The sequence below is a fragment of the Solanum stenotomum genome, chromosome 2 (assembly GCF_019186545.1).
Source record: "Solanum stenotomum isolate F172 chromosome 2, ASM1918654v1, whole genome shotgun sequence".
Taxonomy (NCBI): Eukaryota; Viridiplantae; Streptophyta; class Magnoliopsida; order Solanales; family Solanaceae; genus Solanum; species Solanum stenotomum.
In genome coordinates, this window is record NC_064283.1 from 18,709,405 (window position 1) to 18,781,493 (window position 72,089).

Below are 72,089 nucleotides of genomic sequence, written 5' to 3' on the forward strand. Positions count from 1 at the left end.
CCAAAAGCTTGTTGGTAGTCCTTGAGGATCATTTATTATCTTTAGAAGAGCAAAAGAACAATATGATAATAAGCATATATAATTGAGGTGGTTGAGAGGCCCCTATTACTCATGTATAAGCTCATAGAATTTGCATGTTGAGTGCTTCAACAACAACGATATGATATGATGAAGAGGAGAGGATCCCCAAAATGTCTTTAATGAAAGTAAAGACATCTCTTGTCTTGAGTCAGCAAAATGTTCCCTGTGATAAGTCTGTCTTTGACAAATCCTGACTGATTATAATATGCAAGCTTGGTAGAGATGATTTTAAATTCTAACTCTACTTGTACATAATAATACATTTTGTACTAAATAGATGAGATATATTATTCCCCTCTTTTTACTTGGCCGGCCCTTTTATCAATATCAATGAATGATGTAGACCTTAATAAATTTCAGGCGTGCAATATGGCTTGGAGACTTGAACTACCGAGTGTCTTTGAGTTATGAAGAAACAAGACTTTTATTAGAGGATAATGACTGGGACTCTCTTTTGGAAAAGGATCAGGTTTGGTTTTCTTTTTTAATTTGAACTACAAGGGCTATATTGTACAAAAAGGGGAAATTAAAATTTTTCATAGTCTTAAAGTGAGTGCATATTAATTAATATTGTATGTTGGTGACAGTTGAATGTGGAGAGAGAAGCAGGAAGAGTGTTTAGTGGGTGGAAAGAAGGGAAGATCCTTTTCGCTCCAACATATAAGTATTCTCATAATTCTGATTCCTATGCCGGAGAGACAACCAAGTCTAAGAAGAAACGAAGAACCCCTGCATGGTATATATATATATTCCTCTCTCTCTCTCTCTCTCTCTCTTTTACCTTTTCATCATCTCTTAATTAATTTTATCTTATCCTCCTTGTACTAATTAATTTCAGGTGTGATAGAATATTATGGCGAGGCGATGGCATTGAACAATTATCTTATATTCGAGGGGAATCAAGATTTTCAGATCATAGACCAGTTTGTTCTGTTTTCGCGGTGGATGTGGAGGTGGAGGCACAGCTAGTAAAGAAGAATAACTCCAAATTTAGAAAGGGTTTTTCTTGCATTGCTAATAGAATGGATCAGTATGACGATTTTATACCCCAGAGACACAGCTTTTATGATTATTGAAATACACCACTCTAACTAACTATAACTATAATAAATATCTTCTTCTATTTCTCTAATTAACTTGAGCTAGCTAGCTAGCTAGGGACAATATATCGGAAATTAACTACCTCTAACCTCATTAGGTAGTACACATATATATGTTGTATGTTGTAACTTGAGGGACAAATTAAAGATGGATTCCCCCTATTAATTTATCCCATCAAGTTGTAAAGCATGATAATTGAAAAATGAGCAAATAAGAAAAGATAATGACACTATAGTACGTAGTTTATTTATTTATATATATATGATAAACCGTGTCTAAAGCATGAAATGCGAGTAATCTAGGGAAAAACACACACACACAGGCGAATTATTTATTTTAGCTATAGCTAGATTTATTCCAATGTATCCTCATATGCCAAATCCCAAACAGAGAGGGGAGATTGATGATGTTCATTTTCTTTTGGTGTATCATTCGAGTTCATGTTTCCATAATGAAGGACATTATTATTGTCTCCCCAAAATCCTTGGAAATTCTCCTCAATTGATCCTCCATTAGCCTTTTGTGCAATATGGTAGTTGTTGAAGTTCCTTTTTATCTCCATGTTCATCCAATCATGATGATCATCATCAACCATTATTTCTTCGTGTGGTACTCCAAGCAAGCTAGTAAAATTGTTCATGAACATATTAAGTGACTCGTCCTCTCCCCTGACACTTTGTTGTTCATTCATAGTGCGATAAAAACAACTTGTCTCATTGTCCATTCTAGAATTCTTGTAGGGAAATCCAACTCCTAACTCACTTTGCACGCAATTTAAGTTTTGATGTAACATATCCTCAATGTCTATGTCGCTCTCAAACACAGTACCCTTCCTTTTCTCGTTTCTCCTCGAAGCAAGATATTGATCATCTTTTGATATCGAAATCCTGAGAGATTTTTCTGTCATCTCGACAAGGACTTGTTCTTGATTAACCACTTTAGACCAAGTAGCTGTTTCTTTAGCCGTCATCTTGTTTTGCAAGCTCTTTGATTGCTTCACCAACCTCCTCATTTTGTCGAAATTAACGGACATATGTTTGATAATTCCAGCCAAAACACTAACCTTCCATGCTTTTTTCAAGTCATGTGGCTTCTTATATGGTGGTGGTCCTTGTTCTTGTGAAAACCCTTGATCACCCCACCATAGTTCCTTCCCTGTAGGCCACCATGGTGGAGGTAACCCTTTATCCAAAGGGAAGCTCCTTTGTGGAGGAATACAATGTTGCATAAGAGATGAAAGGAGTGAACCCAAAGTAGTATCTTGCAAGTCATTTAGAAGATTCATGCATGAATTAGGATCCAACAAGACATGATTTTCTTGAACTAGTTTAGGCAAGAATGTAGCAATAGCATTTGGGGCATTCTTCTCAAACCTGACTTTCTCCTTCCACCACTCTCTTAAACTATCCGATGACCCCGTCACGGGCTTCCCCTTTTCGGGTACTATCCCATAGACGAAGCCTTGACCTTTACAAATCTCTATAATTTTGACCATGTACTTGAGGACGGAGTCTTGAGCTCTAGACATCTTCTTACGGCGAGATTGTTCTTGCTTAGCCTCTGACTCCTCCTCCTTGATCATGTCCCTCTTGAGTATTTGCATTCGCATGCGATCCTTCCACATACGACGTTTCAGATCATCGTAGTTGATTTCTTCATCCTCAATCTCTTCATTTTCTTCGCTGTTTATCGGCTCCATAATTTCTTCAAATGCCACCATTATTTATGTATGTGTGTATATGTATGTATGTTTAATTCATTTCTCAATCTTTAGATGATACCATATATAAGAATATATGGTGGCGGTGTGAATACTGAATATAATATTAGAGGAGACAAAATGTGGCCTTTCCCAAGAGTGAAGGATGATTTTGGAGGAAAATAGGGGAGTGGGGACTTAAGAGAAGAAACTCATGATGAAATTTAGGAAATTGTTACATTGATGTTATAAAAACAGCTAGTAGTGACGCAAGGAATTGACACTACTACAAGAAACATCAAATTTATTATAAAATTAATCGGAAATTTCTAGTTAATTCATTGCTTAAACGCTTTTAGCTAATTATATTACTTTTTTTTAATAATCTATCGTTAATTCATAGCTTAATGAAATTAATACAATTTTTTTTCTTGTTGTTTAACTATAAAATTTTGTCAGTCAGTAATTTTTTATTGCGCCTACTTATAGACGGAGACCTATTTCTCATATGTGCATTCGTGGTTGATCCTCAGTTTTGCATGTATGCATATGAAAACGTATGATTTTCATGCTTACTCACTGCCAATTGGTAAAGTTTCAAGTCATATTTAATACAATAATATTCTTTCTTTATGACACACCAATATACTTATCATAATGTATGAAAATACTTACGAGTTATTTAAATTAGCATGCTATCATATTACTTAGTAATTAATTTAGAGTTATAAGTTAGTAGCATATAAATAGCATAATAATATAAACCTGAAACGTATTGACTATTATGCCTAGTAAAGTACCATAATAATAGCTAAAGCAAGTTATATATACAGTAATTGAATTGCAAATCAAAGACTTATGTAAGTCCTATTCGAGATGTTATAAATATATAAATGTATATCTGACTAGGAAAGAAAATTGATTAACTTTTAGGAAAAAAAGATAATTCTAAATTAAGTAGGTCTAATTGGTTAGAGACTCGTGTTGATAACGTGTTGTGAAATATTAACAATATAAAATAATATAAGACAATAAATATATAGACAAAATATATGGGAGAGAATATTTTCTTATTTCTTTCTTCGATTGTATCTTTTATAAAATAATCAACGCCTATTTATAGTACAAAATGCCTCTTCAAAGTTAGATGAATTAAATAGTGTTCATTAATTTCGTACATGAACTTCAAAGAGATTTACGATGACATCCACATTAATGCATTTATAACACAACTTAATTTTTGTAGCAAATATATATTAAAAAATTGAGTGACTCTCCAAATATTATTTATACCACATAAATTACGATAAAATAAGTAATATATGTTGGACTCGTGCTAGCACAGACTCACATACCTAATTTTTTTTAGAATTTTCTAAAGTGTATTTAGGATGACTGACGAATTAGGGAATCTCTTTTCTCTTTGAATTTTAAATTTTGATTCATGAAGAATTTAACTTCAATAGTTTTTTTTAAAAAATGATAAGCACTACTCTCTTTGTTGCGTGTGATGCATTGATTTAATCTATTTTAAAAAATAAATTATTTAAAAATAATTTAATTTCAAATTTTTCATTTATTTTTAATGAGTAGATTCGATCGTACCACTATTTATGATTTATTTAGGCCATAAATATTTTTAAAATATTTTTGTTTCTTAAACTTCGTATTCAATCTAAATAAAGACAAAGGAAATACAAATTAATAACTTGATATATAAAATAATATAATATTGCATGTCAATTTGATTGTCTGATTTAATTTGGTATGAAGGTTAAAAAATAAAGAAGACTTTTAAATCTTATGGTTTAAATTAAAGATATATAAAATATATCAAAATGTCCTTTAAAATATATCCAAAAAATAGACATTCTTTAAATAAATATTTACGATTAAATGTTCCTTTATAAATAAATATTTTCTATTAAATATTATTACAAATTTTTAAACACTCATAATGTTATAAAATTCACTAGTCAATGACAATAATAACTAGTTATTTTTTAATATAATTTTTTCACATAATTTTTTTATGTGACGGATGATTATTTTATAAATATAAAATTATAAAAAAAAATAGGAAAAAATTTGAATTTCCCTTCCCATGATCGCAAGTCCCGATTATGATTTTTTTTAAAAAAAAAAACTATATGGACTCTTATAAAAACAATTCTTGCAACGGAAATGTTGAAAATTGTGAGTTTGTGATGAGCCACCAATATTACTATATTAGGGGAGCACATACGTCAGCTTCACGTCAATTATCAAAATAAATAAACTATGTTTATAATATTTTTTTAAAATAAAGAACAAATATTGTTTTATATCAATTTTTCTCAGATTATTCAAAAAAAAAAATGGATTTTTTTTTCCTTTAATAAAATCTTCATAACATAAACATAAAATTTGTGCTTTAAATATTTTTTAAAGTCTTAATAAAATGTAACTAAAATATAGTTTTCAAGAAAATAATATAAATAATATGAGATGTGCTATACCATTAATGCTAAGAAAAATGAAACATTTAATATCGATCGTTAGTTTCATCCAGATTTCTTTGACTAGTTGAAATTTATTATTTATCTATAAATGCTCGTGAGAGATCTAAAAAAAATAAAGAAGTGTAAAAATTAAGTAGGCGTTTGGATTGACGATTTTTTATTAAAATATTTTTAAAAAATCAAACTATAAGTTAAAAAAATATATATATATTCATAAACGCAAAAAAAAATGATAGGAAGCTAATTTGGCACTCGAGCCCTTAGATCAGCATAATCACGAAGATTTAACACTATGATGATTATTGATGAGTAAGTATTCTCTACCTCCATCTTAAAATTGTGAGTTCGAATTATCAATATCCGAAAAAAAAATATGGAAGCTCCTTAAAATGAGGTAAACAAAAAACAAAAAAACAGTCAGTATAGTGGAGGACAAAGCTCAATTGCAAGTTTTCGGCATAAAACTTGTTGGTTTGGCCATGCGGTTCTGTGCATAGCATGTCCACTTCTACCTGCTATTATATTTTATTGCATATAAATGACAGATTAATGATAAAATTTTGTAAAATGCCTAAATTCCATAAACTCTAACATTATAGTGTTGTGAATTGACCACTTTCATATTCACGAGTCTTAGACTTCAATTTTTCCAAGACAATGGTAGCAAATTAACAATATTGTCAATAGAGACAGTGGCGAAGTCAGAAATTTCGTTAAGAATATTTAAGATATATGTATGAAAGTTAATTTTTGAACTATATACTTTAGACAAATTTTTATATGTATATTATAATTTTTTGACAAAGGGTGTCCGATATGTGGCTACGCCACTGAATAATGGTATAGGGCATAGTTGAGTCTTCCCTCGTGCTTGGCTCAACTTCGACTTCGATTTTGAATTTGGTCAAATGATTTGATTGTGATTATTTTTTTTACCAAATTTATGTTTTTTTTTTTGTTATAATTTTCCTTTTGGCGATATTATTTCACGTGGAATTTTCAAATTTAAATTTGCAGAATTTTTTTTTCCACTAGTCATTTCTGATGCACGACCAAACAAAAAGTACCTTCTTCAAGAACAAGTATCTTTGCACTTGTTTCTCTGCTATAAATTTTCAAAGATCTCGCCTCATTTTTCAGACACTAAAACAAATAGAAAACTCTTCTTGATCTTCTCATCATTTCTACACCATTTTTCAAAAGTAAAAATAAGTATCGTGTGATATGTTCCGTTTGTTGAGTTGCCTGAACTTTTAGAATTTCTATTGTATGTCAATATTGCAGAATAGTGTTACATCTTGAGAGAATTAATCTAAAATCTTGAACAATCTTTTGTTGGACTTGGAACTTAATTACTCTACTATTCTAACTTTTATATTTTGTTTACACGATTTCCAGTATAATTTTGAACACTGACTAATTAATACTAACATTGAACGGAGTGATAACATGCTTTAAATTTTCATTTTACTCTTAACTAAACTAGCACTCCCTAACAGGAATGACATGAGATGTCAAAAATTTTAGTAAATATTGAAGCAGCATAACTTTTGGACAAAAACAAAAGGCACATGCATATAATAGTGTGCTTAATTCAAGTGGTGTAATTGACAAAAAGTGTTCATTCTTAAGACCTTTTTGCTTTTCCTGACTTGCTTATTGGACGATGAAGGTCAAGGGGAAGAGATCCAGGTATTCGTGTTTCGCGGTTAAAGCCTCTCAGACATACATATCCTGCAATACTTGAGAAAAGTGAATTCAATTGCATATGTAATACGTACATTAGTGTCAAGGTTAAAATTTTTGTTTTATTTACATATAGACAATGTAAGATCTTAATTATTTACATATATGTACCTCTTTAATTGCCATATATATATGTTCTTATAAACAGAAGATCATGTCTCTTAGTATTTTCTGTTTTTAGTTAAATTTGTTGGTAGTTCTCATAAGAATGTTGAATATATATATATATATATATATTAATGAAAAAGATATAATATTTATCAGGATGGAAACTGTGGCAAATAATTGATGCAATTATATATATGAAAGAAATCAGTTCATACCTCTCCAAAAGCAATTCTGTACTTCTTTTGTGGACATCCCTGAATTCACAAAAGACACTCTATTAGTGGCGGAGTTGGGAATTTGAGGAAGGGCGTGCAAACTTTCTTCTCATATCAGTTGTGTTGAAGGTGTGCAAAATTAAATATACACACATAATAACTAATATTTCACCTCTATACAACACATAATTTGTCGGAGTAGGGTATGCACTGGACCACCCTTCACCTCCGCCCATGTACTTTATAATATAGAATTATCCAATTTATGGCATTTTCAGCTATTTAATTAAACAGCTATTGGTGTCTTTACCTCTAAATATTGCTCTGATGGAGGTACCACAGTAGAGGGTCTTTCTTGGCAAATTCCATATCCATGTCCTTGGAACTTCAATTGGTTGTTGAGTGGACTCTTCATCTGCAAAAACCTGCGTAAATCACATTATTAGTATTTCTCGAACAAATTAATTAAAGACTTAGATGTGAAATGGTTGCATGACTGAGCATGAAATGAAGAATAGAAAGTAAAATTCACCTCATTTACTTGGAAGTATGTTCCATTGAGTGGAAATTTTCCCTTATTTGCTGTTCGACACGGAATCTGAAGATGATCTTATGAGTTAGTTTCTACTGGATAAATAACTATCCAAATAAATTAGAATGTGAAAAGTTTTACAAACACGAGATATCTGATATCCCAATCCAGGAGAAATCATTAAGTCCTAAAAAAAATTCTCACCAAAAGTGTCCCACTAACAGTCTCAATATTGTTTCCTGTGCCTACATTTGATGCATTGATCTTGTTTTGAGTTTCATCGCAATTACAGGATTCACACTTCTCTTTTGTAGGTTCTTCTGAAGCTGCATTTCATGTACGGTACAGAAGTGTGATTATCCTTCATAGACCACATTTTGGTGCTCTTTTTTTACAGAAATTTAGTCCATTCAAGTATATAACTTTTTGGGAAGTAATGACCTGGTGTCCTAATAGCAAGTAGATATGGGCAAGGGTCTTCCGGTTCTCGTTTCTCTAGCTGCATTCACAAGCTTTAGTAACTTCACCAAATCAAAAGGCATGATAAATAAATCATTTCATTCATGTTGGTAACCTGACTTACCCCTTCTAACAGAGGATGTGAATCTGGAAGTTCATAGCTGCAGCGCGTAGAAGAAATAAATGTTAATGAGCAATTATTTAAACACTTCACCATTTTCTTCGCAATCTTCTAGAATGGGCTTCCCCTTTGTTGCACGAAACTTCTTCCAATATAACATTATTGCAGAAATACTTTCTTATATCCATTTTTCAGCTCAATAATAAGATTCTTAATGTGCTCACATAGACTTCCCAAGTAATGTCATTTAAATGGTGAAAATAAATGAAACGTATTACAAAACTTACACTTGGTGCTCTGTCCTTAATCGACCCATATGCTTCAATTTAGGCAGTGGTGCTTCTTGAGTGGCGATGACCAAAGCTTTAGACAAATCGGTGTCTTTTGTTGAGAGATCATTCTCATATATGTAACTTAACAAATTTTCCATGAATGCCTGGCTATCAAATGTGATGGTAGGTATGTCACTGGCACAATAATCTTCAATATCTGTTTCTCCAATACATTCAAATGCTGGATAGGTTATGAGCTCATTCTGGTGATCTCCGGTTGAATGTTGCAAATTCAAGGTTTCCCCGAAAGAAGAAACAAGCTGGGCTTGAGAACTGTCAGCACATGAGCATGCACTGTCTACTGGTACTAAAGCAGTATCGACGTTTGCAGAGCTGTTTTCCCCTGGCCCCGGGGGAAGTCTTGCACTGCATTAACGTTCAATAGGTTTACTTAGGAAGAGAATATTGTACTGTTTCTACATATTTCTATCAAGCTGATTTAATTTCTGAATGTTCCAGAAGAATATCATCGCAATAATTTCAAAGAGAACGAAGAACTATTATTAAGTTTATCTGGAAGTATATACTTAGAAGCATCAACTGTAGAAAGATATAATATATGGGTAATTTCAGCAAGAGAAAACCTTGTAAAAGCACTTGCAAAGTGTCTACATTCTGCTTTCATTGGACATGCATTACAATTTGGGCTTGATTTTGTACAGAATACCTGTGTGCAAACAAATTACAGTCCCAAAATATCAAGAAAAGCAATTTAATATTAATGAAAACTAACAAACCTTTCCGAAGGTAATCATCTGATGATGAAATTCATATCTACAAGCAACCACAAAGGAATACAGAATGATTGTCACTAATATTCTGTCAGAATAATCAACTATTAAATTAAGAGTATATATCTTTAAGTCTGAAGGTGAGGTTTTCTCAAGTCGATCCTTACAGTGTTAGATAATTGAGTGTGCATAACCGTGGCCAGAGATACTTGTGAACATCTTTGACGTCCGGATACCTAAAGTATGACATTCAGGATCATGGATAAAAACTTGCAAAATGAAAATTTGACAGCATCAGCTGATAAATACAAATTCTTACATATTCAAAAGATGCATCTCTTGTCCTCTTGGAAGTGGTTGAATAGGTATCCAACCCAGTCGTACGAGTACTCGTCCTACATTTGTATCAACCTAATGAAATAATGAGTGTTAATGATAAAGCTCAGAGACCACATTAACACGTTTTTACGATATAAACTTACTGGGAAGGCTTGGTGTTGGAGAGTTAGCAACCTTATGCATTCCACACTTTTCACTCCCAAACCATAAATGCTCAGTAAGTACTCCCTGCAAGAAACAGATTTCTCGATCAACTACACTGTCAAATCTCAGTTAACTTATGTGTTTCCTATCTCACCAACTATCCAAATTTTTCGAATTCATACAAAAAGATAGTGCAGACATTACTTAGCCTTTTCTGGTTCAACTTCTCGTAGCCATTCTAGATCCACATTCCCTTGTTCCAGGATCAGGCGGTTGATAAAATTCTGCATGTAGTGAGCAGTTAGTTTATTACAATGCTGATTGATTGCCGAGTAATTCTTAGCCAAACTTTGTTAACCTTAATTCTTAGTGCAAGCTTTTTGTCCATTCCCCTTTGCATGATAGCTTTCGATACTTGATCCGCTGTTGCAGCGTGGACTGCATGCCAATCAATGGCATCTAACGTGCTATCATTTCTCTCTTTGGGATTAACAAATGAAGATGACTTCCTCATATTTTCCCATTCAATGGCTTCACTTTCCAAGTCTGCATTCTGACTTTTCCTTCTTAAGATTGGTTCAGATTGCTGATTTTTGGTCTCCTTTTTCTTCGCACCCCTTTTCGGATTTGTTCTTCGGATTATCCCCTTGTTCTTAATATTAGAACTTCCTTTTGAAAATTTCTCCAGCTTCGTCCCATTTCCGTTGTGGAATGTTGATTTGAATCTGACTTCATTACAAGGATATTGAGCAGCAAGGGACATGAAAGCAGAGCTGCAAATGCATCAGCATAGAAAAATTGAGATTACTATTCAGATTCTTAATGAACACATTAATAGTCAGTTGTGAAAAGTTCCTTGCATACAATCTTCAATACCTCGATAAGTTGTCTGCGACATTTTGAGCCAGGAAAACCCCAGCCACAGAATCTACAATTGAACCTTTCCACTGAGAGAACTGTCTATTACCTGTCAATATATAATCTGCCCCCAGTTATATCTTCGTGAAGACACCGACTAAACATATTCTCTTTACATGATAATGAAAGAAAATGAAATGTTTGCTCATCGTTATCTTACTTATGCTGATAAAGATGTACTCTCATTGCAGATACCATTCTTTAACATCGACAAATTACATTTACCTGGTTCTTGTCATATTTTATTCATAGGGAAACACTAAAAGCCAGAAAAGATTATAATCAGAGCCTTAGTTAGACTTTCACTAAGAGAAATTTCCAAGAAACACGTGAACTTGTGGAGTTGTGGTCATATCAAGTGATGCATAAACAGGCATTTTGATACTTCAAAAGATGAGTCTTTAATGAGTAACAGTGTTTTCATCTTTGGAGATACAGTTTTGCTTTGACGATGTTCTCGATGAATTCTTTGTGCAATGTGTACGTTACAAACAGTTGGCAGTAGTTTTTCTGCTTGCATTTGGTATGCTAGAGTGATCTTTCTATAATGCTCTAAAGTTTTCTGGTGGCTTCACTTTATGAACATGTGCTAGTTTGCCAAACTTCTATGATATTTCTGTTTTCTTGAATTGGTGGAGTTACATATTTGCTATTGTTTTCATATGCTATGTACATTTGTGACTTTCAGAGTTGCATACAAGAAAATAATTAGATCATAGTTTGATACTGAGTTTAATGAAGGAAAGAATCATAGAAAATCTTAACTAAAATACAATAATAAAATGATACCTTGAATAAGATGCATGCGAGAAATGAATGATATCACCCGTCCATGGAACAATGTCCTCTCGATTTCCCATCTTTCATCACACTTTTCAGATTTGCAGCCTTTGTGTTCCGGTTTTTCCATCAGAAATTTCCATTCTCGTATCGTCTCCTCATCAAGGATTACTTTTGTTCTCAAGATCATTTTGTCTGTGTCACTAGGTGTTTCATTGGTTGGAACTTGTGCATCTTTCTTCTTGTGATTGATTTGAGAATTCTTATTATGTTTCACTATGAGTCCACTTTTACTGCTAGATTCTTGAAGCCTTGGTTTCTTGTGAGGACTATCCTTTAAACCTTTAAAAAGTTACATCAAAGGAAATATATAATTTCTTGTTAAATGTTATGTCACATGATAAATCCAAGTAAGTTGTATAACCACACAAATCACTGTCTTCATTACCTTTGGTAGTAGAAACTGTTGATGTTTTCCGCTTCTTGTTCTGCCCTTCCTGAAAGGATGGCTCAACTGTTTTGCACTTGTTATATCTCTGGTTCTTCTTAAATCGTTGATTGTACACCTGCAACGGATAATTAGTAGCATAGTTTGGATTAGAAACAGAGAAGATGACAGTGGAACAACATTTGTAGTAGAATCATTTGCCTGGACAGGCTTGTTATGCCCTTCAATGAATGGTTGAACTTTTTCGCACTTGTTACGTCTTCTATGGTACACCTGCAACAGAGAGTAATAGCATACGACAGTGAAACAAATGAACATTTGCAGGATCCACAGTGATGAATAGGGGAAAACTTTTACTTGGAGAGTCTTGGAAGGAACTGATAATGAACGAAGCTTTTTTGATGAGCATTTTTTCGAGCCTTTGTATCTGTCTTTTTCTTCATTATCTGCTGGAAAATAATTCAATAATATTCTCCAACAGGAATGACTATATATATATATATATATATATATATATATAGGAACAAGCTCAATGTTGAGATACTTAATCATCAAGCACAAAATCTAATTTACTTGGTTCATTAAGCAAATCACAATTGAAGTCATTACCTGCACCCAAGCTAAGCCTTTCCTTTACTATTTTCCGTTGACGAAGAAAGTACCTTTTAACTGTCAAAATGCTCTTCATTAGTAAAGCAGAATAACATAATCCCAACGATAGTACAGAACTTTTCGAACTTATTTGCTTAAATAATCACCTGCTTCCGAACTAAATATCTCCTTTCCTTTCCTTGGTCGAAGCCAATAACTATTATCTGTGGAAAAAAAGACATTTACTATGTAACTAAACACATTGAACTGATGAAACACCAAAAGAAAACAACAACAATGCTACAACCAACCAATCAATAGAATTCATCAATGACATAATACATAAACAGACATTCAAACTTGGCCACAACTGGCAACTAAACACTCCAATCTGTCCTCAATGTGTCTCATGGACACCTAACCCTAACGTGGCACATAAACTATGGAGGTGTCCAGATAATCATTTTGTAAGTTGGAGTGTTCAACTAGCACTGACACAATGGTGACAAGTTGATGTGCATACTCAAAATTGGAGTGCTTACTTATCAGTTAAGGCCAAATTTAAGTGTTTGTTTATGTATTTTGTCTTTAATCAATTAAAACACTCATAACATTTGATGCATGTGATTTCAAACAATTAAAGTTGAGAAGTAATAGTATTTTCTATGCAACAACATGACAGGGGAATTGAAAACTAATTAATTCCATCAAGTCTCAAACTAATTAACATCAAAAATAATAATGTGCTTACTGTGTTGAAAGTGGGACTCAGCCTCTAGCTTTACCGGGGTCTTGGTTACCCTTAACCCATCTTTTTCTGAATCTTTTCCCATTTGAAATATCTTTCTCTGAGTTTTAACTTAAAGAGAAAAAAAAAAAGCTTTGTACCATTAGAAGTGATACATGCAATATACATAAACAAGAGAAATTCATCCATTTGCAATATTTGTATAGAGACTTTAGCCAAAACAAGCATGCATGAGGATGGATGATGGTCATTCAATTGAAGCAGAAAAGGAATGAGATAAAGAATACCAGAAAACTGCACAAGGAAACTGGAGGTGATGTACTCTTTACTAAGTCTTGGAAAACAGAGAATGTAAACAAAGTGGGACAAATAAAAAGGCTTGGTGAGGTACTGTAGTGTAACAAATCCCCAAGACCATGTACTCATTGCATCATGCAATAAAAACTTACTCTTGAATTTAATTTATTGATTGAGTTGTAACTTATGGATTATTACACCATGATTTGATAATACTTCTCTTGTTTCAATTTATTTGTCTCGTTTTGATTTGTTAGGATAAGAAAACATTTTTGAATTTTATGGATTTAAACTAAAAATATGTAGAATGTATCAAAATGTCATTTAATCTTGTGGTTTTAAATATGTCAGGTGAAAAATTAAAACTAAAAAGTTGTCGAAAAAAATATTTTAAACATGTCTTAGTTTTGACTTGCAAAGAGTTTAAGAAAATAAAGAAATATTTTTTAATCTTGTGAAAGATAAGAGTCAAAAACACACATAAACTATTCTTTCTTTTTTTAGTTTCATACCTAAACTGTTGAGAGTATGAGTTTCATACCTAAATTAGCACTTATTAGTTTGAGAAACACATCTCTCTTTTATTATACTCTCATTATGGTGTCTGTAATACACTATCTCTTTTATTTAAAGAAATTGTCAAATCACACTCCACATGGACAAAACATTTCATCTCGATAAAAATTAAATAAATTATTAGTATTAGTTAAACTTAAATATTAAAGTAGAGTAAATTTTAGGTTTAGCAAGCATAAAAATTATATTTGTATGCTATAGCTACAATTTGCATAATTACGGTTCATAGCAAATTTTATGTTTGCTATGGAGCATCAAATTTGTATAAATCCCAGGCAGCATCTCATTTTGTATAAAACCACATCAATTGTATATGTATATCGGCTAGATAATTGTATATATGTAACTACTATGTATATGTATCAATGATTGTATTTGTATATTTGCATAAAATTGAATTTGTATACAATTGAATCGAAATAAAATATTTGTATATCAAATCTCTCTCTCTCTCGCTTTATACAACACAAATTGTACATTATAATTTGTATAATTTGTGTTTGTATAAAGTGAAAAAGAGAGAAAGGCAAAAGAGAACTGGTAAGGAAAAATTTGTATTTGTATAATTATAAGTGTATAGGATGAAAATATATGTATTTGTATATACAGTTTTCTCTCGCTTAATACAAACAGAAACGCATTTTACACATTTGTGTTTGTATAAAGTGAGAGAGGCGAGGAAGATTGGCGAGTGAGATCTAGGAGAGTGGCGAGCAAGATTTATGGGGAGAGAGGTGATGGCAAAGTGTATGCTATGAATTAGAATTAAATGAAACTTTGGTTATAGCATTTAATTTGAATTCATAGTTTGCTATTTGTATACAATTTTCCCATTAAAGTATTACTATTCCCTAAAAAAAACTATAAAATAAAATATAAAATATTTTTTTTTATCCCACTCCATCACTTCCTCTCACCGTACTTCATCCCCTCCTCATGATAGTATTTTATTTAAAAAAAAAAAAAAAAAAATTCACCCCACCCCACATAACCCCCACTTCCAAATTGTTTTCTCGTTCCTTGTTATATATATATATATATATAAAAAAAAAAAATTACTTGCAGCAAGACTTTTATAAAAATAATTTTTTTACTTCTGCTATATTCAGTACACAATTAGAAAAAAAATTCTAAAAATATAGGTACATATCTAACACAAAACGAAAAAAATGTAAAAAATAAAAATAAAAATAAATTAGGAGCTGGGGTTAGATGGGGTGGAGTAGATTTTCTTTTAAAAAAAGGGGGCTGGGGAGGGATAAGGTTTAAAAAAAATTAAAATATTTTACAAAAGAAAATTAAAAAAATAAAGAACTGGGGGTTTGTCGGGGTGGGAAGGAGGTGGTGGAGTGGGGTGAGAAATATATTTTAATTTTTTAAAAAAAATAATTTCCTTTTTATTTTGGGATAGGAATACTTTAATTTTTAGCTTTTAACTAATGTTAATAGTTTATTAAATTTTTGACAAGGTGAAATATTTTATCCATGTGAAATGTCACATGGCAAGATTTTTGCAAATAAAAAAAGAGAATGCACCACACACACCATTGAGGTGTGTTTCTCAAACTAATAAGTGATGGTTTAGGTATGAAACTCACTCTCCCAATAGTTTAGGTATGAAATTAAAAAAAAAATGGAAATATTTTAGGTGTGTTTGACACTTATCTCAATCTTGTGGATTTAAACTAGAGCAACTTTCACATATAGCCAACATAAAAATCATATTTGTATGTTATAGCTATAGTTTGCATAATTGCGCTCCATAGCAAATTTTATATTTGCTATGGAGCTTTTGATTTGTATAATTCGCTAGATACTTTCAATTTTATACAAATTGTTTAGTCTTGTATAAATTCATTTATATATTGTAATTTGTATAATAAGATTTGTATTTGTATAATTATATGTGTATATGACGAAAATATATGTATGTGTATTTGTATTTGTATTTGTATATACACTTTTTTCTCACTTTATACAAACACAAACGCATTTTTTACATTTGTATACCGAATGACTAATTGTATATCGAAAATGGCTAATTGTATATCAAATCAGATTGCATAAAAATAGAATGTTTGTTGCGAATTACAAATGAAATAAACTATGGCTATAGCATTTAATTTGAATTAATAGTTTGCTATTTCATATAATTTTCCTTTTAAACTAATGTATCAGCATGTTATTTAATCTTGTGGTCTTAAATATGTCAAGTGACAAAGTGAAATCAAAGAGTTGACAAAAAAGTTCATTCAGCAAAAAGCATAAATTTTCTAACATATTAATGAATTATGACTTGATTTATAGTTATAAAACTCCGTTTGAATTCTTGATCTGAACTTTTATTCTCAATTTATCAAAAATGGATTCATATGTAAGTTTTAAATTTTGAAAAAAATGAATTGTGTATTATTAAGTAAATGTTAAATAGGTTTGTTAAAAATTATATAAATAAACTGATGATTAAAGTTTGTTCTTTATGATACATGAAATTTATGTTTCAAATTTGAGTTTATTTCAAATATGTATCAATGAAAATTATCAATGATCTTTAAACTCTTCAAACCTATCCAAGTCAAATATAGTATATTGGTAAACAAGATTTTAAAGAATGTGCGAGGAATAAGAAAAACTTTCTAAATCAAATTCATTTCATATTGTGTCAATAATATCATTATATAGTAGCATCAGCTAACTCAAAACGAACTACTTGACTAGTTAGTTATGACAAACTAGGTAGAAAAACTGAAGTACCTTTTTTTTTTTTACCTAAACAACTTTTATCTCTCAACACTTCTCTACAAGTTAGATGGTGCAAAGTAGAGGTGTACAATGAGTAAGATAAATTTATCTTAACAAAACAATGAGTAAGATAGATAAAAAGTGACCTCAATTACTCATATTGGTATTAATTAGTTTTCACTCATAAGCAAAGAAGATGATGTATAGAAGATCTGCATGTCAAGATATAAATATTAAACAAAAAAAATTGTCACTAGTTTTACATACATTCCGAGATCAATATTGATTCAACTTATTAAAATAAATATATTCAAACACATTTATTATTTTGAAATTTTTATTCAACTTAGTTATTAAAAAATGACTATACATAATTCTTCTACCAAGTATAATACCTCTAGGTTCAACATAATGGCAAACCAATGCCGCACAGAGAAGTCATTGACAATATTAGCTAGGAAGCCTTGGAATTGAACTTAAACCAGCTATTGAAATATTTACACAATGAAGAGAGATATTAGGAGGTTATATGGTGAATTAAGTAGTTAGTATATCATCACCTATTATTTGATTATATTATGGCAAAAGACTAAAAAATTATCCGAACTCAATCACAAAAACGAAAATAGTAGTTAAGTTGAAAATTTTTATGTGTACTGAAATGAAATGACTAAATCTAATTTGAATATTCGTCAAACATCTTGTGTAGGGACTATATATGTAATAAGAATTTTCATTTTTCTTTTAATAATGCTAACCATTTGATGCGATATAATACATTTGTTCTTGTTCTCAAAAATCTTATTGCTATATAATAAGTTTTAAGTAAGTTAATTCAAAATTTTAGAATATGACACAAAGTTCACTTTCATTTAACTAAAAACTTATAAATTTGAAAATAAAATTTACTATATTCTTAATGTCATGACTATAAAAGGAAATAATTAATTAGTCTAAATCTTAATTATAACTTTGTAATACATGCATATAGTAGTAATTTTTTAGTGGTTATAAAGAGATAGAAAACATGTATGCGCTTCGCGCGATGTAATAATAATTTAAAATAATTTTATTTATAAATTACCTCTTCATGAAATATAATTTACAATACTTCAAATTTATATGAGCTTTTTCTTTTGGTCGAAACCGTTAAATTCATAGGTTATAATAGTATGGTATTTTAATATTTTTTTAATATATTTGAAATGATATTTCATTAGACTACTCTATTTTAATAAATTTTCATTCTTTAAGGAGAAATAAAATATTTGAGTGATAAATATTTATGCCTTTAAATTTACAATAAATAATAGGAATAAGTGGAGTAGGAAAGTTTGAGATGTTTAAATTCTTAAAATAAATAATAGAAATTAATGAAGGGAATAATAATTGGTACATTTTTTTAATAGTAATAATAAATAGAAATATTGTGAAAATTACAATAATAAAAAAATAAATAGGATCATTGGCCAAAGAGAGGTGTCAAATCACTTTTTTAATATTTAGTTTTATATATAATATGTAGATACATATAGATTTTTCATTCTTCATGAAGAAATGAAAGATTGGAGTTAAATATTTAGGCATTTAAATTTACAATAAAGAATAGGAATATGTAGAATAATAAATTTTGAGACATTTAAGTTTTTACAATAAATAATAGAAATGAATGAAGAGAGTAGTAATTGACACTTTTTAATAATAATAATAAATTAAAATATAGTGAAATTTATCAAAAGAATAAGAAAAAATAAATAGGATCTCTGTCTTCTTTTTAAAAAAAAAACGAAAGTATTGCATATAATGTTTTTAGTTTTTTTTTTTCTTAAGAATTATACAAGTGCCTTAGGAGGGATTTTGTGTGATGTATGTTAGTATTTGCTTCATTGTAATGCATGTATGTATACAAATGTTGCACTATTGATCACACCTAATGTAAATGAGTATGAATGATTGACTGTAAGCCATGAATCAACACTTGATTATATGATTATGAGAATGTATATTGTGTTTGTGATTGTGGCATGTTGGATGGATCGGGTGTCACGTTCCGACACACTAATTGAGATCGGATGTCATGTACGGACATACATATTGGAACGGGTGTCACGTTCCGACACACCAACTTGGATCGGGTGTCACAATCCGGCACACTAACAGTTTCGGTATGGTTTTCCATGAGAGGACCATTGACTTGTCATACATGTGTATTATTGAGAATGTGGAATTGTACATTGATCCTGAGATGATAACTGATATTGTATATGTTCGGTATATGTGTGTTTACTATGTTGTAACTACTTATGTATGTTTCACTTACTGGAATAGCCGCGTGATTCTACCAGTACATTGTGGTTGTGTACTGATATTGCACTTGTTCTTTCTTTGTTGAGTACAAGGCATCTTCAGGCGGCTACAGACATACCTCGTTTAGGAGATCACTGATCGAGATCAAATTCAAGGGTGAGCCAATCCTTCTAGGCTACCATGAGTTCTTGTTATGTTTAGTTCATTTCTATTCGGACTTAGACTAGTACTTTAGATATTCTTATGTTTAGTTTGGGTTCCACTCATTTTCTTAGACATTGTTGAACTTTAGAGTTTTGGTACATTGACTTATAGATTTTAGAGGGTTTTCCGCAATGTTTGGTAGTGATTTTGTTTAAAACTTCAGAGTTTATGGGAGCTCCATTTTATTTCTGCATTTAAACCCGCTTCCATATCTTTAAATGTGTAGTTTTGGGGTTAGTTGGTTAGTAGTAATGGTTCTCCCACCGGAGGGTTAGTGTGAGTGTCAATCACGACGGTTTAGGTCGTGACAGGGGCGTAGAAGAGAAGGGGTGGAAGAAGGTGGGGCAATTTTGATTTTAAAATGCATTTTAAATTAATTGATTAGTGTAATGAATTTTTAAAAATATTTAAGAAAAAGGGTGAATAAGCAAAAAAAAAAAGATTAAAAATTAATGATGTGGTGCTTACATGATTGTGACGTGGAGCTTACATGGCTATGATGTGCCAGGTGAGAGTGGTATTCTACTCTCAAGGTTGTATTTAATTCACTTCAAAGATGTTAAGGGAGGGGGGTATCTAATCACCCGTGTAGTTTAAGTGCTAAAGCAAGTTGTGCTTCTAAATTCAGGAGGGATTTTATGTATTTTCTCTAATAAATATATAGAATAATATTAGTACAACACTAATTATTTAGACATTAAAACTTTAACTATTTTATCTTAATTGAAATATTTTTTATTTTTGTGCAATGGATTAACAAAAGAAATTTAATTAACTTGAATATTTTTACATATTTAAAGTGTTAGTATGATATAATTGAAATGTTTCTTGAAAAGATAAAGTCATAGTTCTAATGTATATAAAAATCAAAATCGAACAAACTATAATTACCAATTTTCCATATCACAAAATACCAAAATCAAATTTTAAAATACCAACTTGATTAAAAAAATGAAATGATCAAATCGAAATAATTGTACAGTCATTTCATGTTCTTTACTGAATTCATTTCAATCCAATTGACTTTGTTCTTTTTATTGTTGTTGTCAGTGACTTCTAAAGTAGTATTTTTTTATAGAGAAAAACAATGAGTACATATAACTAAAAATTATTTAAAATTGCATAATGATAGCTCAAACACTAATGAAATCAGTAGAACAATCTACATTGACCAATTAATGTTTTGAAATTGAAATGAAATAAAGAACAAAAAGTGGCATGCAAACGATTTTTTTTCATGATAATTAAGTTAGGTGAGTCATGTTATGTTAGATTAGCTGATGATTAATCTCGTGTTTCGTATTAAGACAAAGTAATAAATCGTATGAGGGAAAGCATAATTAGCATGAAGTTTGTTTTAGGGATTTCAAGTTAAAAACAACATTCTCGTGTTGTTGAGATCAAACGCTTGGTTGAAATGGTTGGTTCATGTGAACTCAATAACTTTTATATTTATTTCATATATGTACTATTCCCTCTGTCCTAATTTATGTGCACATTTCGGATTTCGAGATTCAAACAACTCTATCTTTGACCGTAAAATTTTCATATATCTTTTAAATATTTTGAATTATCAATTATTGGGACTTATAATACTTTTAATGTAATTTACAAATATATAAATTTCATTTTAAAAAATTTGAAGATTTCATGAGCAAATTCTCGGTCAAACTTAAACTGTTTGACTCTCGAAAAACGAAATATGCCACATAAATTGGGACAGAGGGATTAATAAATTTACTAAATATTGACTGTAAATTTAGTTATTATCGTAATATTAACTTGAGGTTACTCTAGGAACTCATAAACTTTAAATATTGAATTAACCTTTATATAAGCATATTTTATTTTTATCCTTTTCTCGTTGTTTTTTTGAAACTCATTTAAGAGATACTATACCCCTCAATTTTGACATTTAGAGCTGATAAAACCCTCGTTATGAAAGTGATTTGTATATACTCTTACTGTTATACAAAATGACTCACATATACCCCTACCGTTACAAAAGAAACTCATATATACCCTTCATCTAACGAAAGTAAAAAAGTTAGTTTTAAATTTATATTTTTTACTTTTAATTTTAAAAAAAATCATGTAGGGTCATATATGAATCCTTCTAGTAAAGTATCAAGTATATTTTTTTATACATAAATTGTTTTTTGACTTCTTTGATTATCATTATTTGAGTTTCTTATTCTTATTTTATTTTTTCCTTTCATTATTTAGTGTAAAGAAAAAAAAATTAAACTAATTTCTTTCGGCTATTTTATAATTAAAACTAGTTTTCCGCTATATTGTAAATTAGTTTTTCTATTTGTAAAAAATATAATTGACACTTGTTTTTTCATTCTTTACCATCTCTTTCGGACCCGTATCAATCACAACAAAAATATTGATCGCAAAATAGGCTATTTGTTAAAATGAATTATACACTCACGTGGATTGACTGAGTTGGTTCGATGATCAATTTTCGTCACTAGCAGTCTTCTCAGTTAGAGTTCGTGTGATTAGTATCTAATGTATAATTTGCGAGCTATTATGCATGAATAGATTTATTCAATACGTACCTTTGGATAGCGTGGTGAATTTCTCCAAAGTTTCAAAAAAAAAAAAGAATTATACAATCATATTTTGATGTGGTGAATGAAGTTACTCCTCCTCTAATAGAAATCTCAATTTCAAATTTTAAAGTGTGAAAAAAACTTTAATAGAAAACAGTACCTCCAAATGAGCTTACCCAATGTAAATTCAAATTGGTCCAATCTTAATACTAATATCAAATACATAATTAAAAAACAAAATAGGATATACAAAGGGGCAAAAAGGATAAAAGGGACTTCAAAAAGAGAAGGAAAAAGGGGAAGAAAGAAACAAAAAAATAAAGTAATTTGCACGAGGGAAGAGGCGCCCATTTTCTCTTTTTGTTTTGCGCAAAATCCGCAAAAAATTCGCCCTGCTCCTCCTCTAACCACTTCTTTTATTAAAAAATTATTTATTTTATTTCTTTTCATATTAATAGGAGAGAAAAGGGTTAAATATATTCTTCAATTATTCAAAATGAGTTAGTTTTATTTTTTACTCAAAATTATCTTTCAACTAACAGAATGCAAAAAAATAATAATCCTTTTTAACGGCAATTTCAAAACCAAAAAAATGTAACTTTGGTAAAAGTTGTGAGGATAACTGATATATCCATGAACTTTAAGGTACTTAAGTGTAAATTACCTAACCATTGAATGAGCATAAGACAAATTAAAAAGGTGATTTACCTGCTTAATCACGCCATTATGAACCAATTAATTGGTCCTGACATGCAAGATTCTCTCAAAATTTACATTATACACATAAGAATCTATAAAGCCATTGAAGTACTCTGTTAAGTAAAGGGACAAAAGGATCAGATTGCATAGAAATATAATCTCAAGGGCTAAAAAAGTAAGATTCAGATCTTCAGTATGACCAGAAAGAAATACTTTAATAAGAAAAACTAAGTGGAATATTCTATATTAAACTAAAATAAATAAATAAATTTTAAAAAACCAAACTTGATAATTTTTAAAATGTAAGGAATATACACTAATGTATATTCAATTGCACTTCTTTTTCCGTGTAAAAAATATACGACCTCACGTAGTGAGGGCTCTACCCCACTAATACTTGTCTCCTCTAGTAATTACCTTCTTCTATTAGGCAAAAAATTTACTGGTCAATTAAAATTACTCTACTTTGGTGGTATATTTATATATTTATGATTGTCATTAATCCACGTCGAAAGTTTATGAACTTAAATATAAAGGTTTAATTATAATATCTAAGTACTTTTATATAGAGATTAAAATGTTTTGGGTGTGTGACCTTCATTTTCACGAAAAATGAATTTTTTTTCCCATATAAATTAGAATGAAAAAATGAGTGATATTTTCCTTTCGATTAATTTTTCTGAATTAACCAAAAATAATACTCCCTCTATCTCAATTTATGTGACTTACTTTTCTTTTTAATCTGTCTCAAAAAGAATGACACATTTTTATATTAAGTAACAATTTAACTATAAAATGTCTATTTTACCCTTAATGAAATGATTTACAGTCACACAAATTTTTATCATTTATTTTGAACCACAAATTTTAAAAATTTTCCTTTCTTTCTTAAACTTTGTGCCGAGTCAAACTATCTCACATACAATGAAACGGAGGGAGTAATGTGAAGGTAAAAGTAAATAAAAGTGAAGCAAAAGACAGTAGAGTGAAAAGAAAAGGAGCCGTTAGAGTGGAGGTAGTTTAGTGATAGAATCACATTTGCCAATGCAATTAATTACTCATTAATTTGACAGACACAGATTGTATCAAAAAGAATGCTTGTTGCCAATATGTGCAAAGGTTTTTTCTGTTCAAAAGATATCGCCCACACAAATACTGTCCGTTTTATATTAATTGATCAATTTCTATTTTAACATAATATTTAAAAAATCATTAATAAGTAAATAATTTTATTAATTCAACTCTTAAAAAGCCTTTTGCTAATTTACAAATAAATATGAATACTTTCATAAAAAAAAATAATGACAAGAATAATATAAAAAAATTAGTACTTAATATTTCTTTTAATTTAATAAAATGATCAACTAACAGAAACAAAGCAAAAATCCATTGCTTTCCACACTGTGGAGCCTTGTGAATGTGTCATCTTGTACTGACTCATTTTATTTGTTGTTTCTCATTAATCATTCTTTTCTAATCTATTGGTTAAAACACAATACTAATTTGATTCACAAACTATTCAATGGCTTATTTCACGAAATATAATACTCCATGTTCTAATTTACACGATTTATTTTTATTTTTAATCCGTTTAAAAAGAATGAGATATTTTATGTTTAATAGTAATAATTTAATTTTAAAATGTCATATTATTCTTAATGATACAAATTATACTCACACAAGTATCTTGACTTATTTTAAATCATAAATTTTACAAATATTTTTTTCTTAAATTTTATGTCAAGTCAAACTACATCACATAGATTGAAATGAAAAAGTATTATACTTTCTTAAAAATTGTGGTCTAACGTAAGTCATTTATATAAAATAATCATAAATATATGTATGACTATAATTTTATAAATAATCTAATTAAATATAAAATATAAATTTTATTACATAAATTGAAATGGAGAAAATAAATAAATTCTTTCATTTAAAAAAATTATGAAAAAAATTGTAGCACCATAAAGTTTTGAACCAAATAAGCGAGTATTGTTCAACCCCTGTTAAATCTTCGTTTTCTTATGAATAAAGAGGAAAGGAACGTAAAGTAGCATTCAAGCACACTTCCCGAGGCTAATGCATCAACACTGTACAAGATTCCCTCCTTTCTTCTTCTTCTTCTTCTACCTATTTTCTCATCATTTCTGTAATGGTCCCTTTGCTTAAAAAGTTGAACTGAATACTCTGTTTTCATTGAATGGTTTCCATTTCATTGTCCAATCGATTCAGGTTACCTTTTTATGGGCTTAAAGATTACTATTTTGTTCGCTTTTCACTCTCTCCTCTGTTTTAGAGCTTTTCTTCAGCTTCACTTGGGTTTCATTTCTTTGACTGAAGAGGTCTGATTTACGACTGTTTCTTTTTCTTTTTGCAGTTTTTTACATGAGTGTGAACCCCTTTTATCCATTTTATCTGTTTTGATGAAAAAAGCGTTTTGGGTTTGGTGTTAGGGTTTTAGTGTTTTTGGGGGGAAAATCAGTGTTAATGGTGGAAATGTTCAATTCAGGGAAGTGGGTGGTTTGATTTGATTGTCTTTTTTTCTTTGTGTAAATGGGTGCGGCAAGCTCAAAATCTGAGAGGAGTGAAGCTCTGAGATTGTGTAAAGAAAGGAAAAGATTTATAAAACAAGCAGTTGATTCTAGGTATGCATTAGCAGCTGCTCATGTTTCGTATGTTGAATCTTTGAGAAATATAGGCATTGCTCTTAGGAGATATGCGGAGGCTGAAGTGTTGATAGAATCATCTCTATCAACTTCAGCTACCGAGCTTGATAAAACTCCGTCACATTCGTCGTATCCATCACCTTCACCATCTCACGTTGGTGGGGTTTCAGATTCTCCTGTTCTAAATGGAAGCCCCCTTTCACCTCCTATTGCTACTAGGTTGAGTTACATGAGGTCTGCTGGACCTACTGCTGTCACTGTTAAGGTGAGTCCACCTTCAACCAATATGTATGTAGATGATGTTGATTTCTCAACCCCATTACCCCCACCCCCACCTCCAGATTCAGGGTCTTGGGATTTTTTTGACCCTACAGATAATGAGAGCTTTAGGTTTATTACACATAATGGTAGGCAACTGAACTTTGATGAACTTGGTGAAAAAGATAATGAGGGTGACAATGGGATTCAAGAAGAGTTCTTGACACCTAAATCTGAACCTAGAAGTAATGGTCATGGTAAATTGGAATTTCATGATTCTAGTTCAGTTATGCCTAAGAGGGCTGAGAATAATAGTCAGCAAGTAGCTGGTGGTGAGGGTAATAACGTGAGCAGTGAGCCGAAAGCAAATGGCTCAGTTGGGACTACGATTGGGAAATCTGCCTTGCAAGTATCTGGTTCAAAGGGAGACAAGCCTTTAGTGGATGAAAGAGAGGATCCTTCAGAGTTCATAACTCATAGAGCCAAAGATTTTCTTTCTAGCATAAAGGACATTGAACATCGATTCTTTAGAGCATCTGAATCCGGAAAAGAGATTTCAAGAATGCTCGAAGCTAGCAAAATCAGAGTTGGGTTTTCTGAGGCCAAAGGTAACTAACTGTCTCTTTGAGACATTAAAGAATGCTCTTTTATTGCTTACTTTGGTTTTTGCATCATTTTACCTACTGAAATTCACATGGTTTTTTGGTATCTATGGTCAAGTGCTAATACATTGCTTCTTCAGGAAAATCTTCGGTGTCCGCCTATTTGTCTTCTATGGGCTCAGGTTGCTGCAGAAAAGTGGGTGAGAACATGGCTGGTGGTAAGTTCATTGAACAAATTAATAAATCATGTCTTCATATAAAAGTTGCCAATTTGGTTATTTAATTAAACATTATATAAACAACCTCAAAAGAGGAAACATAAATCTAAATTCAGGCTTTAGATTGCAGAATTTGTGATTTTACTTAATTGTGTTACTCCAAAGGCAGTAAACTTGGGGTTTCTTCATGGAGGCAGTGTGTTAATGAGATAATCACATCAACATGTAATTTCTAGAGCTGTAAAGATTGGATATTGTAGGCTTTTCCCTTCAAAACAGTTGCTTTTACTATGAGCAAAATAGTTAAATTTTTATCAACATTTTGAGCTTACTTGAAGCAAAAGGTTGATCTTACTTTTGGAGCACTTTAAACCTTAATATTGATGAAATGGGCGTTTAAGTCAGAATGTTGACAGATTTAGCTAAGAGGCCTGTTGAGAAACTTTGCAGCACTTGCATCCTCGACAATTGTTTTGAAAGTGGCTCTTTGGTCTTTCGTGGTCATTTTAAGTCATATCTGAGTTGTTGTCCTACATAATTCTTGTCCTTCTCTTTCCTTCTTTGAGCTAGTTGGGGCTTTGGGTAGGTGGAGGAGTGTGAGCATTATTGAGTATGGGCGAGAAAGCTGGTGGTGACTGCAAGTTGCTGTGGCAGATGGACGGGTTGATGCCTTGTTGATGGTGGTAAAGGCTATAGTAATTGGGTTGTAGTCTTGGTGCTAAGCGGTGTTGTATAGCATATTGAAGGGAGAAAGGGCTGTAGAAAATTCGAAATAGAAAGAAAAGAAAAGGAAAGGAAGAAGAGAAATGTGTGTGACTGCAGGATAAGAGAGGTTAGAAGAGAGAACAAAAAATTGAGTGAAAAAATACAATGAAGGCTGTGGTGAGGGGATGCAAGAGTTGTGAGTGGATGGTGGAGCTTGGGGATGCAGAGGTAGTTACCTTGGTTAAACTTTTGGTTTACTCCGAGAAGATCACTGAGGTGTCCTAAGCTATTGACCAAGGGTGTGGCCTAGTGGTCAATGAAGTGTATTGAGACCATGATGTCTTGGGTCAAATTCCAGTGGAGACAAAAACATTAGGTTATTTCTTCCCGTTTGTCCAAGCCTTGGTGGGTAGAGGTACCCAGTACCTGTGTTGGCTAGAAGGTACCCTGTGAAATTAGTTAAGGTGCGCCCAAGTTGGTGGAACACCACGATTATCCAAAAAAGAATTTATAGTTTGTGATGGTGTACAGAGTTTTAAGATATTAATTGATATGTGAACTCTAAAAACTCGTGAATGTTTTAAAAGATATTATTTATAGAACGGTTTCAAACAGTTATGGGCATCACTAATCGGAAGACTTCATATAAATTTAAGTTTGAGACAGGGAGAGAGTATTTACTTTTTACGTCCATCCAAGGCGAAGCTGAAATGTCCACGATTCAAGAAATTCTAGTCCTAATGTGCTCCAACAAATATAGGGATTTATTATCTAAAAAAACACAACACAAATATAGGGATTTAAATCACAACTACCCATTAATGGAACTAAAAGCATAATTAACTATCAAACCTGTTTGGAGTAATGCTGGACAAACTTGATTATGGAGTTAACGTTAAAAAAATTGTTATGGAGTAAGTTTTTTTTTTTTTTAATAACCATGGTGTTCGTGCCGGTTTTTGCGCACCTCGACTAATTCCACGGGATACTTCCAGCTCCCACCAATAATAAGTATCAGGTAACTCTGTCCACCAAGGCTAGGACCTATGGGAAGAAATCACCTAGTATTTAGAAATATGTAATTCAAGTTCGGTTGTAGTTCATTAATTTGCTAGCACAGTAGCACTAAGAATTGAAGCAGGTCTTTCACAAATCATTTGCTTTTTATATTTTAGTTGATCAAAGCATTTCTTCTCTTTTTTCCTGTTCATTGCCATTCTAATACTCTAGTGCTATGCAGAAGCAGACCATGTAACAAAGGTGATTATCTGGAAGAGGACCACATCCTCTAGATCATCTTCATCGAGGAATCCTCTTAATAGTAAGGATGACAATGATGATAGTGGAAGTGATTTTGTCGAAGATTTTTGTATGATAGCTGGAAGCCACTCATCCACCCTTGACAGAGTATATGCATGGGAGAGGAAACTTTATGATGAAGTGAAGGTACTGACCTAGAAAATTGAGTGTCCTGATTATTTTGAATTATTACATTGGTGCAGGATTAACTCAGGGAGCTTGTAATTACAGCTCAAGTAATTCAAATACAAATAAAAGCTCAATCTTCAGATATTAATAAGCAGACTTCCAAGAAATAGTTGCTAAATATGGTTTATAGAGTAAAATACACCATTCTTTTTTTAAAAAATGGTTTAGAGTAAAATACTGCAGAATTTGAGAATTAAGGAAAATTTTAGTAGCCTTGATCAAACTAGGATAATTTTAGTAGCTGAATGGCACATTAGACAAAGAGTATACTGAGAAACATGTGGTGAAATGACCCTTCAATTGATAATTGTGATACTCGGGCCAGCTTGTGTGCACTTAGACTAATTAAACGTGTCCCTGCTACCTCCTACCAGCACAAGTACTGGGTAGCTCTGTCCACCAATACTTGGACGGACGAGTAGAAATCACCTGGTGTGTTTTTATTTCTGCTAGAATTTGAACCTGAGATCTCATGTGTCTCAACCCACGTCATTGACCTGTAGGCTACACCTTGGGTGTTGTTCATCCTAAACTACACAATGTGTAGCCTATTGACTGCCCCTAGGAGTATTACATAGGCCGATAGCTGCATTGCTCTATAACCAGAGATCTGGAAATACTAAGTTAATGAGAAATTTCAAAATGCTGAAATCTGTTGGACTTTTTTCCCCTTAATTTTTTTGTCCTCTTGGTGGACTGCAAAACTTCATGTGGGTCTTCTATATTACTCATTCACATTATATACATGAAAACACCCTGTCTTCCAACTTTTCCTTTTTTGACAAAATTCTGTTCTGCTTGAGGTGTCTGAGCACATTTCTTTTATTCAGTCTAAAGCATATTCATTATCATTGAGCTTCACTTTCATAGAAGTCCATCTCTTGTTATCCTCCTTGATGATGTCAAAATGTATCTTTCTGCTGGTGCAATTGTTGTTGTGGCATTGCTCTTTCATAAGAATCCCTATTTGTTTGATAAAGACAGAATCTGGTTGACAACAAGAACGTTTAGCAAGTTATATTTATATCCATAAAAAATGATGTTTAATAAGTTATGTTTATAAAGTATTTGGTTTTTAGGTCCATGCTTACTGCAGTACTCCAAACTACCAATCTGTCCCGTCAGTTTCAGTTGCTTTATACTGGAAAATCCTTCTTTTAGAAGCTGTTCTGGATCAGGATCTCCATTTACTCCAGTTCTCACTAGTGCCAATAGATAACAGCCAATCGAAGAATGTTTCTTTTCTGCGGATTGGGTGTTCAGAAAATTTGTATATATGGAGGAAATTACCATGTGGAAAACAAGACAGAAATTCGGAAATTTCTTTTAGTATTGATACTAATATTGATAAGATACATTTTCATTTTGGTTTCTGGACCTTCCATAGTTTTGTTGTATTTCACACCTCATCACTGTTCTCGAATTGAATCTTGAGGAAATGAGGATGAACTATAGAGCCTTTCACGGGCATGTCATTATTGTGGTAATTTTAGAAGATAATTTCTCCTTTTGTGTGATTTCAAAGCTCATTTGCTGGTCATCCTCTTTAATTTGTAGACGATTGAGTCAATCAGGAGAGATTATGATCGGAAGTGTAACCAACTTAGGCATCAATTTGCCAAAGATGTTAGTGCCCAAATAATTGACAAAACACGGTCAGTGGTGAAGGATCTCCATTCACGCATCAGGGTGGCTCTATATTCAGTTGATTCAATATCAAAGCGGATAGAGAAAATGAGGGATGAAGAGTTGTTGCCTCAAATTTTGGAACTTATCCAAGGGTAAGGACAACAATTCTTTTACTCTTCCTGCTATTGGATATTTAATTTGAGGAACTATTTTATTTAAACCTCATTTCTAGGGTAATCTGTCCATGCACATGCCTTGTATGTTTGCTATTATATTTACTATTAGATTCGTAATATCTGGGCTCCATGCAGATTGATCAGAATGTGGAGAGCGATGCTTGAATGCCATCATGCTCAGTATATAACCATTTCTCTAGCATACCATGCCAAAGCTTTGGCTTCTAGTCCCCAGGGTGATACTCAAAAGCTGATTATGAGTCAGCTGCAGGATGAAGTAGAGTGCTTTGGCTTGAGTTTTGCCAACTGGATTAACAGCCATACTTCATATGTGGAAGCTCTTAACAGCTGGCTGCAAAACTGCATCCTGCAACCACGTGAGCGAACCAAAGGCAGAAGAGCATTTTCCCCTCGACGAGTTTTAGCCCCACCAATATTTGTGCTTTGTCGTGACTGGTCCACTGGGATTAAATCTCTGCCTTCTGAAGAGCTTAGTGATGCCATCAAGGAATTCTTGTATGACCTGCGGCATTCAGTTGGACACCACTCCGAGGAACTGCAAAAGAAAGAAACTACTCCTGAACCAGGGAATGAGGAATTGGAAGTGAAAGATGAAGAGAAGAACGATGATAAGTCATCAAATTTGAATTGCATTCACTCGAGTTTAACAAGGGTTCTGGACCGTCTGACCAAGTTCTCGGAGGCTTCTTTAAAGATGTGTGAAGATATCAGGCAGAAATGCGATACAGCTCGAAATGCATATCTGAACTATCGACCAGCACCAAGATCCTTTAGTATATGATTGCATTATGAAAATATGTTATTGTAAATCAGAAGTGGCTATAAAGATTATGCCTTCTCTTTTTGGTGGAAAATAGGTTACTAATTTAACTGAAAAAGTAGACTCTTCAGTCAGTTTAATGATTAAATATCCATTCTACTTGCGAGTTGCATCATGCATGAGCTTTCAAAACTACGTAGTGAAGGCAGCGACATTTCATCTGTTGTTAACTCTCTTCCCAAATGTTGTCTCAGTATTATGTTTTAACATATTTCTTTTCAAAGTAAACATTATTGCTCTTATCAAGGTCAAAGTTACTAGCAAAACAGCAGCTGCTGCGTCATGTGGAGATCAATTTGTAGTGACTATGGATGCTGCAGCAGTTCCGAATTTAGAAAAAAAAGATAGGTGTGGGACTTGCTGTACCTGAGCTGACAGTCTCTTTACGTCCATAAGATAGGGGTAAGATCCGCTTATGTTTTGCTCCTTTTGGACTCCAATATGAAATTACACTACCTATATTATTATTATAAAGTAGGTGTGGATGTGAACCATTTCAACTGGTCCAGCAGTGGAAAATGTAATAAGCTCAAATGGTCAATACCAAAATAAATGCAGAGCAGTTTCTGCTGTTGTTGGGGCTGAGAAATCTGTCAAGAATATGAATTAAGAAGCTCTTATGTTTTGCTCAACAACCCTCCATCTCAAATTATCTGGTGTATTTCTATTTTCAATTGTCTTAAAAAGTGATTCTTATTCATATCTTACTATAGTCTCTCTTCACTATATATTTACTCTATTTATATGCCTTCATCCCTCAATTGAAGTGTTCTCCTCCGTTCCAAATTATTTTCAGTGTTTCTATTTTACACCTCCCTTAAAAAACACTAATTAAGGAAATTTCTAACTATCTTATTTTTATTTTTATTTCAACACATAATCTTTCTTAAATGAATATTTAAGAAAGATTTAGAAATGAGATAACTATATTACTACCAAGGGTAAAAAAGAAGAAATAACAATTAATTTTATTTATATTTCTAAAATAACAAATAATCAGAAATAACTATATTTAGAAACCACCATAAATAATGCAAATGCTTGATGTAATATATAGCACCCCTTCAGATCTGATTTCATATATAATGTTGAGACAAGTACATCAAGTTCACCTATTATTAGAACTTGTTGACAAGAAGTGAATACAACAAGAATTCCTCAAGCTTGCTTTACCAAAGATAAAAGTGATACAGGAAGCTTGACATCAGGATAAATAATGGGATACAAAGTATACTTATAAGGACCATGGGGAACTTCTTGAACAATGAAAATCAGAGCTGTTAGAAACTAGAACCCAACATTCTGAGTATACTGCGTATAAGCTTCTGATGGAGTCTGCACACCAATTGGAGCACGCGTAACATAATCTGGAAGATCAAAGGCATCAACAAGTTCCCTTGCGATATTCTTAACTTGGAAGCATAGATAATCTGCTAGCTTGTGAATTGCCTGTGAAATTAAAAGTGGATGGTCAGGCATAGAAGAGAATCAACCTGGCTAGAGAGTGTTATAACTAAACGAAAATTTATAACTTGCTCATTTAACTTCTAAGATAACCATATTTGCCAAGAGTCATTTACATTATATGGTGATCTAGATTCTTTAAGAGAACAAAACTACTAAACGTCATAGTATCTACAATGAAAGGGGTCATCAAGATAGAATAATCCTTAAGAACCATATCAACTGCAAAGCTGCAATTAGATTCTGATGTCGCGTACTATACTCTTGAATGGTTTAATTTGCATTTAGTGTTAAATTCAAGATATAAAGATGAAGTACAGTGACTAAATATCCAGCTAATATTCTCTAGATTCATACCTTAGCTTTGTTAGGGGCCATGTAGTCCACATTGCGGTAAGTTCCTATGTCATTCCAGATTCTATCCAAGGCATATAGATCACACACGAGTTTTAGGGCAGCACGAGAGTTTTCATCAGGACAACTACAAATAAAAGAGAGAATTAGATAAATACTAGTTGAAGGAAAGATAAAGTTTCTCAAACTGTGATTAGGAAAGTACTTTTTAACTGCTTCAATGAACTTTTCAAGAATGAACGATTCAATATGAGACTCTGCAAGTGTCAACAGGTGATTTAAACATCTATTCCAAGCACCAAATCCTCCAAGAGTCTTGGAGTGCTTCTGAAGCCGGATAGCTACACTTTGAAGCAACCTTGACGTACGATACTGGAAAAGGAGCAGTTACAACATTAGTTAGATATACAACGCTGTTGTATGCCAATATGTACCGTCGTTAGATTGACCACAAAATACTCACCCTAAAAGCATCTAACTGGAAGTTAGGATTGCGTAAGTGATCTTCACTTTCCCATCTAGCAGTTACCGGGTTAGGCTGAGCAAGGTAAGAATTCATGGATTGTCTTAGGTAGTTCCATGTGACAGTGAGTGTCCCACCTTGGAATTTCTCCCTGTACTGCTTCAACAGAAGACCGGCTACCTGGATCATAAGAACAGTCGTTATACCCTGTCCCTTTATCATATTTTGCTTAAAATAATTAAGAAACAGAACAGTTCTTTTTGTATGCAAGAGGAAATGGACTTGAAATCTCAAATCTCAACCTGCTGCAGAAGAACAGTATTGTCTCCCTCAAATGTCTGAAATATGTCATGATCATTCCTCAAACTTCCAAACCTATTGACAGCGGCATAACCATGGCCACCACAAGCTTCTCTACATGTGCTCAATGACTTTGCTGTGTAAGAAGTGATATAGGCCTTAAGCCCTGCAGAAAGTGCATGTACGTCCCCTATCAGTTCCTCATCACGAGACTTCTTCATTTCAGAATATTTTTCCACCAGATGAAGTGTGGCAAAATGGAATGCGTAGGTTGAAGCCAACATCGGCATAAGCTTGTGCTGCTGAGATTGGTAGTCAAGTATACTAACTTCTGGTTGTTTAGGAGGACCGAATTGCTGGCGCAGAAGAGAATATCTTGTTGCAATAACAACAGCAATCTTGAGAACACCCACAGATGAATACGCAAGGCCAACTCTACCACCAACAAGTTCTCCAAGTGTGGCAGCAAATCTTTTGCTAATTGTAGGCAGGCTGCTGGTGTATCTCCCATCCCGTGAAACATCTCCAAATCGATTAAGAAGGTTATCTCGTGGAATTCTTACTGAACGGAATCTCAACGCACCATTATCTACTCCATTCAAGCCAACTTTATGGCCACAATCATGTATTTCAACCCCTGGCAGTGTTTTGTGGGTTTTCATATCCCTTATTGGAACAATAAATGCATGAACACCCATGTCAGTAACACCTTTTGTATCATGAGTTGGTAACATCAGTCTTGCAAAAACTGTTGCAAACTTCCCATGAACGGCAGCATTACCAATCCACCATTTAATAGCCCCATCATTTGGCGTGTCAATTATGAATTCATCTGTGAGTGGATCAAAGGTGGCAACTGTCTGAAGACCTTGGACATTTGAACCTGGTTAGCAAAAGGATCAAACTAGATTAGAATGAATCCAAGTGTCCTAATTATCAAAATAACAGAACTATATGGTAATGGTTTTGATTCAAATAAGTGGCATTCTTATGGATGTTAATTGATATATACTTCATCAACTGCCTGGGCAATACTAACCACATTCTGCAACGTTCAGATATCCCAGTTATATTCCGTAATATTCCTTTAGAAAAAGAGGACGAAAAAATGATCTGAATGTTTCTTTGGAACATAATGCTGTAAATAAGTCAAGGATACAAACACGTACAGAACAACCTAATCTTGCAAATTCCTACCAACATTTGTTATATGCATTGAGCCAATGTGTAAAGTATTTATCACTACTTTAGCTACGTATGTTATACGCAAACATCATCTCCCTTAACTCAATTGCTAAAACAACTGTATGTGTAGTGCACACGACCAAAGAACATATAAACATCATAGACATTGACCAGGGAGTACAAAATGGAAGTTGATAGTGAAACGATAAGAATAAAAGTAGTAGTCCAAAACATTTTACCATGATGAAGCTCCGTCATTGCAAAGCATCCCGGGTAGTCCACATTGTCTATACCATCAAAGTATTTGTCTCTGTGCTTTTTAGTTCCCAAGTTGATAACAGAACCTCCCCATAGACTGTGTTGAAAGTCCAATCCGTTAAGAATTCGTTATTACCTCTATTAATGAGAAACTCAAAACATAAGATACCATCATAGTTGCTATAGCAATCGAGATTCAGGAAAAGATGCAACTAGAACAGAAAATACACCATGTTGAATCATACAGTAACAAAGGGAGGATTAGAAAAGAAGACCGTATGGTATGTAAGTTTTACTAGGGTACTCTTGATCACCAACAACCTTAAGGTTTGGAAATGATGCATTCTGAGAAGCATCAAATTCTAGCTTTCGCATACTTGCATAGATGATAAGTTGGCAATTAGGTGCAACATGGCCATAAGTTATACTAGGAACTTAAATCATTTGTACATAATAGCAATAAAGAAGGAAACACTATAGTTGATCTGATCCGGATTAGATCTGAGATATGGTATACTAAAGTGGAGCGGCAACATTGTCTGTGCCTTATACTGAAGATCTTTCCTCAATAAACATCAAATAGCAATCAAGGTCTTGACTAGAATCCTATGAAGTATCTTCTCTGAGAATATACAAATCCGATTGGTCCATACAATCTTATTCAAAAGGAAGCTTTTCTATCTTGTTTCTATGCATGCTCTTGAACTCAAATAAAGCTATATAACCCCAAAAGGATCTGCAGAAACTTCATCAAATGCATTCTGCAAGGAAGAAAACATTTTGCATATTGGCATATTTCTGGATCCTATTGGTCCTTGTAAATGATCTTACTGGTATATAATCAGCACAAAATAAATGATTTTTCACATAGCATCAAACTGTTTCATAACAACTACACCTAAGTGGCTAAATTCCACAGACCTCTAAATCCTCCCCGAAAAAGAGAAACTATAAAAACAAAACAGAGGCTAGCTAAAACCCAAAATCAGCAATATGAATACGTATTAATATTTCAAATTACATATATAAATATCAGTGCTACTCTAAACTCAAATTACAGATATAACTGTTACTCCGGGCATCAACAATGAAAACAACAACAACATACCCACCTGTGTGATTCCAGAAGAAAAATGTTTTCACAAACAAATTTGACCTCAATAGTGAAAATATGTCAAAATTAAAGTCAAGGCGGTGAGGAGAATTTATTTTTTTACCTGTACTGAACACCCATTTTGATGCCAAGTGACATGTCAACGCTTCCCACAGCTTCAGCAATCGCAAAATACTTAGCCGGATCGTCAACCACATACCTAAATGGCCTAATTCCACCTTCCCTTACCAAACCCACAAGCTGTTTCATGCACAATTCCCTATGTTCATCTTTGGATATCTCAATCGGTGTTTGAAGTTCCGGTCTTGAATTAAAGTAAGCAAATACTTCTTCCTGTATATCCCTATGCTTCCCTCTCATGTACTCCGACAGCGTCTCCGTGCTCACGTTAATCGCCTTCATCTTCCCTGCGCATCTTAGCAGCTCCAATTCCTGAACCGGGGTGTCCTGAACCGGGTTCAAATGCAACGTCAGCAGATTGATTCGCCGGTTCACCACTTCCGCCGTTTCTTCACTGTTTTGGAGACACTTTGAGCTGATCTTTTGAAGCTCCATGGAATCTTGAAACGAAAACGATAAATCAGTAAATGTATAGGTACGAGTTGTGTATGTATAGGTAGAGAGAGAAAGAAGACGTGTTATGGTTATGGAGGTTCGAAAATGGAAATGTTGAGAGGAGGTTAGGAGAAGAATTGAAATAGTTTATACGGAACGTTAGTGTGACGTGGAGTCACGAATGACATGCCACGTGGAGTTATGTCATTGGAGGAAAATTGAGGTAAGTTGATATATTTGGCGCGCCTTTCGATGTAGATCAAGATAGGGATGGGTGAATCATGAATTGGGATTTGGATGAGATTGGTCGTCGATCAAGACTAATATTTTTTTGGCCATTTTTTCTTGGAAAAATTGTTTTATTTTTTTATTTGAAAAAGAGAAACTCTTTGTTTTTCATTATTGGGTTTGAATATTTATCCAATATTAGATTAATAGCTTAGCTTACTTGTAGTAAAGGACTTTTTGTTTTGACTTTAAATAATATGCAAGTTCGGCAATACGCTAAATTATTTGGCGATTCTATGAATTGATAGGTGTTACTATTATAGTCATTTTGGATATGTCTTAGTAAAACAATCATAACTTTATGTTTCAAACTCGAATTAATGAACAATTGATGGTGTTGAAAAGAAGACTCATACACATTTAATTTGATAGATTATGAGTTACCTAACTATTCATATTCTATGAGATATGGACGTTTGAATTGACTCTTTCATCATCTCATGATAAAACTTAATTGATAGAGAAACTTTGAACTCGACGTAGTGCTAGATGTTCCTTATAACTCTAATTCACATCTAATACACTTACAACACTAGGAATTGATCTTAACACATGTATAAATTAGAAATCATCGAAATCGGATTTATATGCATATGGAAAATGATTCGAACTTTTTCTAAAAGTTACGGATGTTACAACAAGCATCTAGGACACTAGGTAGGATTGTTGACGGTAAATTTGCACTTATATGTAGTAGTTTCTTACAAAATTTAATATCATATTTTTAATTTGTTGAAAGTCTTACGAAAAATACTTCTTTATGAATATTATAGAAAATTTTTATAATATAAAATTAGGAGCACAAAAACTGACAAAAATTTAATCCAAAGAAAACTTAGCAATAAAATTTAAGAAGCAGCATAATTTCTTTTGGCGTGTTCTCACTTATCTTTTTCAAAATAGGAAAAGACTTCTATATTTATAGATCAAAAAAATCACTTCACCTTCTAATGCGTTGAGACCAAAGGATTATAATCCAAAAATGGTAAAGAATTGATGACGCATTATCATCATGAAGTATAAAGTCTATGTCATAATTGTAATAGAGCCATTAATAATTTATTTGGAGTAATAACTAATTAAGGCTATTTAAGGAATAAATAATTTAGGACATAAAATAATATTCTCTTTCAAATAAAATAAGAGATTTAATAATTCTTTATATATATATATATAATTTTTTCTAACATAATTATCTTTTTGAGTGTGCATTATATCTCCACTGACAATAGAAAATTTGTTAATGTAATTTTGGACGATCATGTTCTTGAGGCAAGCATGAAAATAACATGAGTTGGTATCCCTAATTTCTACCATTATTTAACCCTGAAGTTTGTCTTGGAGATAAAGTGAATAAGAAAGGATGAATGAGTCAACAAATTAAAAAATTACTTCTCTATTTCTCCCTAAAAATAAATTGTGCAAACACATCATTCTTGTTTTGAGTTATTGAGATGCGTAATATAATGTGCGTTCATATGTGATACCACTATTTGATCAATTTGATGTTACACTAAAATTCTTTATTATTTCTTGGTTTGTATTTTTTATGATCATTTATTATTAATTTGTATATTACTTCCTACTCCAATTCCCTGTCCAACAATACTTATTGATTTTGCACACTTGTTAAGAAACCATAAATAAAATGGTTATTTTACTATATCACCCTTTGAATATAATAAATACAATGTCTTGAAAAATGTAAAAGGGAAATGACAATAATTAATGATAAGAGTAAATTAGGAATTTAGTTAAAATTATCCATTGATTTCATAAAGTGGACAAGTATTGTTGGACATCCTAAAATAGTATAGTGGACAACGATTGTTGGACGGAAGGAGTACTTATTATCTATTATAGCAGGTATTTTACAATATTATATCATAACTATAATAGATGATTGACCCATTTTTTGAGATTATAAATTAAATATTTATTTATAAATATCTTTTAAATGATATAAATTTAGGGGTGGGCATTGGTCGGTTCGGTTTATTAGTTTTAAAATATGTTAAACCAATAACTAAATCAATAAGATATTTTTTATCGATTTTGGTCCTTAAAGGTTCGGTTTTCGGTTTAACCAATAAAAAAATACTTATAAAACAAATATATGACTTTTCTAATAAATTTGATGCGAAAGCACAATAATGTAACTTTACAAATGCTCCTAAAATAGAAACAATAATAACAAACATGAAAAGAACTATACAAGCGTAACACAAAGAGAAATTAAGAGGAATAGGGTTCTTATTTTAGATTTTAACATTTATTATAATGTGAAATTGTGATCTCGAAGTCACTGTGAAGTGTGAATTGAAGGCTAAAGGACAAAGATAGTAACAATTAAGATATTGAGATTAATATATAATATTTATGTACAAATAAAAGTAGTAAATTACTAGTCTATCTTAATGGGTTATCGGTTTACCGAATAACCCAATATTAAAAATCAATACCAAACCGATAACCCAATATTTTTTTTATAAAACCATTAAAAACCAGTTAATCCGATAACCCAATAACAATAAACCAATAACACTTTTATCGCGATTCGGTTTTTGCACACCCCTAGATATAATAGTATAAAAAAAAATATTAAGAATTTATATTAATTAAACTCTCAATTAAGTAGTTTAAAACATATATGAATTGTTTCTTTTACCTATGAGGTTACAAGTTTGAATTGAGTGATCATTTTGGTGATAAAATTTTAATTTTATTTTCTTCTAAAAAAATAGTAAACTAAAATTATTTATTTACTAATGAGGTGTTTTTTATACAATTCATATTGCTAAAATAAATAGTAAAATTAAAAATTAAAATTAAAATTAAAATTCATTGGTGGATTTCTAACACTAAGGAGGCTTTATAAGGTGTTTTTATACAATTCATATTGTTGCATATCGTGTTTCTGCACACTTACACTAACAACATTATTGTTAAGTTTCCTTAATCATTTACACAGATTGTAAAGGTTTATTTACCATTCAATTTAATTTTTTTTTTTTGTATAAAAGACTGGCAAACTGAATTTTATTTTAATAAATAAAAAATTGACTTAATCAACAAAGAATTTCAAAGAGTTGATCACTCAATTTAGTTTCATTGGTGATAAAAAGATTAAACTTCAAAAAGCATGAAATCAGGCCTATTTTGGATTAAACTTTAAAACACAAATTTAAAATAACTTATTCTGAATTAAAAAAATAGCCCATTTCATTAGGTGCATACTGAAGGAATCGACTTAGAAATTGATACATACTACTGAAAAATCAAAATTTGAAGAACTAACGTAAAATTGACATATTTTTTACCCAATATTTTGTTTAGCAATTTTGGCCTAAGAATAATGGCATATTATATTCAATATTGTATTCAGTCCTTAAAATCATACTGAGTAAAATATTTTTTCCTGAAGTTGTATTAAACGTACTTAAAAATTAATAGGACACACGTTTATTTTTATTTCATCTTATGACAGTTTGTATACAAATGAAATGACAAGTAACAATTAACAAGTGTGCCACCAGACACATTATTGTCAATACCTTATTACTATTATTATAATATGTTTTTTAGAGAATAAACAGTATAACAATTAAATATCAAGATAATGTATTGTAGCTAATCAAAAATAATTTCAGTACGTAAGTGCAACAATTCACCTTAAAGAGGTCTCTTACTGTATTTATATTATTCAACTATGACCAAATACATTGTAAATATTGTGCGATATATTTATTGTATTTTGATATACATAATTAATACTCATATGATTAAACTAATAAATCATTGCGTATATAACAAATTTCGCTCATCTCCCTCGCCCCTCTTCATCACTCTTCTATGTATATGATATCTCAGATACATGCGAATCACATTAGATACATACAAATATATGTATCTAATGTGATTCACATGTATTTGGGACACATAACGAAATCTCGCCCGCTTCCCTTCATATTTTAGTATATCTGGTAGCAAAAAACATGTTTCTAAATGTATATTCCTCAATGTATGATAGGAAACTCTTAATTAATGGTAAGACACATAATATTTTAAAAATATAGTCAATAATAGAATATATGATAATGAAGTATGTCTAATTATGTAGTTTATCTATAAATATATAATGCAAACATTACAAAGTAAGACTATTTTATGCCAATTAAGTCTGTAATATAAGGATAAACTACCTTATTAGACATACATCACTACCATATATACTAATCTTACATCGACTATCAAACAATTACATATATTACCACTTTTAGGATTTTATACCTTATATTATTGAAGATACAATTAGATACTCATCCCTTAAAATAAGGATTGATTAATTATCTTTCTATTTAAATTCCACAATTAACATTTTAATAACATTCAAATATTTTTCTCTCTTATCAACTTCCCTCAATCTCCAACCTTATCAGCATCTCTCCCTCCACTAATAAGCGAATAATCAACCATTTTACTCCTAAGAATCAAGTATAGTTCATATATTTTACTGCAAAGAGGATGACTTTAATGGAAATTTATGCTATGTCCTAGTTGTTTATTTGTATTTTTTTCTTGCCAAATTATAGTCATGGTTTCTCTCTAACAGTTCCCTTCTCCAGTTGACTCAAATTTCATCTCCGATACTTGAGGGCCTTCTTCAAATCTTCATTAGTAGGAGGGACGAAAAAGTGGAAATTTTGATGGATCTGACGGATGTCCGTCGGATCTAAGCACAATGAGCAACATATGATACGATAGATACTCTACCATCATATGCATAACGAGCAACATATTATACGACATATACTATATATCTATGATTTCAGATGCTAAAAAAGGGAAGAATTTTGAATTTTTCTATCTTTTTTGGATTAAAGATACGACAAATACTCGCAATTATGATTTGTTCCTAAATTCATGTGTTTAAGTTATTTTCCATATATAGATACACATAATTAGATGTATATGCTTACTATGTATTCAAAATACATGTTTTTGAATATAACGTATGAAATTGATATTTGATACATCAAATTAATACAATATACAGATAACAAATACACAAAATTAATACTAAACATTTCTATTAATGAATTTATTATTTCAAAGAATAATAAAATGAAATTAATTAAATATAGATACACTCCTTGATTTCCGCCTAATATTAAGAAATTTGATTAATTTAAATTTTCAGAATTAATTGTTCACGTATCATGAAAATCCTCAATTACTCCTCTAATTAAGGAAATTAGTTACAATCAATTAATTTAAACAAATAAAATATGTATCTTGATTTAAAAATTTGACAAATACACGTATCTCGTGAATTCAAAGTCATGTATTCTAAGCACGAAATATAATAAATAAAGTCATATTTGAAACTATCGAAAATCATAGCAATTAGAATATAATGTAGTGGGATTGATGTAGTTTGCCCCTAATATAATACATGTTGGCGAACTCTCAACAAATAGTGGTAAGTTAGGTCCATTTTATGCTATGAATTCAGCCAATTGAATTTCCAGCCCATCTAATGTGGGCTATACTATAATAATGGCCCAATCATTTTCCCTCCAAGTAAGAAAGTCGCGCCCATTGTTAATAGGTTTTGAACATACAAGGCGGGCCAAAAACTTAAAGACCCTTAATTTTACCAAAATTCGATTTCCCGCCCCACAAATTTGCTGAAACTTAATTTTTACTTCCACCATTTTCATTTCTGTGTAGCAAATCCACTGTAACCAAAGAGAAAAAAAACCCACCTTTATCAATGGAGATGCTTTAATATAATTCAAGATTCAATTTTTTAATTTCAACACTGTACATTGGGTTCTATCAATCTTTCTGGATTTTGTGTTAAATCCCTTTCTCAAGGTTAGTATCCAAGAACCTGATTGATGATTGGTACATTAGAATTTCAATTAAAGTTTGTTAATTTTGTTGTTCTTCTGATTTGCCCAAATTTTCTCTAGGGTTTTAATTTGTACAGTAGCTGCTGCTTCTGTGATTAGTATTGATTAGACGTGTTAAGGTTATCAAGTTTTCATTTTTATTGTTGGTCTGTATCAAATATAAGATTTTTTCATCAACTGTAGTAGATTTGAGAATTGGGTCATGGAAATTTATGTGTTTTAGGGCTAAAGATTGATTTTTGTTGGTAGGGTTCATGTTGGATTAGTGATTGCAGGATGGATGAAGATAATGCTGTTGAAAGGTGTCCTAAAAGTCGTCCTGTTTTGGGAAATATAACGAATCAGCTTGGAAACAAGAGACCATTTTCTGCACTTTTGGGGAATTCAAGTCTAAAGTGTGTAGATAAGGGAAATGAAAATCTAGGGGGTAAAGTTGTTTTGGTAGATGATGGAGATAATGCAAAACGTGTTTGTGTTGGTCCTCGGCCTTGTAGCAAGATTAAGTCATCAAAGGTAGATGTTGTATCAGGGATTACAAATATACCAAATGACAACCAGGATCCCAGTTTGTTGCGAGTTGATTCAACTACTGCTATCTGCCAAAGTACAATCGGAGATAACAATGAGAACAATGATGCTTGTGGGAGTGCTATTGAAATTGTCAATGATTGGGAAATAATTCCAAAGAAAAATTCTGAAGTTATAAATGATATGGATGGTTTGGTAACTGGGGTGCCAGTGCCAGCATTGTCCGGAACTGATGACCATGATGCTGCCCGGAGTTGTGAAATTAACGAGGATAGTGAGGGCACTGAAAGTGAGGATATGTTTCCTAATGGCCCTGATGAACTTGGTCTTGATAATCTGGTTATGAGTCAGTCTGGGTCAGTAGACTTGGCAAGATTGCCAGATTCACAGGAGTCAAGAGTTAAACTTGAGACATGTACAGGAACACAAACTTGTGAGGATAATTCAGGTTTAAGTGCTAGCATTGAGTCAATCAAAGCTTGCTCTTGTACCTTTTGCACCAAAGGTAAAAATATCTCGCAGACCATTATATTGATTAATGTCCTTCTGAGCTTATATCCCGTCATGTTTCAGTTCATATTAGTGGAGTGTTGATTTAGTTTTCTTTGTTCTGTGATAATCAGCTGCTTATATATGGTTAGACCTACATTACCAGGATACCAAGGGTCGGATAAGTGGTGAGCCAGCTTAAAAATATTTTAGTTACTTAATTAAACTTAAGATCCTTGTTCTTTTTCTCCTTGCTTCTTTTCTTTACTCAAATACTGTTTTCAAATACCTAGCCATAAAGAAGAGTCAGAGAGAAGCAAGTCTTTTAGTTGAAAGAAGTGGCAAGGGTAAAGAGCTTCAGAAGGAGGGTCCAGAAAAGAATACTGAAGCAGCAAATCTTGAGTCAAGTTTAGTGGGTCACTGGAAGTCACTCTTTCAACACATGGAGCACATTTTTCAACGGGAAGCTGACCAGCTAGTAAGTTTGCTAACTGACCTGTTCAGTCTCTGAGTTGGTATAGATACTCAATTCAACTTTTACATATAATAACTGAGAGTTGTGAAGCTGTCAAGCTGATGGATGTTCTCTGTTGACCATCCAGCTGAAAGATTTTTCTTTATCAAAGTTAACTCCCATTGTTAGAGCTTTTGGTGTGGTGCATTGTATTTTTATACTAGTTGGATCATTCACGTCGAGGACACATACTTGTTCCATCAGTATGCCTTTTGATGGGAACATTGTTCATATATTAGAAGATTGTTATCTTTTAGAAATCTTCAAGTATTTGCCAAAGTTTGAAGATTTTTTTTTCATTCTCAAAAAGTAAATCTTCAAACTTTGACAAATGGGCAGAGCTAATGTTTTGCCTTTTGATGGGCACATGGTTCATAAATTAGAAGATTGTTATCTTTTAGTAATCTTCAAACATTTATGTAAGTTTGGAGGTTTTTTTTCATTCTCAAAAAGTAATCTTCAAATTTTGACAAATGTGCAGAGCAAATGTTTTATCTAAGTTCAATATTCAATTTGAAAATCATGTTGTCTTGTTACTAATAGACAGGAAGCAGTAAGTGTCTCTTTACCTCTTTACTGAAAAATAGAACATTCCCAATCTGTCAATTGCCCACGGAGGAATGGGGGATTGACACTACTTGCAAGTTGCAACCCGACATATTAGCCATGTTGTAATTCATAGCAGTCTCTTTGTTAATTTACTGTCCTGGTGGAGTTTGTCAGGACCAGTAGCCAGAGATTACTTGTTAGAACATCAATAAGCATATCAGTGTTTTGTGAGATCATGTTCTTTCCATTTCTGAAAACTTTGTTCTGTAAATAAATAGTGATTAGAGATGTAGTTGCACTTGTGAACTGCCAACTAGAGAGAATATTAGAAAGTCCATTCAATTAATGTTCTGTTACTTATTTTCTTTTAGTCACCACCCTGATTTATGCTTCTTAGATACATTGATATAATGAATTCAATGAAAGAAGAAAATAATTTGAAAAAAAAATGAAAGAAGTTGTATAAATATCACATTTATATAATACACGAGTATCACTTCACCATTGAATGTTTGATTCACCGTTCCGTTTCTTATTCTCTGTTCTTTTGCTATTTGGCTCCATCATTTGTATATATTCATAGCCCTAAACAATTTGGTCTTGCCCTCAAAAGAAACATGCATGCTTAAGACATGTCAATATGCCATGTTTTGGCAGTGAAGTAATAAAAACCTTGTCTAATTCCTGATTTTTAATTTCTTTGAACCATTGTTAATGCAAATATCAGTTGATGGAAACTACTCCATGTTAAACTAGAGTAGTTGGTCATGATCTTGCCACATTGACCTTGTTCTTCAGGCAAGCACTTAATCTGTAAATGATGCTTAGTTGCATCATGTTTACTTTCTGCACAAACACTTTCCCACTCATGCAAACCCCAATTCTCTCTCCACCCCCTCCCAGCTCAATTAAACAGCATTAGTATGAACCTGATGATGTATTCATTTTTTTGTTGCAGGAAGGTAGTTTAGTTACACTGACCGACCTCAAAGACAGATGCAAGACAGAATTGGATTCGTCCAATGGGACCTCAGAGAACTGCTAGTTGGTTCCAAATCTTCTGTTTGAGGTTCATTTTCTATAAGTTTTTTGGTTGCTCATGTTTTAACATGATCTATTGTACTTGTGAAATCTTGTATAACAGTCCGGTTGATGTAAAATAGTTAGAAAATGGTCTAACATTCTTGGTGATCATACATCACAACAGAATGAGTTTCATTAGATGAGTGCTGCAGTTTTTATTATAGTTTGAGGCTATATATCAATTGCTTTCAAAGCTACCATAGTGAATTGTTGAGCCAATGACACCTGATTGATCATTTTGTGAAGGGAAAATGTTCAAATTTGCCATTTGTTAGTAGTTGAGGCCAAATATACCCTCGTTATAAGATTGGTTCAAATACGCCATTATGTACCAACAGAGGAAGCTTTTCAACATATAGGACTTTTGTACAAGGAAAACTATCAAATTTGGCTTGAATTAAGTGAAGTGGTCAGATTTGCCTATGAATTTTTTGACATTGTGCAGACTTTTGTTCTCAAACTTATCAATCATCTCTCCAAATCAATTACCATCATTATAATTGATCCTCTCAACTCTCAAAAGCAGCATTATTTGAAGTCCACCATGAGTTCTTTTCGTATGACACAAAGGACACATGAAATATCGCATTCAAACTATCTCTCAACCCATTATTTACCATCTTTCCATATTACTATTTTACTTGTCCTAACACAGCCTGCCCTCAACCTCTGTAACCTTTCTTTGATCACCACAATATTACTGCAAATGATTTAGAAACTAGATATTCTGTTAGAAGGTTTGCATTGATATTAGGAGGTTGATGTGGAACTCTGGCATCACTATTAATGAATGGTGATGGAGTTGTGCTGATAGAGCTTCGACAAAGCAATTGTTGATTATTTGAGTTTTATTACGAATGATTTGAGGTTTGAGAGTGGTTAATTTTAGTTTTGGGGATATAGAGACCTTGCCATTTGAGATGTTGAGTGATGAAGAAGTTTATATTGTTCCCATCAAAACAATGATCCCTTTCTTCAACATTCAAGGTCAAAATTGGATGATCCAACATAGTTTAAAGGCATAATTGACCTTTTTACTAAGTAATGAAAGTCCATGGTACTGAAAAGTTATTGTTGTTAATCAATAGTGACATATTTAGACCAATCTTGTAAAGGTATGTGTATATTGTGTCACGATTCAAAAATTATAAATCGTGATAACACCTGCCCAAACCCTATAGGAGAACCTTTCAACTTACTAAGTTCATTTAATAAATTAGTAAAAACGGATGTAAAAGTAAAACTCAATATTAAATCCCCTTAAGCTTGAAATCACCAAAATTCTAGCTCCGAAAATTGAATTATGAATAATGGATTTGAAAAGAACAAATAAGTATGTCTAGTAGCCCTAGGCATGCATTAAATGCCCTTCGTAAACGCAATGACTCATACTGACCTTGTTAATCCAAAATTTCAACTTTGGCCAAACTTTTTGAATTTCTGACTTTCAAAATTGAAAATGTTCTTCTCAACACATTCGATAACCTCAAAATTCTGTCACTCATTTCCACAAATAATAAATAACAAAAGAAATTTATAGAAAGGATCACTGAAGAAAATAAGTCTAAAGCATAAAACTATCATACGAATCATTACAATTTGATCTCAATATATATTGAGGACAAATTTGAACCATTTCATCAAAGTTTATCAGCAAATTTGAATGTTTTTCTTTTTTTGATTTTGTTAAAATGGAGTTCTTTCCTCTAAAATTTATGTTGCACATATATTGAACAAGAGAAACATCTTCATTCTTGTCCCATATAGAGTTATATACACTTTTTCTCAAGATGATATGACAATGATGGAGATATTATAGTGGAAGAGGTGAAATCAACTTTACAATGTGAATTATTGAGGTGATAAATTTCAAAGTTAATTAATGAAATACATGCAAGTGGTTTGTTGTCCTTTTGCAACTTAGGTCTTGGAGTAATAAGTTTCTTGATGAGTATTGTTTATGAAAATTGACTTTGATGTGACAACATAAGGATGAATATGATTTGTGTGATTATCTCACTCAACTAGATTTGATAATGGCAACTACTAAGCAAAGAGCCAACTGCAATTGTTACACGATAACATGCATGCCATAAACCTTTTTGGTGATGCTTTTCATATTAGGACGTACAAATTTTTAGCTTACAGTAATTAATTAGTTATCATACTGATAAATGATAAATGCTAGGGTATTTTTGAAGGAGTTTTTGGCTAAAAATATCCTTGAACTATACTCTAAACTTAAAGCACATCCTTGTAATATCATAGTTAACAAAAAACATCCTTCAAATATCTAAACATTAACAAATTTCATCCATTAGTTAAAGACCATTAAAAATCTAACGGAGTGGGTGAAATTCACTAAAAACTCCTCAGATTCGAACACTTCACATTCTCTCATTTCTCAGAAATATGAATTTTAACTTTCATTTTCCATAACCACCCTCCCCGGTCATTTTTAAATCTGTGATGAAATAATGCAAAGACAAATCATACAAACGTGCAGATACTGACCCCTCAAGAACATGAAGAATGATTGTTTTCATACGCGGTATATGTGTTGTTCAGACTGTCTTTACTCTTAATTAGAAGAAGGTAAATTAAAGGCAATAGCAATCATAGTTAGTTTTTTTTTTTCCGATAATGATCCAAAACCAATGAAGGTAACAGTGTCCATATTCTACAAAAACATGAAATATTTTCCCTCTCAATTTGGTTCTTTATTTTTAGCAATCAAAATTTAGTTAAGAGCTAACAACTTATTGTTATTATGCTAATGTATATGTATATGCTTTTTGCAAAAAAAATAAAATCATACAAGTGTCAGAAATGTCAATCCAATTACATCTTGTGCATATTTCATCTGGTAATGCTACTAACATATTTCTCGTTTCATTCACATTATAATACATATTTACAAAATCTCCATCTTTCATTTTGTTTCTGCTCTTTCACTGTGAGCACTCAATGGCGTCAGCAGAAAGACGAAGTACTGATATTTAGAGATGATCGATGTTGATTCTACCGGTTAACCAGCTTAAGGAGGAAGAAGATTGACTATGATTAAAAAAAAAGAACCTAGTTTCAAATAGGGAAACTATGGTACTATCACATGGGTTTCAAAATGCTCTGTTAGATTTCAAGCAGTTCTTGACAGAAGGTTGAAACTTGCTAGATTTTCAATAGTTGAAGGATGTTCCTTGTTCACTATGATAGTACAAGGATGCACTTTAAGTTTGGGGTATAGTTGGAGAATGTTTTTAGCCAAAAACTCATTTTTGAAGAGTACTTGTCTTCAAAGTTGAAACATATCATTTCTTAAATGTCTTTGTGGGGGTGTAAAAAGAAAATTCATAAATTGAAATTTCTAGTCTAATTGAGAAAAAAAAAATTGACTAGTGATTTGATTTGATATTGACAAAAAAGAATTCGATCATAATTTAATTATTATAATTTAATTTATAAATATTTTAGAATTTTTTAAAGGAAAAATTATCTAAATACACAACTTACTTTATCATATTCTCTAAAAATTCCTACCATTTTGAAAAAATTATAAAAAATCCTATTCTCGGATACATCACTTTACACAATATCGGTGGAATACATCATTGTACGTACGTAATGTATCAGGACGTATCCGATGTATCGGAACATTGAGTAATGTATCCAAAACCGAGACGCGATATAATGGGACATTGAACGACGTATTCGAAATCGGAACACACACAATGTATTGGGACGTTTTGGGATGCATCCAAATTTCACCAAATTTAAAATTTGGATTTAGAATTTCATGAATGGTCTAGTATGTTTTGTAGACCATAAATGCTAGTAATTCAAATAGAGTCCAAACCAAAACCTAATCGATACCAATGCTAACAAAAGAAATTCAATTTACATTAGGAATAACAATACTGCTCAATATCTCTTTCTTTAATTTTCCATTGATTTAGACAACTAAAATACATAACTTAATTTTTTTCCTTTAATATTTAGGCCTCATTTGTTTGCATTTAATGGAGGTCTGAATCTTAATCATTCAGATTCAGTCCATTAAGTGTGTTTGGTTTTTAGGTCTGAATTTGAATGATTCAGATTAAGCCCATTCAGTCTATTTGTTTCTTTTTTCAAAAAGCCTCTTAATGGACCTAAAAAGGTCTGAACGGATTAGATCTGCAAGAGAATCTTAACACTATTCAAACTTATTTAATAAGTTATAAAATAATATTGTATCGCCTCTCTCAGTTTTTGCGTAACTTTTGCTCTTTCAACTACAAACTTTCTTCCTCTCTTTTCTCAATCAAACACCATTTTTTCCCTCTTGAACTATTAAGTTTTCATAATCTTTATAAGTATTTTTTTTATATTAATAATTTTCTTAGGGTGTATTGATGTTTGTCAAGAACACTTGTTGCAATAATATTTTTAGTGTATTGATGTTCATCAAGGTTTCTGAGTGAAACAAATGCTATTCATAATTAAAAAATAATAACTATGTATACATATTTGAGGTCTCTTATTAGAATTTTGTCTTAGGTCAATAATTTTATTAAGACTCTTTGATCATCAAATCCGTTTGTGAGATAACACTAATATATTATTGTTGTTGAACTAGTTGGTGACCAAAATAATGGAGCTCTTAATAATTCTCCATCCCAATCTTCAGTTTCAGCTGGAAAAAAAGTTTTGGGAAAGAAAAAAAATGTATTCGTCTGAATTGGAAATTGATGAGAAGATGATTAAAAAAATAGTGCACCTACATTTGAAGAATATATGGACAAATTAGATGGACTTGGATGGGAAGAGTCATTATACAGTACAAAGTGTCCTCTACAAAAATCGTTAGAGGTTCACAACTTAGAGAATTGGATTAAGGTTATCGAAAAAAAATAAGAATTTTTTAGGTTTTCTAATTAGCCAAAATATATGTTAGGCGCTGATAATGTGATACCTTATTTATTATTTTTCAACTAGTATTTATCATACTTATTGAACTTTTTGATATTATATTGTGCCTATAAAATACTTTTTATTCATGATTTTTTTTATACTATGCTTGATGATTATGATAGTTTTTTAGTCAAAAATTAATATTTTTTGTTGAAATGAATTTTTTATAATACTTTATTAATATAATGTTTGATTTCATATGCACATTCAGATATTGAAAACAAACAATAATCATTCAGTGTTCAGATTTGGAGACCACATCTTAATATTCAGATGTGTATTCAGATCTAGACACCTAACTCTTAATGCAAATCTTAATGTTCAGTATTCAGATTCAGAGGTCTTAATCTTAATGAAAACAAATGAGGCCTTAGTCATGTAATTAATACTTATTATCCATACTGATTTCAACATGTTTTAATACTTTTAGATTATGATGATTTTCAGTATAACTTAGTTTATGTCATTTTATTATATTTTTTTTGTCATAACTCGTCTCCCGTTTTATGTTATTTTTCTTTATAAAAACGCCTAAGATAATTGTATACAAGTTAATTATATGTTTATTTAAGATTTTACGGAAAAAATTTAAAAAAATCAAAAATTGAAAATTCCGACTTTATTAGTTTGGTTTATAAATTTTAAAACCTAACATAATTGATTTACTATGATATTTAAAAAAATTCAACTAACCTGGCCTATACACCCCTACTTTCATATATGTTTATTGAACTTTATTCAACATGATAGTATAGTTAATTAAACAACTTTCTTGGCACATATCACGTATTAACAGAACTTACCTACAACAACAATTATACTCACTATAATGATAAAGCCATAAAACTATTTTGTTTCACATTTACAGTAACTATACTTTATTCATTATAAATAAAATAAAATAGTTAAGTCACTCAACTTTATCAATTATAATGACAAAATCTATCTATCAAGATAACTTGATCGGTGTAATTGACAAAGTATTATCATCTTCTTCTTCTTCTTTTTTTTCTGAAAAAAATATTTTGTTTGCAATTGTATATTCATCAATGGATAAAATAATCCAATTTTTCAACTTTAATATGATAGTGGTGAAGTCAAGTTATTTTAATCTGACAAAAATAGTTTTCTTGACTTTACTTTTGTCATGATCCAAAAATGGACGTGATGACACTCGTCTTATCCCACCAAGACAAGTCAGCCTGAAATTCAACCATTACAATAAAATGCGAAAATTTTATAATCAACTCAAAAAGACCCCTAAAATTTGGTTGTCACGTGTATAAGCCACTAAAGTATTATAATTGATTCAAAAGAAAAATACAAGTCTCAAATGACCTTGTTTCTAGAATAGAACAAGATCATAAATAGGAGTAAGAAAGTCCGCTAAGATGACAAACAACTACCTCACAAATCTCCAAGAAGCCTCGGAAAATAAGAGAATGGAAAGTATCACAAAGGTCCGGGCTAGTAACCTATAAAAAAATGTAGTGGCAAGGGGTGAGTACCAAATCACACGGTACTCGGCAAGTAAACCTCTAAACACAAGCTAAGGGAATAGAATATGGGTACTCCTTACACACCAACCGAACCTCCACAACTATCACCAGTCCAACCTAACAGCTCACAATTTACAAAGCACATAGCTCAACAACAACACTCTACCAATTTCATATCCTCGACAACAATACTCTAACAATTGCATATCTTCAACAACATGCTCAATATTCATCAATCACAAGTTCCACAGAAAGGCACTCGTAAGATCAGCAACACACAAGACCAAGTTCACCAATAATAAAGATGTGCAATGTCAAGTATAGTGATGCATGTCTGACCTAACGGTACACATCCGCTGTCTCTCAGTCCGGGACCCATGGGGGACATATATGTCCATGCATCCATCACGGTGCGCGATACGACCCTCGATAATAGTAACCATCGCGGCGCGCGATACGTCCCTTGAAATATAGTATCCGTCGCGGCGCGCGACATGTTCCTCGAAATATAGTATCCATCGCGGCGCGCGATACGTCCCTCGAAATGGTACATCCTTTTTAATTTCTTATTCTTTCTCAGTTCACATAACACTTGTCACAACCATGTCTCAGAACAATGCAAATGACATGTTCACACAAATAATAAGGAGAAGACCATTTTCATAACATTGCACAATTCACAACAACACAATCATGATACAACATCAAAATGATTCAACAAACCTTTCAAACCATTCTCAACACATCACAAACAATTAATCACATTGCCATTTATTATCCCTTATTCATCATTAGAATTAATCAATATGGACAAGTCAACCCGTCACCAAGTCTCATTACCCCCAAACACATATTACAAGGAAATACACGAATTCCATACACTTAACAAGAGTTTAGAAATCCACTTGCCTCAAATAATCAAACAAGCACTCCGGGACTTGAGCCTTCCCTTTTTGTTGTACTTCTAACTCAAAGCAATCTATTCATATTAATAATCACAATAAGATTTTGAAACTAACAACACCCACATTACTATAGGTCTAGCCTAGACCCAAAAACTCACTCAAATTTATAATCAATTTCCTTATCTTGCTAACATGCCAACTCTCATATTTCCAAATTTCAAGTCTGGAGTTTAGTCTCAATATCTCAAAATAACATAATTTTAATGATCTTTATGTATCACAATACACCCACTATTTTATTACATATCTCAATTATTACCAAACTTGAACTTTATAAGATAATCAATAAGAAGGAAAAGAAAAGAACGGGGAACAATTTAATGAAGTTACAAAATCAGTAACTTAACAAATCCTTAAGCCATCCATCATCCTACCCTTTTAGTCATTATACTACCACTTTTATAATTCCAATTATTACCTCAATCACTTGGTAATTATTAACAATGATTGCAGACAAGGTCTGCTTCCCCTACATTCACGTTGCACCAGCAATATCTAACCCCCAACTTATCTAATATTACATCTACTATTTCCATTGTATCCCTAAAATCTCAACTAATTTAATAGTATAACTTTAATATGTTAATTTCAAGAATATTGCCACAGATTGGTTTCTTAACCATCACTGCTACATCATGACAGTCATTCTTTGCACATATATGTATATGGCATAATGCATATTCAATCATTACTAATTAACCCCATCAATAAATTAAATAAATTGAACAATAAAGTTTAACAATTACTAGAACGTGAATTCTTTTGATTTTTCGTCGGCCGCCCTTAGCACTTATTTATTCAATATAATAAACTATGAAGACCCACTACTACTTATCAATTGTTTTGCACAAACCACAATAACTTACGCTTACTAAGAATTGTATAGACCCAATTTTCAGCCGACTTAATTTTGTACCGTCAGAAAACAAGGATCATCTCATTTTTTACCAGTCCATTTAGTTATGATTGGTATTCATACCCTGTCACTAATATATACGAATAAGAAAGAATAATTAAATAGATTGTTACCTAAAGGAACTCCCGCTTCCTCCTTTGAAATTGAGCGTCATCATAGGGTTTCTCTCTTTCTTGTTGTGACTAAAAGAAATAATTTCCCCTTTATTTAATTATGGTTTTATTATTTTAAATGTGTTAAGTGGTATTAATTATACTATACCACTTGCCCCATTAATCACCAACTAAAATTAATTATTTAAAATCACCTGTCAACTAAACAATCGTATTAACAAATAACTCAAAAATTTCCAAACCAACTTCTCAAATTGATCAAAAGTGACTCGGGATAACTATCGAGATGAGTAAAATGGTAATTTTATAATAAAAATTCAAAATCGATTTTCTGGGTCATTACAACTTTAACTAGTTAGTTATATATGTTTATGTAACATATAAACATATATAGATTGGTAACTTTATTGTTATAGTGAAAAAAAGTTTAATATGAGTGAATTAACCCAATATCAATTTAATTATGTATGAATTCACAATTTTCTAATCCACATTGAGTTAAAAGATTGGACTATGATGGTCTTAGGTTGATAACTTTTACCTATAACTGCAGATCATGAATTTTCACAGAATGCACAAAATGAGAATTTATTTTTTCTTAAATAAGCTTGCCTGACCAATGTAAATTAAAGGGAAGTACTAATAATTGATCCCTTCTAATATGTACATCCAAGCAAGATAGAAAATGTCTAGTTCAAATCTCACCAAAAGTTTTACATCTTCTTCTCTCTCATTTTTTCCTTTTTTTTTTTGTGTGGGGGTGGGGGTAGGGTGTTGAAGTGTGTGACCATCTCCGCCCCCTTCACGTGTGAGCCTGATTTATTTTCATGAGTCAAACATGTGAAAATTCTTTTTGTATGTGTAGCGGTGAGATTCAATCTCAGGACCTTTGTATGCTCTAATATTATGTTGAAGTGTGTAATCATCTCATCTAAAAGCTTAAGTTGTAATATTCTCAACATAGGGTAGGGTTGACTCATTCCTATATATATATTTAATTTTGGTAGAAAGAGTGAAGGGTTGACTTTGGAAGTCTTATTTAAAGGATATCGAGTCATCTAAGGCACTATATATGGAGGAAAACTAGCTGGATCTAAGGGGGTGTTTGGTAGGAAGAGAAATGTGTTTTTAGAATTATTTTTATTTTTATTTTGTGTGTGTTTGATATATAAATAAAATAAATATTATTCTAAAAGATTGTTATATTAATCTATGTGAATAGACTCTTGCGTGCTGACCTTTATATCTGACTTTGTTATTGCTTTTGCTAATTTTAAAAGCAATAATGGAAGTGTTTTGTGCTTCTCTCTCTTTCTTTCTTTTTTCCCTTTATTAAGGTCAAATGAACTAATTAATGTAGATTTGAAGCAATAATTGTTTATTGTAATATTTTTCTAATCATGTGGTTTACCGATAGACATGTACAAGCTTGATTTGTAGTTGGAGATTGAACGATTCCAAGAAAACTGAGACTAGATTAGTATAAATTTTGTTATATTATTAATTAATCCCAAATTAGTATTTTACGCTCAAATTTGACGTCAATGATACAGATAGAACTCTATATGTGACAATTAGGTGCACAAAACATTTCACATTCATGCATGATTCAGAAAAGGATCGCATCCAAAGAGTGACGAAGTTATTATTATAAGTTTATACATATATATATATATAACTATGTATTGAATTTGAAAGTTTACAATTGGAATAGTAAATGAAATTTGGACATAATTAATGTACACTACAAAACAGTCGTGGTCTCGTTGAGTTCAAATAGTAATCAAGATGTTATGTCCACTATTTTAGATTGGTTAAATTGCATTATTAAAATTGCCACATGTCATATTTACATGCATCAATTAACTCTTTTATTTCTTTGCAATTATTATACATAGTGAAAGTCTATCCGTTAGCCATAACGATTAGGACTTAGGAGTTCTAATTTATTAATTAAACGTTTTGAAAATTCTTTTTTTCTTGAGTAGTGGCACACTTCAACTTCTCTCAAAACCATTTTATTTCTTGATAAGCTTTAAAAGTCTTAATTTGTTTGTGTTGGCATCCACTTTTGTCAACTTCTATGCTACTAACATCATAAAGTTTAGTTTAATTTAATTAGTGCTCTTATTATCTTTATAAAATATGAAATGTCCAATATATATGATCACTAACGAACACAAAAATTAAAATAATAAACGTGCATGTTTATGTTCATATAAAGGTCAACTAGTATGATGGCACGCAGGGGTGGAGCGAGGTGTGTCAAGCGATTCCCCTTTGCGGCTTCACCGGAAAATTATATTGTATATTAAAGTCAAGTTTTTGTTTAATAAATATACATATATAAGTATTGACTTCTTGACACAAATTGACGGTTTAATTTAGTGATTAAGCTGTTTCAAAAATTCTTTGAGGTCAATATAATACAAAAACATTTAGCGTTGATATTAAAGAAAGTCAACCAAAATAATTTGGTCAGAATAATGAGTCATGCTGGCAATAATATTTCTTAATGCCCCATAAAAGCGTCAATAATGCAAATTATTGTTCTTTAAAAATAAAAGAAAGAAAAGATTTAATATTAGGTGATTATTAAGTGGATCAAAGTGCAACTCCTATAAGATGAAAAAGAAGGTCAAAGCACTGAGAAATGCTTTGGATTATTAATCTTAATCATAGGTTTACCAATTTTGGCATCACTAAGGTCTGAGTTATTTCAGTATAAGATTTAAAATTAAAATTTATGTATTTAATTTAGGATATTACCTAAAATATTACAATCATAGAATTATCTACGATTGATTATAATCACATGAGAAGAAAGGTGAAATGGGTAAAGTGAAAAAATCACAATCCGATGCAATAAACATGTATTATGTTCTTGAAACATATAATTTGTTGAGCATCTCTCAAATGTGTACTGATATAGAAAGAAAATAATGTGCTAAGTATGCCTTCACTAAGTAATCCTCAAGTGGTGTACTTCACAATGTGCATAGTACGTATCCATCGAGGTCATTGAATTAATCAAAGCTGCACAGTATGTGCCATTAATATACTTGTCTAAATAGTCAAACCTTGGTTCAGCTTTCAACATATGCATTAACCAAACGCACTTATCACATACGCTATCAATTGAAAATTATTCATAAAATAATCAAGAGAAATAGAGTATACCTTTGTAATGAACAGGTAGGGGTCTGCCTAATCCCCACCACTGAGGTGGCTTAAGAAAATATATATTATATTCATAAGGTAAAAGGTGAATAAATAAAATTTATTATTTTTTTAGAGATATGTCAAGTCAATACTGAATAAATAAAAATATACGGAACAAGTATTATTTATTTTCCAACATTTAGATATAATATAATTAGGGGTGATATGATAATTTTTTTAAAATTTATTGCTTCTCAAGAAGTGTGACAAATAAACAGTAACGAGGTGCTGTGTACCTGATACATTGCACGATTTAGCTTTGAATTATACATTGTGTAAGCCTTAGAACCCTTTTTTTTAAAAAAATATTTCTTTTATGTAAATGCTTCGAACTTATGTATGTAATATAAGGTCTTCATTTAATTAGGTTTTTATTAATTGCTTTAGAATATTATTATTCACATATCTTATGCTTTGAATCAACTTTGTAGATTTTCTACCTCATTGGAGTATATTTTTATTCTTTTGTATTCTATATAATTTATTGTTTTTTTTGTAAAATTGTCTATGTGTTCTTCTATTTTTTGAAAGTAAAAATGTTTGAAACTTTCGTTCAGTGCCTCCGGATTGACTTATAGGAAAGCTCATTACTTTACGCCATTGTGTTTTAAATCATTATTCATATAATTATTGATATTATATATTGGTATAAAAAAAAATCTTAAAATTGCTTTCCGGCATTTTCCTGTATTTTTAGAATCAACTCTATGGTATTTTCGGATCCAGAATAATGGAAAAAAAATATAAAAATAAAACAATAAAAAAAATAATACAGTAAGTGAAGAATAAGTTACATCATCAAGCAATATTAGCTGCTGTTTAATTCCCATAATATAATACACCTATTTTTTATAATTACTTCTGTTCACCGTAAGAATCATATTCTCTTTATCAAATTCACATTTATATAGGAAGTCGTAAATTGCATAAATAAGTAGTTCAAGAAATTACTCCCCCATTTCATTTTATATCTGTACTTGTTACTCTATCAAATATAGATATATATATTTTTTTAGAGAAAATGATCTGATATCAATGACGGAGTTAGGAATTTTAATAAAGAAATTGAAAATAAATATAGACTAATAATCGAAAGGAATTCGACATTTATATATCATAGCTCCATATCCCTTAATTTTATTATATAGAACTGAAATACTTTTTATTACAAAAGTGACTCACATAAATGTTTTATTTTTATTTTTGGAGAAATATGTGTTACGTTCAAAGGAAGAGAAGCAAATGGGGAAAAAAGAGAAGAAAATATTGGCATTATCTACGTGTAAATGCATTTTTCTTTTTCTTTTTGAATAGATGCGAATAAATAACGGCAAGGAAGTGCTATCCACGTAAGAAACGACGTCGGATAGGATAATCAAAGGGACCCACTTACTTTCCCATCACAAATGAGGGAATAATGGGGCCCACATTAATATAGCTTCATTCTCACGCAACTTGGGAGGATCATGTGAACCCATGCGAGTATCTCCAAAAAGGCCCATAACCCATAGTTAATCATGTTCTCTTCTTTTTCTTATTTTTTGTTTTTTATTTGGTATCTATATCGGACTCAACTAGATTAAATTTATGCATTATATTGTTCATTTGCTATCAACAAAAGAATATCGAATTTGACACTTTTGATTAATGATGAAAATATTATAAATCATCCCATTATTGGCTTAATCATGTTCTTCATTTAACCTTTAGAAGAGAATTGAAATAAACTATCCATAAGAAAAAATAACCATGGTTAGGTATAATCATCACTATTTTTCTATACTGGATAGAGTTCTTTAAAATTATTATCATTTGAAATGAAAGAAAATTTGAACCAATCAAAAGTTAAATTAAAGTTGAAATTCATGATTAATTGATGATTGAGATAAAATACACATTAATCAATTATAATTAAGTGATATAGTGTATGAAAAGACAAATTTTATCGACTTCTTGTAGTTGTGCATGGTGTAAGATATGACATTTAACTTAATTTTACCTTAAAAACTGATTTAGGAAGGAAAAATTGTCCAAATTTATATAAAAAAGTTGAATAAAATAAAACATGTTTACCGCTTTCTTTGACTACTTTCATTTTTTGCCTTATCAGGCTTCAATCATCTAATTGAGTTCTAATGAATATATTGTTTGGTGTTGGGTGCGAGAAAAAAATAAGTAATAATTTTCACCAATATGTACTGGAGTGAGTTAGTTTAGCTTCAAATATTGGTAATTCATTTCTCAATTAATGTAAAACTTTAATTTATTCTAACACCATTTTTCACACTCAGATTCAATGTAAGTGTGGATCTAGAGTTCAAATAGGATTGAATTTTGAATTTAACTCAAATTTGAAAATTAACTCATGAAAGAAAAATTATTCAAAGATTATATAAATTGAAAGTCAATCGTAAAAGAATAAAGAGTTAGTATCTCATATGTTCTTGCAACTATGCACTCTTCTCTCAGAAAATCACTCAACTTCCAATTTTAACTTAAAAGTCATTCAATTATGCACACTCAATTTTCTATTTTAACTCAAACGTCACTTAAATATCCACTCTTCTCTAATATATTAACTAAAGAAAAAAAGAATGAAGGAAATATCATCCATGAAATATTCCTTCGTTTACAAAAGAATGGTCTAATTTCCTTTTTAGTTTGTTTAAAAAAGAATGTTCCCTTTACTTTTTTGACAATACTTTAACTTCAACTTTTCAAGTGACATGTTTAAGACCACAAAATTAAATGACATTTTAATACATTTGATATAACTTTAATTTAGAATTACAAAATTATTTTTTTTTATTTTTTTTTAAAAACCTCGTTCCAAATCAGACTAGACCATTATTTTTTTTTAGATAGAGGGAGTACCAAAATGAAGCATGGTTAAGGACGTGAACCAGAGTATAAGGAAAGTAGGATGAGAAAGACGAAATTACCCCTACACAGAATTCTAGATTGTACATCCAATGGGCGCCGCAATTGACGATAAATTGTCTTTGTCTTCTGCTGCCCACATGATTATGTTCTTCACTCCACTCTCCACATTCACTTCTTTTACGGACTACTTTTTTTTATTTTCTTAATAAAAAACTATTTACTTCCCTTCTACGCCGGTACTTTGACTTATTCCCTATCCACCACCTAATTAATTTATTTTTAAAAAAATCTCATATTAATAAAATAAAAATTTATATTTTAAAGTGTTTATTAAACTTTATAATTTGATTTTCATAAAACGAAATGTTACAAGTGGATAAAGTTTCCTAATTAATCATATACTCCATGTGTGTTTCCTTTTATATTGATGAACACTAATTAATATTTTAGTGATAAGCATAATAATGGTAAAAATATTTTATTATTTGTTAAAATGACAAGTAATAAAAATAAAATTTTATTTTTAATATAATAGTTAAGTAAAATAAAATGGAGAAGTATTCACTAATTACCTCACTATCATGGTAAATACGACTAGTATTTATTTCTTGCCAAACCGGTTCGTTTTTATTAATGCGCAATCATGTTAGTTTGACATAAGATTTACTATCAGTTAATTATAATAAATTATTACATCTTAATTTGTGACTAAACCATTTCATATTAAATCCATTTTCCAAAAATTATTATTATTTTCTTTTTTAAAAAAGGATAAACCTGGCCTTGGAATTTAAATTTTAAATTTTCGTGTTTATCTTTTACTAGGTCCAATATTGTGACAAAGAGCTGAATTATTTAAAAATATTTATGTGTCATTATTACCACATTTGTCATCCTTGTAACATGTCCATTTTAATGACGGAATTAGATAGGAGTGTGCATTTGGTTAGATGGGAGTTGGTATGAATTGAGAATGATATCCAAAGGAAACTTTGTCTTTTGTTGTGTCCAAGTTACAAAGGGGAATAAACGACTCTCTAGATATTCAAGAGCTACCTTTATATACTCTATTTCTTTATTTTATTTTATCTAGTACGTATTAGTTGATAATGAGTAAATATATACTCATCTATTGACTAAACTCATTGATTTTTGGACTTCTTAACATTTTTATAGCTTTAGAAAAATAGTTTATACAATAGCTTTTTCGCCTTTCAAAATTAGTTTATCTTTAACAAGTTTTTGGTGCACCGGAGAAAAACTTTTAAAACAAATACTCTCTTCATTTTGGTCCGGAGAAATGGTTTTTTAGTCTTTACAAAAAAAAAAAGATTAGTTTATGTTCTTTTTATTAAAATTTTTTATTTGTATACATAAGAGTCGTTTAGTTGCTGATTAAAGTATTAAGGATTGTTTGATGGCTAATTAAAGAGAAGCTATCCATATATAAGTAAAATTAATTTAGCTTTATATATTGTTTGATTGCAAAAATAAGAAAAATAATTTATTCATAGAATCTAATCTAGCGTAAATTATATATAATTAATATTTTTTTTTTTATATACATTACAAATTTCTCAGAGTAGATTTCTGAAAGATTGACTTTGAACAATTTCATGAGAGGCAAATGTAGATCGGAGAAGTATTTAGAGAAGTGCAGTGGCGTAGCCACATGGTGGTTAGGGTGTCTAATTGGACACCCTTCGTCGGAAAAAAATATTGTATATACAAGTAAAATGATATATGAAATGATTAAATAATATATTTTGAAAATTCTTAATATAACAAGGAAAAATTACTTAAATACACAACACTTCTTTACCTATTCTCAATATTTTCCTACTCTTTTACTAAAATACAAAAATCCCTTATTTTCCCCCAATTCAACTTAACCAGATACTTTATTAGTTTAAGTATCCCCCGTTATTAATTAAAGTATCCGCGCTGCTATATTATGCATCCGCCCGTTAATTAAGTATCTGTGTAGCTAACAACTTAATAATTTAAGTATCCGCCCATTATTAATTAAAGTATCCGCGCTGCTATATTATGCATCCGCCCGTTAATTAAGTATCTGTGCTGCTAACAACTTAATAATTTACGTATCCGCCCGTTATTAATTAAAGTATCCGCGCTGCTATATTAAGTATCCACACTGCTATATTATGCATCCGAAAAAACACTAAAAAAAGGGATTTTTGGTAATTAATGAAAGAGTAGGGAAATGAAGTAACTTCTTTTTTATACTTTGTTATTTGCCTAATTTTTACTAATAATAAGCTATTGTAGCCCAGTAATTTCACCTCCTTGAAATGAGGTAGTGCTCGTGTGTTTGAATCTCACTACTCACTAATTTTACTTCTTGAAAAGAGCTTTTATTTTGCTATTTCTGGACACCCTTAAATGACATAAATTGAGATAAAAGATTAGTAGGTGATAAAATGATAATGCATTGTCTTGTTTTCTATTCATATTATTAATCTTAATATTACATTCTTTATTATTTCTTTTATTTTTGTAACTTTTTAAAACTAATTTGAATTATTTTTTTAAATCAAAAGTCTATCAACAATAACTTCTTTGCCTCTGAGATATATGGGTAAAGTTTACTTAACTCTATTCTTTTAAACCTCATTTTGTGAGACTAACTTAAATATATTAATATTATTATTATTATAATTTAATTTATATGATAAATTTCAAAACTTTTTTTAGAGGAATAAGAAAGTGTGTTACATCAATTATAATGTTTCACGTCTCATTGTCAAAGTTGTAAAGATGAGTTGAAATGCGTGAAAATTTAGCCAATGTGGCGCTGAAACGTCAGGATAAGGAAAACGCGTTTTACACTGACAGATGGAGGTTGGTTCGGCGCATTAACACGAGGCAACTCATTAGTGGTTGTAGCCGATATAGTTGACTGGTTATTACCGGTCACTTTCTACTTTATTAAGACCCAGTGCCAACTAGATGTGACAAGGAATGCTTAATTTTTTACGGTAGCTTTGCCTCAAACTTACTCCACCAATCTTCATCTAATTTTACATCTACTCGTATTCTTTCGTTTCATATTAATTGATATTTTTTAGATAAATTAATTTATTTTTAAGATTTTTATAAAAATAATTAATTTAAAAAATAATATAAATTAAATAATTTATAATTTCTTAATTTAATAAGATAAACAACTATTTTTAGTATAATAATAAGCTAATATGGAAAGGAGGGGAGTAATTTTTTAAATATCAATTTAGCAACAAGAAAATTTTACCTCTTTGTCGACAATAATATAAATGCTTTAAAAAGATTTCCTCTCTCTCTGAAATTCAAACCTTAATTTTCTTTTCTGGCATAACAAATATTCCATCTTTTTAACTTTTAAGTATAAAGTAGTTTTAGTAGCTAAAGTTTCAATTAAAAGACAAGTTTTTCATGTATCAAAAATGTCCATTTTGGTAGTTTATGATATTGTAGTGCAACTTGAACTTGATGTTGGTAAGATTTTCTTCAAATTTCAAATTAAAGAGGATAGTTCGTATGAAACGTTGCCATACATTTCAAAGTTTGCCTTTTGTAAAAGAAGCTTCATCATTTTTAATTTACCAAAAAAAAAAAACACTCATGTTTAATGTAAAAATAATGTTCATACCATATAAAAAAATTATACTAAATAATAATAAGTTATTATTATTGATTAGTGATTTTTAATAAAATTATTTGTATTTAATGATGTCTTAAGATATTCTGATGCTTATATACTATAAAAGTATAAACTATGATTTGTTCATTTGATATTTTGTAAAAATTAAGAAAAATTTAATAATTTTCACAATTTGTAAAAGTTTCTATTTTTATGATAAGAACATACAATACAATAAATTCAAATCCCATATTCAAACCAAAATTTTAACTTCATATCATTTTATTTTCATATCGCATGTCAAAATTGGCCATAAAAAAGGTTTTTATGCAACAAATAAATATTATAATATAAATACACCATTTAATGACGAATTAAAATGCTGTAACCCGAAAATAACTTTCAAATTTCTTATGTATAAAAAAATTATAAAATTTAAAAGCTTAACAAAATATAGCACCCAAGATAGAAGGAATATTGTCCCACTAATTTTAAAGGTATAAGAGTTTGAAAAATACCTCAACTTTGGTCGAATTTGCTGTTGCGATACTAAACTTTCATAAGGACCTAATACCTCCCTAGACTATTTAATACCGTATTTTAAACATATATATTTGCCCACGTGGACATAAAAAATAATGCAAAATTATAAATAGTAATGGGTCCACGTGGGCACATATATACCTTTAAAATACACTATTAAATAGTTCATGGGGTAAAAAATACGGTATTAAATAGTTTAGGGAGGTAATATGTGCTCATGAAGGTTTAGTATTGCAACAGCAAATTCAACCAAAATTGAGATATTTTTCAGACCTTTATCCCAACTTTAAAGGTAGAGGGTTGGTAAAAATAGATCTCAGGTAGTCCGAATGACCGTATTCTCTTTTCGTTTCATATTAGTTGATCATTTTCTTTGTATATAGTTCCTCTATCCCTAATTAATTGTTCACTTTTGAATTGACACATTTATTAAGAAAACAATTATTGACATAGTAAGTTTACCATTTTACCCCTATTAATTATGAAGTGGATGTATTAAAAATTTAAGATTTTCAAAAAGTTTTACCTTTGAAAAAATAATTAATTGAGGGTATAATAGGTAAAAAAATTTTGTCCTTTCTTGATTTGTCAAAATGGACGAGTAATTAGGGACAACTATAAAAAGAAATGTGAACAAATAATTAGGGATATAGAGAGTATATATTAAGAAATCACAAATAAAAAAATAATTTATAAATAAATATGAATACTTTTAAAAAGAGTTAATTGTAAAGGTAGTATACGAAAAATTTAATTTTAATTTATTAAGGTGAATACCTAATATGAAATAACTATTTTAACAAGATGATCAATTAAATATGGAACGAATTGATGAATATAATATTTAAAAAAAACAAGTTTGAAAGGAGAGAGAGAGAGAAAGGCACATAGCAGGTCTTTAAATTGAGAGGCGATGTTCAACATTTCTCAGAGTGAAAAAAAATCAGTGAGGCTACCTAAAATATTAAGTGTGTATTTACATTTTCTTTTCCCCCCTCTCTTACATCCCGCTTCTTTAGATCCCTTTCTGTTGTCGTCTGTCTTTCAAAAGAGATTTTCAATTTCAAAATCTTTCAGAAATTTTATAGAAAAATCAAGCTCCCTTTGGGTGTTTTGTTTTTGAAAGCCAGGTGATCCAGAACAGAGATCAAGGTTCTCTTTTTTTTAAAAAAATTGTTTTCTTTGTTCAAACAACCAGAAGGGTCTGTTTTTGAATCCCTGAGGTTGGTTTTTGGTTCTTTGATTTGTAGAAAGCTTGTTAACTCTTTTTTTTGTTGTTGTTTTATAAATCTCTACCTGTTCTGAAGCTTTGATATTAGAAACAGGTACTTATTGTGTGTTTTGATATTAACCATGGCAGCAGCTATAGATATATACAGCAGCAGTAACTTCTCAGATCCTTTAACAGAAGAACTTATGAAAGCACTTGAACCTTTTATGAAAGGTGCTTCTTGTTCTTCTTTTTCTTCATCTTCATCTTCACCTTCAACTTCTTCTTCTTCTTTCTATAGTTTTGGTGAGCCTAATTTGTATACTGATTTCTGTGCAATCCCATCAACGGCTACCCAAATGTTTTCACAAGGGTATTCGTGTTTTAACAATATGGGTGTAGCTGAAACAGGTTCAATTGGGCTTAACCATCTAACCCCTTCTCAGATATTGCAAATCCAAGCTCAGATCCAATTGCAGAATCAACAGCAACTACTACAACTACATCAACAACAACAGAGCTTAGGTTTGTTAACACCTACTTCAACATATTCTAAGAATCTGAATTCTACAAACTTTCTTGGTATGAAACCAGTCCCGATGAAGCAAACTGGTGGTGCTTCTTCACAGAAGGCTACTAAGCTTTATCGTGGAGTTAGACAACGCCATTGGGGTAAATGGGTTGCTGAAATTAGACTTCCTAAGAACAGAACCAGGCTTTGGTTAGGCACTTTTGATACAGCTGAAGAAGCTGCTTTGGCTTATGACAAAGCTGCTTATAAGCTAAGAGGAGAGTTTGCTAGACTTAATTTTCCACATCTAAGACATCAATTAAATAATGAATTCTCGCCTTTACATTCCTCCGTTGATGCTAAACTTCAAGCCATTTGCCAAAGCTTGGCTAATCCCAAATCAGATGACTTGTGTTCTAAATCTAATTCCAAGCCAAGAAAGTCCAAAACCACAGCAGCAGCAGCAGTTCCAGTGGATTCAAATTCAGCTCAAGAATCTTCATCAAAGTCCGAAATCACCATAGATGATTCATTGAAAGGAGAATTCAGCTATCCAGAAAATGCTAATATCAAGATTGAGGCATCATCATCATCCCCTGCACCATCTGAGGAATCATCATCTTCGCCTGAGTCTGATATTACTTTCTTGGATTTCGCTGAACCACCATCTTTCGATGAATCAGAAAATTTCTTCTTACCCAAGTACCCTTCAGTGGAGATTGATTGGGCAGCTCTTTGAAACTTCTTGTAGTATTACTTCGTTTTTTTTTTTTTAAAAAAATATATCATGTATGTCCTCCTGCAATGGTGTTTTTGACATTTGCAGAGGTTGGTCTAGTAGTTAATAGAGTCATGTGAGTATGTAATAGTAAGGTCACTCACTCTCCATCTTGTTCATGCTGTGGTTTTTGTATATGCATGAACCAAAAGGGAGAGACTTTGTATGTGTCTTGTTGATTTCTTAGCTTAATATAATCATATCGAATGTTTAGTATGTTTCTAATCTAAGACCTCTTATTATATCATACCACCAATCTTTCATTATTCCAAAAAATTCACTTAGCTAGTCAAGTAAAATAAGGTTCAAACATGAAGATTGTTGAAGATAAAGTATTGAAAATCCGTGAAAGTTTTTATGAGTTTCGTTTTCAAATTATTGTTAGTCTTACAAATATCTTTTTTACTTAAATTAGATATATCTTTGATCTGATTCATGACATAGCCAATGATTTCTAATTCTTTTAGGCTCACGAGACTCTTAATAAAAAGTCAAAAAAAATGTTGACATTACATAATAAGTAGTTTCTAACTCTTATAATACCAATAAAAAAATTGAGACAAGTGTTGAAAGCATCCCTAATTTTGATGAAAATTTAGGGGTTACATAACAAGTTGTTTCTATCAAGAGACTTGCAATTAAAAGCCAACACTTCTACACTTAATAAGAATTTAGAAGTGTATTTTATTCATTTTAAGAGATCAGGAATATATTTAAATTTAATCAGTTAAATAAAAAGATATTTTTTAAATTTTCAATAATTCGAATTTAAAGGTGTTTTTGCATATGGAAGGAATCCATTTTTTGTTGGAGAATTTGGTCAAGGTTATATTAGAGAGAGTGGAGGCCAAAGTTTTCTTTAACCCAAAAAAGAAAAAAAGAATAGTGACAAATGGAGGGCGGACCCTACCACGTAATATATACTCCCTCCGTCCCTTTTTATATATCACATTTTTATTTTGCATTTGTATTAAAAAATAATATAACTTTACCTTTTTACCCTTATTTAGTTTTTTTGGAACTCAAGTTTTCAATCAATGAATACGAATTAATTTAACCAATGAACATGAGTCATTTACTTAACTTTTTTAAGTTGGTCAAATTTATATTTTCAAGACTAATAACTCACAAGGGTTAAAAAAGGAAGAATAAGGTCATTTATGCATTGATTTTATGAAATGACTAGTACCATGAACCAATTATTTATAGAAATGAATGACATATAAAATGAAACGGAGAGAGTAGTATTTTTTCTTCCACATGGGTTGAATAGTGGTTGCAGATTAAAATCAACCGGCAACTTTCTGGCCTTGGATGCTATTTCATTCCATGTGACTTTAAAGTCTTGATTTGCTTGAAGTGAGATTCGAGGAGCATACAATATATTTAGATATTTTTTTTTCCAACAGAGAAAATGTTTTCAATAAAATTTGATTAAGAAAGTGTAATTAAAATATCATTGAAAGAAAAATTATAGTAAGAGTAAATAAAGTAGTGACAAATAATAGATTTTTTTTTTGAAGAATAAGATATTTCATGACTACTTATAAGTAATATTATTAGGAGTCGTTTGATGGAGAATAAGTTATTTCGAGATAATTAATTTCGAAATAAGTTATTTCATCATGTATATGGAATAACTTATCCCTTCACTATGCAAATGGTGAGATTATTATACCTTATATATCACACCAAACAAGCGTTCCTTCCACATAAAAGTGTGATAATACTTGGCTACATGTTATTCTTTTATCACAATCCTCAATATTTATATCTTTCTATTGAGGATCATGTCTATGTTATATATGTTGAAGTTGTGTCATGTCCTATTTAATCACCTTCTTTGATTTTTCTTTGGTTTACTTCTAACTTTCCTAGAATCTACTATAACCAAAATCTCTCATACCTCCTTTTTGATGCATCCACGTACCCCCTTTTCATATTCACATGTCCGAATCATCTTAGTCTTATTTCACTTGTCTTGTTGCCACAGAGGATATTGTTACCTTGTCCTGTGTAACTTCATTCCTAATAGTATCTCTTATAGTATGTCCATACATTCATCTAAGCATGCTCATTTTTACTATCTTCATCTTTTAAACGTATGCGCTCTTAACTCATTAATACTCTACTTCACACAACATGGCAGGCCTAACCATCCCAAAAATTTACCTTTAAAACTTTAGTGACATAATTTTATCACACAATATTAATCGTACCAAAAGATCTATGACATTACTTGAAGATTTATCTTAATTCCATGAACTGCCTTGGTGCTAGCTGGAGTACGGTGGGGGTATGTTGGATCGATTTTGTGCACGTTATTGGTCTATTATCTAAATCAAGTTTGTATATGTGTTTGAGTTTGGGACTGTAGAGGTTTATTTCTTGTCATTAGTTAAAGTTTGTTTGCATTAGTTGTGAATTTTATTGATGACCCTGTACTGTCACTCAGGTATGAGACGACGTTGTAATATTCATGGACATTGACAAATAAATTATATTTAATTCACGTTTGCTCACCAAATGCAACGTGATTTGCTGGAGCTATTTTTCATTAAATGAGCCCTCATTTAGGCTATTATTGTTGATAATTTAGCATTTGCACGCAAAATTAAATGAATAATGACTTTAGAACATTCTAGAGACTTTGAAACTTATCAAGTGCCTGTGAAACATAGATGCAAGATGATTAATTAGTTAACCGGTGGGACAAAACATATACTACCAATTAGTCTAAAACATATTTTTGTTCATTATGTCAATTGAGAAATGTAGATACATAAATGAGTTTAACTTTTATACATTGATTGTATATTATTTATATGGATCTTTCATTATGAAAAATCAGAGCCAAAGTTAATTAGTTCCACTTTGCAAGAGATACATTATTGTCATGACATAGTGAATCCATATTGTTAAAGGGTTAAACCTAAAGCTTGATGATTAATTAGTTATAAGTTATTACCAGTTAAGGTTACATAAAACTATTCTTATCTGTTTAGCTCACAAAAGAGGTGGGAATACCCAATTTATATTGACAGCACAGGATGAAGTCAGAAGTCTGGGTACGAATTTGGTCGAACTTAGTAACTTTTATTCAAATAGTATATTTGTATTAAGAAGTTTATTAAATATGTACAAATTAAATTTAGAATCCAAATATGTATGGTACTTGAAATAATCTATATAAAATTCAAAAGTCATAAAATTAAAAATGTCACAACCTTAGAAAGTAAAAATGCATTATCTCACAAAGCTAATCAAAGCCAAGAGATAAGGAATTGGAAGGCCACTCTCACTTTCAACCCCACAAAATATACATTATAATTATTCTTTATCTCTACGCATGCCAAGACAAGTCTCACAATGCCAAAAAACTAAGGAAGATGATAGAAAGTGACTCTGAAAAAAGCCTCTTATTCTGGGCCATGCATTATGAAGAAAGAATCCTTCCAAGCTTTGCACAAGAAAGATTCTCTTCACATATTCAGAGGAGAGTCAGAATTTGAAGTTTATTATAAGTTCAAAACTCTAATTCTTTTTGCGTTACTAGGTTCATTTTTACATATTCAATGCTGAATTCGGGCATAATCAACACACTCTTTTCTTTTTATTCTTTTAACTTTTTCTCTCAATATTATATAAATTGAGTGTTGTTTTCATTTCCAAAGGAATAGCCTTGAGCCACAGAATAGGGGGACAAAAAAAGAAGTGTGAACGAATGGGTATAAAAACTCTTTCATCATCTATAAAGTATATTATTCGTTAGATATTAACAAGGGTCAAGTTGTTCTTTAGCCTTTACAGGCTTTGATGAGGTGTCCTATGCCTGCTTTTTATACGGGAAAATCATTTACGCTCCTCAATTTTGTTTTAAAAATTAAATCAAGTGACTTTTCTGTTAGAAATAAAAAAAAAACATAATTTTATTAAGTAATTATAAATAATTGAGTGATCATATGAGTAATAGACTCAAACATTTACCATCTATCCCACCTAGTTTATTTAGTGCTTGCAAGACACGGACAAAGACAGGTCAAATTTTTGGTGGACATTTTATTAACGGAAAAGGGTCAAAATTGCCACTGAACTATATGAAATAGACAATTTATATTCTTCGTTACATTTTGGGATAAAAAATGCCTCTGCTGTTATCCTAAGAGACCACAAATACCCTCAAGACTTAACACCCAAATTTTTGTTGACGTGACAAGCCACGTGGGAC

At 31.2% G+C, this 72,089-nt stretch overlaps 7 protein-coding genes across 9 annotated transcripts in view; 4 read left to right on the forward strand and 3 right to left on the reverse strand.

Annotated features, from left to right (window-relative positions):
- The window catches only part of LOC125855229 (type I inositol polyphosphate 5-phosphatase 5), a 5,651-nt gene extending 4,488 nt beyond the window's left edge, over positions 1-1,163 (forward strand). For both annotated transcript variants that reach the window (XM_049534927.1, XM_049534926.1), the window contains 3 exons: positions 442-550; positions 669-817; positions 920-1,163. In XM_049534927.1, the coding sequence (XP_049390884.1) occupies positions 442-550; positions 669-817; positions 920-1,157 (496 nt within the window). In that variant the 3' untranslated portion in view covers positions 1,158-1,163. The remainder of the gene's footprint in view (positions 1-441; positions 551-668; positions 818-919) is intronic.
- A 371-nt stretch (positions 1,164-1,534) lies between these two features.
- LOC125855227 (putative ETHYLENE INSENSITIVE 3-like 4 protein) lies at positions 1,535-2,902 on the reverse strand. Its single transcript, XM_049534925.1, has one exon. It carries the CDS (start codon positions 2,900-2,902, stop codon positions 1,535-1,537), a length of 1,368 nt encoding a protein of 455 aa, XP_049390882.1.
- Positions 2,903-7,009: 4,107 nt separating this feature from the next.
- Positions 7,010-13,679, reverse strand: LOC125855782 (DNA glycosylase/AP lyase ROS1-like). The gene is made up of 23 exons (XM_049535485.1): positions 13,598-13,679; positions 13,014-13,070; positions 12,865-12,924; positions 12,613-12,704; positions 12,457-12,528; positions 12,256-12,373; positions 11,817-12,149; positions 10,986-11,076; positions 10,468-10,882; positions 10,314-10,393; positions 10,109-10,193; positions 9,946-10,037; positions 9,794-9,862; positions 9,633-9,669; positions 9,480-9,562; positions 8,851-9,261; positions 8,567-8,603; positions 8,425-8,482; positions 8,188-8,309; positions 7,984-8,049; positions 7,762-7,876; positions 7,452-7,490; positions 7,010-7,116 (listed from the first exon to the last, which is right to left on the reverse strand). The coding sequence occupies exons 1-23, from the start codon at positions 13,677-13,679 to the stop codon at positions 7,010-7,012; spliced, it is 2,721 nt and encodes a 906-aa protein (XP_049391442.1).
- An 11,365-nt stretch (positions 13,680-25,044) lies between these two features.
- On the forward strand, positions 25,045-31,665 carry LOC125855213 (protein ALTERED PHOSPHATE STARVATION RESPONSE 1). The gene is made up of 5 exons (XM_049534906.1): positions 25,045-26,515; positions 26,650-26,727; positions 28,673-28,878; positions 30,478-30,701; positions 30,861-31,665. The coding sequence occupies exons 1-5, from the start codon at positions 25,537-25,539 to the stop codon at positions 31,525-31,527; spliced, it is 2,154 nt and encodes a 717-aa protein (XP_049390863.1). The 5' UTR covers positions 25,045-25,536; the 3' UTR covers positions 31,528-31,665.
- Positions 31,666-32,607: 942 nt separating this feature from the next.
- LOC125855214 (acyl-coenzyme A oxidase 2, peroxisomal) lies at positions 32,608-37,378 on the reverse strand. The gene is made up of 7 exons (XM_049534907.1): positions 36,808-37,378; positions 35,572-35,687; positions 34,150-35,030; positions 33,848-34,027; positions 33,590-33,756; positions 33,388-33,511; positions 32,608-33,015 (listed from the first exon to the last, which is right to left on the reverse strand). The coding sequence occupies exons 1-7, from the start codon at positions 37,257-37,259 to the stop codon at positions 32,854-32,856; spliced, it is 2,082 nt and encodes a 693-aa protein (XP_049390864.1). The 5' UTR covers positions 37,260-37,378; the 3' UTR covers positions 32,608-32,853.
- A 5,820-nt stretch (positions 37,379-43,198) lies between these two features.
- On the forward strand, positions 43,199-46,846 carry LOC125855233 (uncharacterized). 2 transcript variants are annotated; one of them, XM_049534933.1, is made up of 5 exons: positions 43,199-43,427; positions 43,741-44,498; positions 44,617-44,670; positions 44,776-44,960; positions 46,504-46,846. In XM_049534933.1, exons 2-5 carry the CDS (start codon positions 43,742-43,744, stop codon positions 46,588-46,590), a joined length of 1,083 nt encoding a protein of 360 aa, XP_049390890.1. In that variant the 5' UTR covers positions 43,199-43,427; position 43,741; the 3' UTR covers positions 46,591-46,846. The 2 variants fall into 2 exon arrangements, with proteins under 2 accessions (XP_049390890.1, XP_049390889.1); XM_049534932.1 differs by having other exon boundaries at positions 43,715-44,498; positions 46,504-46,845.
- A 19,428-nt stretch (positions 46,847-66,274) lies between these two features.
- Positions 66,275-67,850, forward strand: LOC125855232 (ethylene-responsive transcription factor RAP2-13-like). The gene has a single exon (XM_049534931.1). It carries the CDS (start codon positions 66,716-66,718, stop codon positions 67,820-67,822), a length of 1,107 nt encoding a protein of 368 aa, XP_049390888.1. The 5' UTR covers positions 66,275-66,715; the 3' UTR covers positions 67,823-67,850.
- Positions 67,851-72,089: the final 4,239 nt, after the last annotated feature.

Coding starts and splice junctions, on each gene's coding strand:
- LOC125855233 (XM_049534933.1), top strand. CDS start 43,742: ATGGATGAAGATAATGCTGTTGAAAGGTGTCCTAAAAGTCGTCCTGTT. Junction 44,671..44,775: donor TACCAAGGGTCGGATAAGTG/GTGAGCCAGCTT, acceptor TCAAATACCTAG/CCATAAAGAAGAGTCAGAGA. Junction 44,961..46,503: donor AACGGGAAGCTGACCAGCTA/GTAAGTTTGCTA, acceptor TTTTTGTTGCAG/GAAGGTAGTTTAGTTACACT.
- LOC125855227 (XM_049534925.1), bottom strand. CDS start 2,902: ATGGTGGCATTTGAAGAAATTATGGAGCCGATAAACAGCGAAGAAAAT.
- LOC125855232 (XM_049534931.1), top strand. CDS start 66,716: ATGGCAGCAGCTATAGATATATACAGCAGCAGTAACTTCTCAGATCCT.
- LOC125855213 (XM_049534906.1), top strand. CDS start 25,537: ATGGGTGCGGCAAGCTCAAAATCTGAGAGGAGTGAAGCTCTGAGATTG. Junction 26,516..26,649: donor TGGGTTTTCTGAGGCCAAAG/GTAACTAACTGT, acceptor TTGCTTCTTCAG/GAAAATCTTCGGTGTCCGCC. Junction 30,702..30,860: donor ATTTTGGAACTTATCCAAGG/GTAAGGACAACA, acceptor GGCTCCATGCAG/ATTGATCAGAATGTGGAGAG.
- LOC125855214 (XM_049534907.1), bottom strand. CDS start 37,259: ATGGAGCTTCAAAAGATCAGCTCAAAGTGTCTCCAAAACAGTGAAGAA. Junction 35,688..36,807: donor AAAATGGGTGTTCAGTACAG/GTAAAAAAATAA, acceptor CTTTCAACACAG/TCTATGGGGAGGTTCTGTTA. Junction 33,016..33,387: donor TGGCCCCTAACAAAGCTAAG/GTATGAATCTAG, acceptor TTAATTTCACAG/GCAATTCACAAGCTAGCAGA.
- LOC125855782 (XM_049535485.1), bottom strand. CDS start 13,679: ATGGGAAAAGATTCAGAAAAAGATGGGTTAAGGGTAACCAAGACCCCG. Junction 12,529..12,612: donor TTCCTTCCAAGACTCTCCAA/GTAAAAGTTTTC, acceptor TCTCTGTTGCAG/GTGTACCATAGAAGACGTAA. Junction 10,394..10,467: donor AGCTTGCACTAAGAATTAAG/GTTAACAAAGTT, acceptor CACTACATGCAG/AATTTTATCAACCGCCTGAT.